The sequence below is a fragment of the Phoenix dactylifera genome, unplaced genomic scaffold (genome assembly GCF_009389715.1).
Source record: "Phoenix dactylifera cultivar Barhee BC4 unplaced genomic scaffold, palm_55x_up_171113_PBpolish2nd_filt_p 001283F, whole genome shotgun sequence".
In the NCBI taxonomy this organism is placed as follows: Eukaryota; Viridiplantae; Streptophyta; class Magnoliopsida; order Arecales; family Arecaceae; genus Phoenix; species Phoenix dactylifera.
In genome coordinates, this window is record NW_024068616.1 from 19,978 (window position 1) to 92,066 (window position 72,089).

The following is a 72,089-nucleotide window of genomic DNA, read 5'->3' on the forward strand; positions in this document are numbered from 1 at the left end:
TATAGATTTTAAAATGCACCTAATCGGCAAATCAGCTGTTCTGAAAATTATTTGAATACGAATTCCATCTGTCTTTATTAGAAAATCTATTTTGTAATTCACTAATGAGTTCTTATTGGCTTGCTCTTTAGAACTTCAATTTTGTGACAATTCATTTTTATATGTATCAAAATGTGCTTCTTTTTAAAGAAATAAAAGAAAGTCTTTAAAAGAGCTTTAAAAAAACTTTCAAAGCTTTGAATTTTATGTATGCTCTAAGATATATCATAAATTGCATGAATTCATGTTTTGGTATTTGTGCCCGAATGCTTTTATTATCATATAAGAACTTTGAAGTCATTAAGAATTAATGATCCAACATGATGTTATATTTTTTTTTAAGTTTTGATCTTATACTCTGAAAAATAATTAAATTGCTCTCATGTTGCTAAATACTTAATATATTGGACAAAAGATCTTAAATAAACAAGCTTTCATACTTGTTATTAAAGATCTTTCAAAAAAGGGAAGGTTGGATTTCCATTCGTGCTTTCTTTAAATATCATTCTTGATACTCCTTGAATTAACTTGTAAAAGGTTTCACCTACACTTGATTTGAAAACTATCTTTGGAATCACATTCGATGTGTTCTCATTATAATTTGCTCTGAAATCATCTTAATTGGCTCTGATCAATGCTCATTAATCTTATTCTGACATTATTGCCTTGAGTTATATAATTCATATTCTTGCAATAATTCAACATGTATTGACTGAAAATCAGAGTACACTAAGGAAAAGGAATATTTGAGTATCATTTGCTACTTTGTGCTTAATGTTTCATTACTTTGCAACCTTTTCGATGTTGTCAAAAAGGGGGAGAAATATTTGAGTATGAGTATATGCTCATAATGCTTTATGTTTTGAATTGAATACAAATCAATTTAGATTGAAATATGTTGATTGTGTTAAGCTGATTAAATCTAAAGTATTATCATGAAGTATGTTTTAAATATGCATGTTTTCTACTTCATGCAACTTAGTTATGTATTAGTTTTAGAACACAATCTATCTTATATTGCATATACTCCAAGTTTTGTCATCATCAAAAAGGGGGAGATTGCAGACCCAAAGATTGATTTTGATGATCACAAAATCTTGAAGTATAATTACTAATGTTTGTGTTGTAAGAAGAAAGATATTTATTTTACAAGAAACATAACAAGTTGGAAGAATAGAAGAAGACCTCAAAAGCTCTCAAAAAGTTGAAAGAAAGCTATACTTCATTGGCCCAAGTTTCAAGTTCAACGGATTCAAGTTAGAGGAGCAAATTAAAAGAAAGATTCAAAAGAATAGTCCTCGAGTCAACTCCTCGAAGTTCAGAGTCGACTCTGGCACTCCGTAGTTTCAAGGAACAGTGCTCGAGTCGACTCCGGGACTCTGCGAGTCGACTCCGACTGAGAACAGACAAAAAGACAGAGTTGATTTTCAGCGCTATAGTGCTCGAGTCGACTTCCAGCTACAGTGCCGGCAGACTTCTATTCACGAGTCGACTCCTGCTTCAGCCGAGTCGACTCGAGCATGCTGGGAGGCATAACGGCTAGTTTTTTCTCAACTCCAATAGCTCTATTTTTGTCTCTAACGGCTAGATCTTTGTTCCCACGCCATCCAAAGCTATAAAATCAAGAAAAGAGCTAGGAGAGAAGTTAAGAAAGTGGGAGAAAACACATAGGAAAGAGATTTCAAGAGAAACCTCCCAAAAGCACAAAAGGGCCATTCAAAGCAAAAAAAAGAGAAGAAGAGCATCCGAGTGAATCCCAAAGCTTCCTCTCCAACTGTGTGCTGTCTCAGTGATCCTCTACCTCGCGCGAAATCAGAAGAGGGTCAAGTAAAGAAGAAGCCGAGTTCCTTCATTTGCAAAACTTGGTTGAGGGTTTCTTCTCTTTACTCTATTTGTTTACATTGTTATATCTGCTTGTTTAAGAAGCTTGTATTTGTTTTAAACTCTTGTTCTAATATCTTGTAACTTGATTCAATCAAGGGATTGAATCAAGAGGTTAAGGTTTGTTGGTGAGCCAAAGAAAAAACCAACGGTGTAAGGTTGTGGTTGGTGAACCAGAGAAAACCAACTGGGTTTGATTGTGAACCCGAGAAAACAATCGAGTGGTTCTAGTTGATGAGCCTGTGAAAACCGACCGAGTTCGTTGTGATTTCGTGAAAACAACAAGTTAGGTTGTAAGTTTGTAAAACAACCGGCTATAATCTGAGGGATTATAGTGAAATTCCCAAGAGGTCTTGAAGAGTGGATGTAGGTGCTGGGTGCACCAAACCACTACATGTTTGTTGTGTTTGTGATGCTTTCTTTCATTGTTTAAATTTCTCACTTACTTAGATAAATATCTAATTGAATTGCTTGCTTAACTTTTATCTGCGCATCCTTTAGTTGCAAGTATATTCAAATTGTTTAATCAAGTTTCTGTTGGGAATTGTGTCCCAAAGCCAATTTTTAATTGTAAGAAATTGGATTATGTATATATATTTTATTAAAATGAATAAAAATTTATTCTGGTAATTTTCTATTCATCACAAGTGTTGCATCTTCAAATTGAACTCCTGTGTATTGTGATGAAGTCCTTAGGACTAATTTAGTGGATAAAAGAGGTTTTATCATTTAGTCCTTAAACCAGTTCGCGACTAAATGACAAGCTGTCAATTGGACGATAGCTATGTCAAGTATAGGTCGTTGTGTGCCATTTAGTTGGTTGTCCTCTTAAACCAAGGAGTGTGGAGACATTGTATGGCATACAGGTGAGATGTAGGAGTACATCGTCACTGAATAGTGACTCACCTGCGTAGCACTCCACTGTCGGGAGTTAGCTCGTAAAACGTATGGGCATAAGTACCCCTTAGACCTGAGACTGTCACGGTGACTTGCAAGCAACTCACTGTACTTAGGCACTGGATGACCTGAATTTCTAATTCAGGGATCGGAAGGATGCTGGGTGCAGTCAAGTACTCGCGAAGTCTGTGTACGAGTCAAGATGGGATTGACCGCTCCAGATTAGAGGAGTTGATGTCTTGCTGTATTTCAATTCAGTAAAACCTTGGCCAGGATAAACCAAGTGATGGTCACTTGATTTGATTAATTGAAATATACTATGGATGACCGGATCCAGAGTTCGACAGTCCACTCTGAGGTCATCTTGAGCATCGAAGGTCATAGGGATGAATTATGCAACAACCATACGTCTAGGTTCTTGAATGTTGCTTTGCATATTTGACCTATCCGGACGTCGGGTATCATTGCTAGATGGTCACCTCGATTAGTGCATGGAGTAGTCCATGTACTACCGGCTTAGTGTTCGAACCTATCGGAGTCACGCACATTAGTCAAGCTGAGTAGGAAGGTCTTGACCCAATTTCATTAAGAATTAAATTATGGGTCATTTGAAATTTGGCTCTGTCTATGTTCAGCTAGCACTGAACATGAGGTACATGCTAAATTTCATGGATGAACAACTAATTAAGTCTGTATTTCGGGTCAATCAAGTTTTAATTAATATAATTGAACTTGATCAGGACTCAATTGTTGAGATTGGATTTGATTGGGTCTAAATTAGTGTAATTGGGCTCGATCATGATTTAATTGGGATTTAATTTCGTATTTGTTCTGATCTAAGTCGGACTTGGATCGAGCCGAAACTAGACCCAATTGAATCTCCTATGAGTCAGACTCATGTGGAATTTTTTCGGGTCAAAAATTCATTCAAATGGGCTGCAAATTTGGTTTAGAACCAAATAGACTAACTTATGATCAAATGGGCTAACCCATTTGTATCAAGTTGACTTTTTCCATTTTGTGTGGTTGCTGACCGTGAATAAATGCCATGGACCCGTGGACCACTCCCTTCACATGGACCTTTAGCATTTGTTTTGTGAGCCGCGACTCACCTGGGACGCATGAAACAGAGCTTCTCTGTTTCACGCGTCCGCAAGCTTTCCGACCGGCGATTGCGCGGCCAACCGGCCTCCGGCCAGACGGCCGACTGGACCGGAATGTGCGGTTTTGAACCGCCAACATTCCAGTCCAGTTTGATTTTTGAAATCCGGCAATAATAGGCATTAATCGCTGGTTTATTCCATGGTTGTTTTTGAAACAACCGTTATCAAATTCATTCATATTTGATAATGAATGAATTCAATAACGCTGGACCATTACGCCTCTTAACTCCTCTCAGCGTTGGCCTATTTGTAGGCCACCGTTTCCTCTCGAATGGTGAGAGAGAGAAAAAAATTTTCTTGGGAAGAAAACGTCAGACAGAGAAGGAGATTTGATTCTGTGGAGAAGAAGAAGAAGAGAAAGGAAGGAGTCCTTTCTCTCTGGTGGTTTGGAGTTCGGCCCAGATCCGGTGTCCTCTCCTCCCTTCCATTCCCTCTGTGATCGGGATCAAGAGACGGGCATCTGTGGCTTGTGCGTGCTGTGAAGAAACGGGAGAAAAGAAATTGAAGAAAGAAAGAAAGAGAAAAGGGAACGTCCTTTTTCTGGATTTCTTTTCTTCCAAGGGTCCTTTTGCAAAAGATTGTTTTGCACGAGTAAAAACATCATCCAACCTTCTTGCGAAGTTTGACGTGCGTGCGAAGTAGAGGGCTTGTAGATCCAGGCCTCGCAGAGCTACCTTCAGGGATCTAGATCCAGATCCAGATTCAAATTACCTCGACCAACTTCCGCTACGGCCTTGAGGTAATTTTACACAAAAGTTAAATTTAATATTTATAATTGTTATAAATAAAATAAAAAAAATTAAAACTGATTTTTCATGCCTGGCGTTCGATTTTATCGGACAACTCGGGAAATGTTTCCTTCAACTGGTATCAGAGCCAGGTTGGCCGATGGAATTGGCCTATAATATCTAGAATTATGCATGATTTAATTTTTAAATTTAGATTAGATCTAGATTTATTGATAAAATATCAATCTTGTGCTGAATTATAAGGTTGTCCTGCTATAAGGTTAACCCCTTATAGTGAAAAGGTTGTCCTAGCACAAAATTGAGATTAATTTGTATCATAAAATAAATAGTTTATTTTTGTGAAATTATGCATAATTGATGTTTATGAAATTTCAGTTTTAAATTTATTATGGCCATAAAATTTAAATATAAATTGTTTATATTTGGAATAAATTGACACCTTGAATCCATGATCATAATGCATTTAATAAAGAATTAAATGTTGAATTTAAAATTTAAAATTTGAATTTCAAATAAAGATTTAAAATTCAAAATTTGAAATTCGAATTAAAATTTAAATTTGAACATGGGATTTGGGGATGGGTTAGCACAATCAGATTAGTTGACTAGGTTAGACCTAATCATGAAATCAAATTGAAATGGACTAACTTAAGAAACATGATTTAATCTAATCAATAGTTGAACTAGACTAAATCAAGGTTTATAAAATGATCAAACTCAATAGTTGTAGTTTATCATATCCAAACATTTCAATTGGATCTGATTGTGGCTTAGTGGTCGAGCCCGAGTTCCCAAGGATAACCTAAATCAACTTGATAAACCAATTGGTGTCTAAGGTAAGTCGGCATTTGATCATGGTTTTTAATTGGGGCTACCTCTTACCTGGCCAACATAGTTGGTGTCTAGGAAAGAGGTTAATGGCGTAACCCTCCCATGATCTCTCTTACCTGGCCAATTTGGTCGATCAAGTTTTGATTAAGGTACCTTGAGACTTGGCACTCACCCATGCCATTAAGAAAAATCAGTGTGACTGATTTAGGTGTCTAATAGACCAATAAGAGCTAGTCCTCTATATGATTTGGTGAAGTCAGTGGGAGGATTTAGAATTATCGGTCAGTGTTACATATCATTTAAAATCCTCTAAATTATTAGGTCCTTAAAATGATAAAGTTATATAGATAACTAGATCATAGCCTCCCATTAAGGTGAATGATAATGGGTCCAATATTACAGTTGAACATGCAGGACGCTTCCGTCTGGTGTTCCTCTGAATACTGGAATTATTCTTCGTTATATGATAGCTTTTTGAGCTATCTAATTGTGATTAGGTTGGCCGAGCCTTCCTCGGGCCTGATCATACATTAGGTAGTGTCATCGAGTTAGTTCATTAATAGTTGGACCTAACCAGGATCTTCAGTGGAGGCCTCCGCCTACTGATTACCACCTGGGGCAAAATTGATTACTAGAAATTGGTTAGAGAAACAATTGGTAATAGACCTACCCTTAGATGCAAATGGGTTGGCCGAGCCTTCCTCGGGCCCGTATGCAGTCTATGCGGATTCTAGTACTCACTAGGGAATTAAAGTAATTCCTCGAATTAAAGGTAGAGGCTATTAATTCGATTAAAATAGTGGGAGAAAACTTTTGACTAAAGTCCAAGTCTTTAGGATTAAATAAATCATATACTGATTAGTTGGGTTTTTCTTTTATTTTTCAGATATGGCTAACTCATTGTCCCTCCGAACACTATTAGACAATGATAAGCTTAATGGACCTAACTTCGATAGCTGGTATCGAAAGATGAAAATAGTATTAGAGCATGAGCGGATCCTGTATGTGATATCGGATCCTGCACCTGAGGAACCTGCAGCCAATGCACCACGTGCAATCAGAGACGCTTATCAGAAGTGGCACAACGATCGCACTACAGTGCGTTGCATCATGAGGGCCTCGATGAATAATGAGTTTAGTCGTAAATTCGAGGAAGCGCAGCCAGTGGAAATCCTTCAAATGTTGAAGGAGTCTTTCGGCACACCTGATGATGTTGAACGACATAAGACCTCCTGCGCTATATTCAATGCCCGCATGAGGGAAGGGGCATCGGTCACCGATCATGTATTGTATATGGTCGAACAAATCGATCGCCTAAGTAAACTTGGCTTTCCTTTGCACGAGCAATTGGGCAAGGACGCCATTTTGAACTCACTTTCCAAGTCCTACCTGACCTTCCTTAGTCATTATAGAATGACTAAACCTGAAGTATCCTATCATGGTTTGCTAGGTTTACTGCAGACCTATGAGAAGGATCACCAACTCAAAAAGGAAACGGTGAATGTGGTAGGTGGGACTTCTGCAGGACTTTCTTCCTTTAAGAAAGGAAAGAAGAAGAAGGTGCAAAAAGCTCGTGCTGGGGTCTCTAAGCCCAGCCAGACTAAGAAGCATAAAGCCGATAAGAGCAAGGCAGAGTGCTTCTTCTGTAAGAAGATGGGTCATTGGAAGCGGAACTGTCTGGCTTACATAGCGTCCCTTGATCCAAACAGGCCTAAGAAGAAAAAGCAGCAAACAGTTGCTGCACAAGGTAATTATATGATAACACCTTGTAATTTTTCAATTTATGATTCTACCACTTGGGTATTGGATACCGGAAGTCCAATTAATATTTGCAATTCGTTGCAGGGACTTCAAGTTAGTAGAAGATTCAAGAATGACGAGAGATTCCTGAACGTTGGAGATGGAAGATCAGTTCCAGTCCTAGCTTTAGGAGTCATTCAGCTTGTTTTTGAATCTAGAGTAGTCATATTAGATGATTGTCATTATTGTCCAACATTTTTAATGAATGTCATCTCTGTAGGCCTTTTGGCCAAAAATGGTTATTGTTTATCAATAAAAGAAAATTTTTGTGATATCATTTTGAATGGTATTAAAATTTTTCGTGGACAATTGAAATATGGCATTTATACTTTATCACTGCCTGTGAATGTAATGTACACCTCTAATAAACGCCCTAAGTTAGATAATGTCAATGAAGCCTATTTGTGGCATTGCCGGTTAGGTCACATAAATAAAAACAGGATAAACAGGTTAGCCCAACAGGGCATTTTAGAAATCAATGATTGTGAATCATTGCCAACTTGTGAATCCTGTCTTCTGGGTAAGATGACCAAGTCACCTTTTTCTGGAAAGGGTGAACGAGCTAGCGATGTTCTTGGCCTCATACATACTGATGTATGTGGACCTATGAACGTAAGTGCCAAAGGTGGTTATGCCTACTTCATAACCTTCACAGATGACCTATCCAGGTATGGGTATGTCTATCTGATGAAGCATAAGTCGGAATCATTTGAAATGTTCAAACGATTTCGTAATGAAGTAGAAAAACAGACTGGAAAGAGTATTAAGATCCTTCGGTCAGACCGAGGAGGAGAATACCTTTCCGGTGATTTCTTGACTTATCTAGAGGAGAATGGGATTCTCTCACAATGGACCCCTCCAGGAACACCTCAGCACAATGGTGTATCCGAAAGGAGGAATCGAACTCTGTTAGACATGGTTCGATCCATGATGGGGTTTACTAGTCTGCCTGTATCTTTTTGGGGTTATGCTTTAAAGTCTGCGTGTATAATACTAAATAAGGTTCCAAGTAAGTCTGTTGAGAAGACTCCATATGAGATATGGACTGGGCGTAAGCCGACACTTTCATACCTTAGGGTTTGGGGATGTCTGGCTTATGTTAAACGTTCTCAAACTGACAAACTTGGTCCTAGGTCCGATAAGTGTCATTTTGTAGGGTACCCCAAGAAAACTAGGGGTTATTACTTCTACCTTCCTAATGAACAAAAGGTGTTCGTAGGACTTAAGGCAACCTTTTTGGAAAGGGAATTCCTTAGTGAAGGAATTGTTGCCTCTAAGGTTGAACTTAGTGAAGTTCAACAGGTAAAAGATTTAACACAATCTACTGAACCCACAGAACTGGATTCAATTAGATCAAACCCGGAGCCCAATGTAGAAGCACCATTAAGGCGATCAGGTAGAGTACTGCGTCAAATGGATAGATACTATGGTTTCTTGGTCCAAGACGCAGATTCCATTGAGCTCGATGAGAACAATGAGGATCCGATCACCTATATGGATGCTATGCAGAGGTCCGACTCTGAGTTGTGGCTTAACGCCATGAGATCCGAAATGGAATCCATGGAAATCAATAGTGTATGGACACTAGTTGATCCACCCGAAGGGATAAAACCCATAGGGTGCAAATGAATCTTCAAAAGAAAGAGAGGCGCAGACGGAAAGGTGGAAACCTATAAAGCCCGTCTGGTTGCCAAGGGGTATCGTCAATGTTATGGTATCGATTATGACGAGACTTTTTCTCCTGTGGCAATGCTAAAATCTATTCGGATCATGCTAGCTATAGCAGCATATATGGATTATGAAATCTGGCAAATGGATGTGAAAACAGCTTTTCTAAATGGAGAGCTGGAAGAAGAGGTGTATATGATACAACCTGAGGGTTTCACATCCATAGACGAGTCTAAAGTATGCAAGCTACAAAAGTCCATTTATGGACTTAAGCAAGCTTCTCGAAGTTGGAACATACGTTTCGATAAAACTATCAAAACATATGGCTTCGTTAAGAACGAAGAAGAACCTTGTGTCTACAAGTGGGTTAACGGTTCAGTGATCACATTTCTTGTGTTGTATGTGGATGACATTCTCTTAATTGGGAATGACATTCCTGCATTACAAAATGTGAAACTTTGGCTGTCATCACAGTTCTCCATGAAGGATCTGGGAGAAGCATCCTACATCCTAGGGATGAAAATCTATAGAGATAGATCTAAGAGGTTGCTTGGATTGTCCCAATCCACGTACATCGACACTATGTTGAAGCGGTTCAACATGGAGAATTCCAAGAAGGGCTATCTTCCGATAGGCCAAGGAATTTCTCTCTCTAAGAAAGATTGTCCGACAACTTCCGAAGAGAGAGAGCGTATGAGTAGAATCCCATATGCTTCTACAGTAGGTTCTATTATGTACGCCATGACATGTACAAGACCGGATGTTGCTTACTCACTAGCAGTAGCGAGTAGGTATCAGTCTGATCCGGGTGAGAACCATTGGAAGGTGGTGAAAACCATCCTTAAGTATTTAAGAAATACTAAGGACCAATGGTTAATCTATGGAGAATCTGACTTAAAACTTGTGGGGTTTACAGACTCTAGTTTTCAGTCAGACCATGATGACAGTAAGAGTATGTCAGGATTTGTGTTTACCCTGAATGGAGGAGCAGTCTGCTGGAAAAGTTCCAAGCAGCATTCAGTAGCCGATTCCGTATGCGAAGCAGAGTATGTTGCTGCATCAGATGCGGCAAAGGAAGCTGTTTGGATCAAGAAATTTGTAAATCAACTTGGTGTTGCTCCCTCAATCAACGGTCCAGTTCTTTTGTATTGTGACAATACTGGAGCCATTGCACAAGCAAAGGAGCCAAAGTCTCACCACAGGACCAAGCACATTCTGCGTCGCTACCACCTTGTACGAGAGATCGTGGAACGAGGTGACGTCAATCTTCAGAAGATCGATGGAAAGGAGAACCTAGCTGACCCATTCACTAAAGCCCTTTCTGTAAAGGAGTTCGATTATCACAAATCGAAGATGGGTATAAGATACTGTACAAATTGGCTTTAGTCCAAGTGGGAGTTGTTGGAAATTGTGTCCCAAAGCCAATTTTTAATTGTAAGAAATTGGATTATGTATATATATTTTATTAAAATGAATAAAAATTTATTCTGGTAATTTTCTATTCATCACAAGTGTTGCATCTTCAAATTGAACTCCTGTGTATTGTGATGAAGTCCTTAGGACTAATTTAGTGGATAAAAGAGGTTTTATCATTTAGTCCTTAAACCAGTTCGCGACTAAATGACAAGCTGTCAATTGGACGATAGCTATGTCAAGTATAGGTCGTTGTGTGCCATTTAGTTGGTTGTCCTCTTAAACCAAGGAGTGTGGAGACATTGTATGGCATACAGGTGAGATGTAGGAGTACATCGTCACTGAATAGTGACTCACCTGCGTAGCACTCCACTGTCGGGAGTTAGCTCGTAAAACGTATGGGCACAAGTACCCCTTAGACCTGAGACTGTCACGGTGACTTGCAAGCAACTCACTGTACTTAGGCACTGGATGACCTGAATTTCTAATTCAGGGATCGGAAGGATGCTGGGTGCAGTCAAGTACTCGCGAAGTCTGTGTACGAGTCAAGATGGGATTGACCGCTCCAGATTAGAGGAGTTGATGTCTTGCTGTATTTCAATTCAGTAAAACCTTGGCCAGGGTAAACCAAGTGATGGTCACTTGATTTGATTAATTGAAATATACTATGGATGACCGGATCCAGAGTTCGACAGTCCACTCTGAGGTCATCTTGAGCATCGAAGGTCATAGGGATGAATTATGCAACAACCATACGTCTAGGTTCTTGAATGTTGCTTTGCATATTTGACCTATCCGGACGTCGGGTATCATTGCTAGATGGTCACCTCGATTAGTGCATGGAGTAGTCCATGTACTACCGGCTTAGTGTTCGAACCTATCGGAGTCACGCACATTAGTCAAGCTGAGTAGGAAGGTCTTGACCCAATTTCATTAAGAATTAAATTATGGGTCATTTGGAATTTGGCTCTGTCTATGTTCAGCTAGCACTGAACATGAGGTACATGCTAAATTTCATGGATGAACAACTAATTAAGTCTGTATTTCGGGTCAATCAAGTTTTAATTAATATAATTGAACTTGATCAGGACTCAATTGTTGAGATTGGATTTGATTGGGTCTAAATTAGTGTAATTGGGCTCGATCATGATTTAATTGGGATTTAATTTCGTATTTTTTCTGATCTAAGTCGGACTTGGATCGAGCCGAAACTAGACCCAATTGAATCTCCTATGAGTCAGACTCATGTGGAATTTTTTCGGGTCAAAAATTCATTCAAATGGGCTGCAAATTTGGTTTAGAACCAAATAGACTAACTTATGATCAAATGGGCTAACCCATTTGTATCAAGTTGACTTTTTCCATTTTGTGTGGTTGCTGACCGTGAATAAATGCCATGGACCCGTGGACCACTCCCTTCACATGGACCCTTAGCATTTGTTTTGTGAGCCGCGACTCACCTGGGACGCATGAAACAGAGCTTCTCTGTTTCACGCGTCCGCAAGCTTTCCGACCGGCGATTGCACGGCCAACCGGCCTCCGGCCAGACGGCCGACTGGACCGGAATGTGCGGTTTTGAACCGCCAACATTCCAGTCCAGTTTGATTTTTGAAATCCGGCAATAATAGGCATTAATCGCTGGTTTATTCCATGGTTGTTTTTGAAACAACCGTTATCAAATTCATTCATATTTGATAATGAATGAATTCAATAACGCTGGACCATTACGCCTCTTAACTCCTCTCAGCGTTGGCCTATTTGTAGGCCACCGTTTCCTCTCGAATGGTGAGAGAGAGAAAAAAATTTTCTTGGGAAGAAAACGTCAGACAGAGAAGGAGATTTGATTCTGTGGAGAAGAAGAAGAAGAGAAAGGAAGGAGTCCTTTCTCTCTGGTGGTTTGGAGTTCGGCCCAGATCCGGTGTCCTCTCCTCCCTTCCATTCCCTCTGTGATCGGGATCAAGAGACGGGCATCTGTGGCTTGTGCGTGCTGTGAAGAAACGGGAGAAAAGAAACTGAAGAAAGAAAGAAAGAGAAGAAAGAAAGAGAAAAGGGAACGTCCTTTTTCTGGATTTCTTTTCTTCCAAGGGTCCTTTTGCAAAAGATTGTTTTGCACGAGTAAAAACATCATCCAACCTTCTTGCGAAGTTTGACGTGCGTGCGAAGTAGAGGGCTTGTAGATCCAGGCCTCGCAGAGCTACCTTCAGGGATCCAGATCCAGATCCAGATTCAAATTACCTCGACCAACTTCCGCTACGGCCTTGAGGTAATTTTACACAAAAGTTAAATTTAATATTTATAATTGTTATAAATAAAATAAAAAAAATTAAAACTGATTTTTCATGCCTGGCGTTCGATTTTATCGGACAACTCGAAAATTTTTTCCTTCAGTTTCATTTAATAAAACTGCATTAAGATTCAATGTATTGAAATGCTTGCTTGGGGAAATCTAGACTAATTGTTTATTGAGTCCGTTGTTTAATAGTTTTAATCTTGATCAGATTAGAATTAAATTGTTGCTACGTTTAAATTTCACTGTGCATGTATACAACTTAGCTTAATTAATTGAAAAGTTTAGAAGTAGTTGAAAAATTTTAAAAAACCCAATTCACCCCCCCCCCTCCTCTTGGGTTGTATCTACTGGGCAACAAACCTAATTGGGTATTTAGATGCTGTTTTTGCTAGTTGTAAAATTGAAAAGCACCAGTAAAACTTGCCAATTCTTATGAGTTAACTTAATTTTCTGCTTTAGCAAGAATCAAAATTTTGTAGCTTTGTCTATAATTGAAGCTGAATACAAAGTAACCAAAAGTTCTTGCGCTCAAATCTTATGGGTTAAGAATTTTGGTATTAAACTTGATAAAATACCCATAAAGTGTGATAATACAAGTATATTAATTTAACTAAAAATTTAATTCAACACTTAAGAAATAAACATATTGAAATAAGACATCATTTTATAAGAGACCATGCATAAAACAATGATGTAATGATTGAATTTGTGTGTTTTAAAAATCAGTTGGCTGACATCTTTACAAAACCTTTAATGAAGAAAAAAATTGTATGATTAGAAGTGAGTTAGGAGTTTGTGATCCTTTCTATTGAATTCCTTCAGTTAAACTCTTGTTTATCTATTTGAATCAATTTAATCTCAACTATATTTCATTAGAAATCTTGAATTTATTTCTCTTGTGAGCTAACTCTTGAGGAATCAACTCTAGATAATGAAGAGCCGACCCCTAAGATTAAGGGGGAGCTTTGAGTCAACTCAAGAGCTAACTCAAAGATCTACAAGCTATAGAAAGCCGAGTCGTACCCTATGACGAGTCGACTCATATGTGGTGGTCAACCTCCGAAGTTGACACTTGGATGCTCTACTCTCATTAGTCGAAGGTGACCTTTCTCTTTTCTCTCTTCATCGCTTCGAATTTTTCCTTCTCCTTAGTGATTTTCTGTGCAAATCTCCTTTGTTGCCCAAGGTGACAAGCCAAGAGGGGGGGGGGGGTGAATTGGTTTCTTCTAAATTTTGATGCTTTAAACGTTTTCTTAATTAAGTGCGGTGGATGCTTTCTTAAGCTATTTGAGTGAGTTAAACTAACGCAAGAGTAGAAAATGATGCAAGAGTAAATGAAAACACAAGCACAACACAAATACAACAATATATAGTGGTTCGGTGCTCTCCTTAGCACCTACGTCCACTCCCCAAGCGTCCCCTTGAGAATTCACTATAATCTCGCGGATTACAGTTGGATTGTTTTCCGGGCTCACAATCCAAAAACCTTTGTTGGTTTTACGGGCTCACCAACGAACCTATACACTTTGGTTTTCCGGGTTCACCAAAAACCTTTGTTGGTTTTACGGGCTCACCAACGAACCTATACACTTTGGTTTTCCGGGTTCACCAAAAACCTTTGTTGGTTTTACGGGCTCACCAACAAACCTATACACTTTGGTTTTCCGGGTTCACCAAAAACCTTTGTTGGTTTTACGGGCTCACCAACGAACCTTTACAAAGTGTTTAATAACAAAAGGAAAGATTCAAACTCCTAAATGAGCATATGAAACAATATAAGCTACAAGGAAGAGTTAGAAAGTATTTATCGCTTTGAAGTCGCTTTGCTCTTCTTTGTCAAGGATGCTTCACTCTTTAAAGGGGATGGAGCTCTTGATGCCTCTTTGAATCTGCTCAATCCCTTTCTTTGATTCTTGAATGAAGCTCTTGATGAAGAAGATTAGGGCACTTTTGTATTCTTGGGTACTCTTTGATATTCAACTCAAAAGTTGTTCTCTCTGATGAATAGTGCCCCTTTAAATAGCTTCCCACCTTCTTAGGACAAGTCCCAATGGTTAGATTTGAAAAACTAGCCGTTACTCACCTTGGGAAGGACAAAAAGTACAGTTGCAGAACTAGCCGTTACTGTTCAGCCCGTGTTTGGGTCGGCTCAACCTGTCCTTGGGTCGACCCAACTTTGCCTTGGGTCGACTCAAACATTCCTTGGGTCGACCCTCTCAGAAACCACAGAAACTTCAATTTCAGCCTTCCTTCCCATGGGTCGACTCAACCATTCTTTGGGTTGACTCAAAGTCCACTTGGGTCGACTCAACTTCTTCTTGGGTCGACCCTCTCAGTAATTCCAGAGAACCAATTTCTGTCTGTCTTTCTGTCTTGCCTTTGGGTCGACCCTCTCAGGGTTTGGGTCGACTCAAGCTTGGGTCGACTCAACCACTGTTTGGGTCGACCCTCTCAGTAAATCCAGAGAGCATTCTTCAGTTGTGTTTTTGAGGTTCTTCAAGGTTGGGTCGACTCATGCTTACCTTGGGTCGACCCAACTCACTGTTCATTTGTGCCATTTTTGCAGGAGTGTGCCAAATGATTTCTTGATGTGCCGGGGTTGACCCAATCAACCTTTGGGTCGACTCAATCCACACTTTGCTGCATTCTCAAGGTTAGATTCATTCAAATGAACAAGGTCATGTATCTATTTTCAATTAACCAAATATACTGAGAGTAATGAACTTATAAATGAAGTATCAATTTAACTTATAGCATACTCTAGATAATTGCTTGTTAATCATCAAAATAACACTATCATCCTCAATCTCCCCCTTTTTGATGATTACAAAATAAAAAGTATAAGTCTATTGATACTTGTCTTTAAAATCAGTTTATAAAAGGGATTAAATTGCTGAATTTCAGCTTTTCATATATACTTGTGAAATCTCCCCCTATATCATTCAAATGTTGCCAATTTGACTTTTTGAATTGCTCCCCCTTTCATTTATAATTCATTAGCAATGAAACTTCAAAAATTGGAGATAAACTCTGAGTTTCAGGTTATGTATCGGGGTGCGAGAGGTGCGTGCCAAATTCTGAATTTATATGTGCCAAATTCTGAACTTTGATGGAAATTTTTGATTTAGTCAATTTCATTGTTACAAATTGCTCCCCCTTAGATGTATAAGCTTTCTTATATGATTTTCAATTTGTTTGCCCATTTATTTCTCTTTTCTTTACATAACTTTTATCTTTATTTCTCTCCTTTTGTTATATTTCTTTACTTCTCCCAAAATTAATACTCTTTCTTTACTTCTTAAATAAAATACTCTTTCTTTACTTAAATTGAATACTCTTTCTTTTCTTAATACTCTTTCTTTTCTTAAATACTCTTTCTTTTCTTCTCCCCCTTTTTGTTATCATCAAAAATATATATATGGGAAAAGATGCAATAAATAATAAACTTCAAACTTCATTGATCAAAATAGGAACATTTTCATACATTCATGTCAAAAACAAAGACAGATACAATGTTCCTTAATCAAGATTTAAAGATACATAAGATAAAAACAAGATACATAGGAGAAAAGCAAGATACATGTGAGAACTAGATATCTAGCCTAGGCTCTAAACATAGACGCTAAGATCAGCCTAGGGGGAATCTAATGGCTGGGATCTAGTCCTCATCCTCCTAGCATACGTGGCGAGGGAAGGTCGAGCCTGGTGAGACTGTGTCTGGCGTGGAGCACGACGAGCGGGATGACTCTGTGCCGATATTTCTGACTCAGCAGCCTGTGGCACAGACGGTCCATGTGTCTCTCTCTCTCTCCGGAGTGCTCCTATCTGCTGCCTCAGATCACTGATCTCAGCAGACATGACATCCAACCTGGCGTCCAATCGGCTCGTGAGCCCGTCAGTAATAGTCCTCGCCTGAGCTGTCATGAGCTCTGTCATCCTGCTCCAGAAGTCATCCGTATCTGTCGGAGGAGCGGATGACGATGGTCCAGCCTCTGAGGGTACAGTAGGATGATCCATAGGCTCCTCATCCTCATCCTCTGGTGCCTCTCCCTCTGGTGCCTCACCCTGAATGCCTGCACCGGTGTGAATCCACTGCCCGTTCACTTTCGCATATCCCATGCGTATGAGTGTCCGTGCAGTGTACGTGTCCGTGTGATGCAGACTCTTGGATGCCTCCTCCTCAAGAGGTAAACCATGCTGACGGAAGATCAATGTAAGTATCATACCATAAGGTAGTGATACCCTGTTGCTGCACATCACCTTCCTCATCTGCCTTAATATCATAGCCGGAAGATTTAGAGGAGTCCCCTGAATCATACACTCCATAACTGCTAGATCTCGCTCTGAGATGAGATCAAATCTCCCGGTCTTCGGAAATAAAATCCTATTTATCATATTGAGCAATAACCTCATCTCAGCGGAAAGAGAACTAGCTATTACCTTCTGAGAAAAATCGAAGTTCTCGTTTTCCATGATCAATTGCAGAGCTCTCATTTTGTCTTCTGGCCTCTCCGGAGTGGCTCCTATGCAGGGTAGGTGTAGTAACTCACTCAAGCTCTCCTCGGACACACGGATCCGAACCCCTCGAACTTCCGACACAAGCCCTCCCATACCAGTCTTGAGGAAGGCATAGAACTCTTGTACCAACCCGGGGTAGATGACCACATCTAGGGAGCAAAGATACTCCCAACCTTGTCTTTGGATCCATTCCCAAATCCGAAACCCTTCTTGATTGAAAAACTCCGAATGGATCCTTCTCCCGGTAGTAACCGGCCTCCCCGCAAATCTTGCAAGGATCACTGAGGGGGAAGGAGGAGGAGGGACCTCCGCACGTGCCTCACGTCTTGGAGACACGGGAGAAGGCTCGGTAGGGTGCCTTTCCTCTGGTTGGACCCGGGTCACTCTTCTGGATCTCTTGGCTACGGCTCGTTTGGGTCCCATTTCTCCAAGATCCTTAGGAAATCTACTGTTTGGAGGAGTTTAGTGGAGATTGGAGAGTGGGAGCTAGTCTTTTCGGAAGAAGACAAAGGGCAACAGTGCCCTAGATGTGCTCTCGGGCCCCCTTTTAACAGTGGGGTCCCGACGTTGGGTCGACTCAAGATTTTTCTTGGGTCGACTCAACGTTGGGTCGACCCATGTTCTGGGTTGGGTCGACCCAAGTGCAGAAATTTTCTTTTCTCTTTCTTTTTGCTTCTAAAAAGTTTTCCTTGCTTCCAATCCTTATAAACTCTTTATGGAACAATGATACATGAGTAAGAAATCTATAGATAACAAATTTGACTCATGTTTCATGGAATTTTTGAAATTAGAGGAATGTATCATGAGACTACTATCTCCCTTTTTTTATTTCTTTAATAAAAAGGATCACATATGCCTAATTCCCTCCTGAGCATACAGAATCTATCTTCACTCAATGGTTTGGTAAATATGTCGGCCAATTGTTTTTCCGTGCATATATGCTCAATACATACATTTCCATTTTGCACATGATCCCTAATAAAATGGTACCTTATTTCTATGTGTTTGGCTTTAGAGTGCTGAACTGAATTTTTAGTGAGATTGATAGCACTAGTATTATCACACTCAATAGGAATATTATCTAGTTTGACTCCATAGTCCTCTAGTTGTTGCTTGAGCCATAATACTTGAGCACAACAACTACCAGCAGCTATGTATTCAGCTTCAGCTGTGGACAGTGCCACTGAAATCTGCTTCTTACTAAACCATGATACTAAGTTATTTCCTAAGAATTGACATGTGCCACTTGTGCTCTTCCTATCTAACTTGCATCCAGCAAAGTCAGCATCTGAATATGCAAGCAAATCTAGACAGGAGTCTCTCGAGTACCATAATCCAATGGTGGTAGTTCCTCTTAAGTATCTAAGGATTCTCTTAACAGCACTTAAATGTGACTCCTTAGGATCCGATTGGTATCTAGCACATATCCCTACACTAAATACAATGTCGGGTCTACTAGCAGTAAGATAGAGCAAGGATCCAATTAGTCCTCTATAGAGCTTAATATCAACACTTTTCCCTTTTTCATCTTTGTCTAGCTTACTAGTAGGATTCATTGGAGTGCCAATTCCCTTATGATTTTCATTCCCAAACTTCTTCAGTATTTCCTTTGTATACTTAGTTTGATGAATGAAAATGCCTTCTTTGGTTTGTTTGATTTGTAATCCTAGAAAGAAGCTTAGTTCTCCCATCAAACTCATCTCAAATTCTCCATGCATTAAATCAGCGAATTCTTTGCATAGAGTATCATTAGTGGCACCAAAGATTATGTCATCTACATATATTTGCACCACTAATAGATTTTTGTCCTTTCTTTTGATGAATAAAGTTTTATCTACATTTCCTCTACAAAAATCATTTTCAAGCAGAAATTTACTTAGTCGATCATACCAAGCCCTAGGTGCTTGCTTTAATCCATATAATGCCTTATGTAGTTTAAACACATGATTTGGCAATTCATGATTTTCAAATCCTGGAGGTTGTTCTACATATACTTCCTCCTCAATAATACCATTTAAGAATGCACTCTTCACATCCATTTGATATAATTTAAAATCCATGAAACATGCAAATGCCAGAAGCAATCTAATAGCCTCTAATCTAGCTACAGGAGCAAATGTCTCATCAAAATCTATTCCTTCTTCTTGATTGTATCCCTTAGCTACAAGTCTAGCCTTATTCCTTATAACTAATCCATTTTCATCTAATTTATTTCTAAATACCCATTTTGTTCCAATTACTGAATTATGCTTTGGTCTTTCAGTTAATGTCCATACATTACTTCTTTTAAATTGATTTAATTCCTCTTGCATGGCATTTATCCAGTTAGTATCTTTTTCAGCCTCTTCATAAGTTTTAGGTTCTAATTGTGAAACGAAAGCAAGATAATCATTTAAATTTCTAAGAGATGATCGAGTTCTTACCCCTTGAGATGGATCACCAATGATTAAATCTTTAGGATGTCCATGTGCATACCTCCATTCTTTTGGCACGTCTTGGGGTTGTGGTGGCACGCAATCATCTCCCTTATCTTGATTTGGCACGTCATCAATTTTCAACTTTTCAAAGTCGATAATTCCTGTATCATCATCAATAGTATTTTCTTTTCTAGCAGACTCACTATCAGACTCATCAAATATAATATTGACTGACTCTTCTACTACTAAGGTTCTTTTGTTGAATACTCTGTATGCCTTGCTAGATGTGGAGTATCCTAAGAAGATACCTTCATCTGACTTGGCATCAAATTTACTTAAGTCCTCCTTGCCATTATTTAAGATAAAACATCTACATCCAAACACTTTAAAATATTTTGCAGTTGGTTTCTTATTCTTCCAAAGTTTATAAGGAGTTTTCTTAGTTATAGGTCGTATTAAAACTCGATTTAGAATATGGCAAGAGGTGTTTATAGCTTCAGCCCAAAAGTACTTTGGAAGATTTGACTCGCACAACATTGTGCGTGCCATTTCTGCCAATGTCCTATTTTTTCTTTCAACAACCCTATTTTGTTGAGGCGTTCTAGGTGCTGAAAATTGATGTGATATTCCATTTTTAGTGCAAAATTCCTCGAAGTGTTGATTTTCAAATTCAGTACCATGATCACTTCGAATGGCTACTAAGGTGAGTTTCTTTTCATTTATGATTTTATTATATAGTTTCAAAAATTCTGAAAATGCTTCATTCTTATGTGCCAAAAATGAAACCTATGTATACCTTGAAAAATCATCAACAATAACTAGTCCATATTTCTTTCCTCCTAGACTTGTAGTTCTAGTAGGTCCAAATAAATCCATGCGTATGAGTTCAAATGGTCTAGTTGTTGATACTACGTTTTTCGATTTGAAAGATGACTTAGTTTGTTTTCCCAATGAACATGGTCCACATATTTTGTCCTTTTCAAAAATTAATTTTGGCACATCCTTTATTAATTCCTTCTTAACTAGTTTTGATATTAATTCCATACTAGCATGTCCTAATCTTCGATGCCAAAGCCAACTAGTTTCAATTTTCTTTTCTTCATTAGTAATTAAGCATAAACCATTTTTCTTGCCTAACTCATGAAGATCTACTAAGTAAATATTTCTTTGCCTTTGTCCTACAAGTACAATGCTATTATCTTTAGGATTTGTGATTATGCATACAGATGCTTCAAATGTAACTTTAAATCCTTTATCACAAAATTGACTTATGCTAAGAAGGTTATGTTTCAAACCCTTAACTAATAAAACATTTTCTATAAAAATAGATGGAGCAATGAAAATTTTACCCTTTCCAATGATATACCCTTTACCATTGTCTCCATAGGTCACTACTCCACCTTTCTTTGGTTCCAAGGTGACAAATTGATCTTCGGCACCGGTCATGTGTCTTGAACAGCCACTATCTAGATACCATCGTTTTTCCATTTTATCAGCTGCAAGACATACCTGCAATCAAGATCAAGAAGAACCTTTAGGTACCCAAGCTAAGTTGGGTCCTTTAGGGTTAGTACTCCATGTTCCTTTTGGAACCCAAACTTTCTTAAATTTTATCTTTTGATTATTACTTGATCTGTTTTGACTAGACTTTCTAAAATTACATTCATATGCTCTATGTCCTATCTTATTACAACAATAACAAGTAATATTTTCCCTTTTAGCTTTTACAAAAATATTCTTTAAGAGTTTTTGTTTCCTATTTGTTCTATACCCTAAACCGGCCTTATCATATACAGCTTTTTGGCTATCAAGAATCAAGTTTAATTTGGTAGAACTAAGAGTAAATCTATCTACCAAAGATTTATATTTTTCAGCATCTTCTTTTAGCTTGACATTTTCAGCAATTAGATTTTTGGTTTCATTTTCAAGTTTCCTACTTAATGTTTCATAGTTATGAGATAGTTTTATCTTATCTTTAATGAGAGATTGATTTTCTTCTTTTAGAGCTTTATTTTTATTAATTACTTTCTTATGTTCTTCCATGAGTTCTAAGAATGCATTATGCAATTCATCAACAGTAAAATCACAGTCAAGTTCAGAATCTACCTCATCGTCATTGGCCATATGACATATTTGGGCTGTGTCTTGATGATCTTCGTCCTCCGAACTTGATTCCTCACTTTCACTCCAATCGGCCATAAAATTCTTCTTTTTCAACTTTCTTGCCATCCTCTTCAAATCTGGGCAATCTATCTTATAATGCCCGGGTTTGTTACACTCATAGCAAATGGGAGTCTCCTTTTCTTTTTCCTTATCCTTAACCTTTTCTTTGCTTGAGTTACCTTTAAGAAAGGGTTTCTTTTTATGGAACTTATTCTTACCTCTCATGAATCTTCTGAATTTTCTCCCAAGCACTGCCATCCCTTCTTCATCAATATCTTCATCATCATCTGAATCTTCCGATTCAGTTTGTTGTCTAGGGGTGGTAGTCTTTAGGGCAATGGGTTTTCTTCTCTTGACCTCATCTTCTGAATTTTGCCTCATTGTCAACTCATGGGTCATGAGAGATCCTAGGAGCTCCTCTAACTGCAGTGTGTTGAGGTCCTTTGCCTCTTGAATAGCGGTTACCTTGGCCTCCCAATTCCTTGGTAGAGACCTGAGAATTTTACGCACCAAATCAGAGTTAGAATAAGACTTTCCTAAACTTTTAAGCCCATTTATAATATCAGTAAAACGAGTAAACATATCAGTTATGGACTCAGTAGATTCCATTTTAAACAGTTCATACTTGTGTACTAATATGTTTATCTTGGACTCCTTAACTTGATTGGTCCCTTCATGTGTGACCTCAAGTCTATCCCAAATTTCTTTGGTGGTGGTGCAAGTGGATATTCTATTAAATTCATTTACATCTAAAGAGCAGTAAAGTGTATTTACAGCTTTTGCATTTAACTGTGCTAATCTTCTATCACTTTCATTCCAATCCATTTCTGGTTTGGGTATGATAGTGCCATCTATGTTAAGTGTGGGTATGTGAGGTCCTCTAGTGATGATTTGCCACAGTTCATAGTCCGAAGCTTGAATGAATATCCTCATTCTAGCTTTCCAATATGTGTAGTTTGTGCCATTAAATAGAGGTGGTCTATTTGTGGATTGCCCCTCACTCATTGCACATCCCACTTGGGTTGTCATGATCTTTAACTCTTGATTGTTAGATCAATGAGCACTATTAGAGCACCTCGCTCTGATACCACTTGTTGCCCAAGGTGACAAGCCAAGAGGGGGGGGGGGGTGAATTGGTTTCTTCTAAATTTTGATGCTTTAAACGTTTTCTAAATTAAGTGCGGTGGATGCTTTCTTAAGCTATTTGAGTGAGTTAAACTAACGCAAGAGTAGAAGATGATGCAAGAGTAAATGAAAACACAAGCACAACACAAACACAACAATATATAGTGGTTCGGTGCTCTCCTTAGCACCTACGTCCACTCCCCAAGCGTCCCCTTGGGAATTCACTATAATCTCGCGGATTACAGTTGGATTGTTTTCCGGGCTCACAATCCAAAAACCTTTGTTGGTTTTACGGGCTCACCAACGAACCTATACACTTTGGTTTTTCGGGTTCACCAAAAACCTTTGTTGGTTTTACGGGCTCACCAACGAACCTATACACTTTGGTTTTCCGGGTTCACCAAAAACCTTTGTTGGTTTTACGGGCTCACCAACGAACCTATACACTTTGGTTTTCCGGGTTCACCAAAAATCTTTGTTGGTTTTGCGGGCTCACCAACGAACCTTTACAAAGTGTTTAATAACAAAAGAAAAGATTCAAACTCCTAAATGAGCATATGAAACAATATAAGCTACAAGGAAGAGTTAGAAAGTATTTATCGCTTTGAAGTCGCTTTGCTCTTCTTTGTCAAGGATGCTTCACTCTTTAAAGAGGATGGAGCTCTTGATGCCTCTTTGAATCTGCTCAATCCCTTTCTTTGATTCTTGAATGAAGCTCTTGATGAAGAAGATTAGGGCACTTTTGTATTCTTGGGTACTCTTTGATATTCAACTCAAAAGTTGTTCTCTCTGATGAATAGTGCCCCTTTAAATAGCTTCCCACCTTCTTAGGACAAGTCCCAATGGTTAGATTTGAAAAACTAGCCGTTACTCATCTTGGGAAGGACAAAAAGTACAGTTGCAGAACTAGCCGTTACTGTTCAGCCCGTGTTTGGGTCGGCTCAACCTGTCCTTGGGTCGACCCAACTTTGCCTTGGGTCGACTCAAACATTCCTTGGGTCGACCCTCTCAGAAACTACAGAAACTTCAATTTCAGCCTTCCTTCCCATGGGTCGACTCAACCATTCTTTGGGTCGACTCAAAGTCCACTTGGGTCGACTCAACTTCTTCTTGGGTCGACCCTCTCAGTAATTCCAGAGAACCAATTTCTGTCTGTCTTTCTGTCTTGCCTTTGGTCGACCCTCTCAGGGTTTGGGTCGACTCAAGCTTGGGTCGACTCAACCACTGTTTGGGTCGACCCTCTCAGTAAATCCAGAGAGCATTCTTCAGTTGTGTTTTTGAGGTTCTTCAAGGTTGGGTCGACTCATGCTTACCTTGGGTCGACCCAACTCACTGTTCATTTGTGCCATTTTTGCAGGAGTGTGCCAAATGATTTCTTGATGTGCCGGGGTTGACCCAATCAACCTTTGGGTCGACTCAATCCACACTTTGCTGCATTCTCAAGGTTAGATTCATTCAAATGAACAAGGTCATGTATCTATTTTCAATTAACCAAATATACTGAGAGTAATGAACTTATAAATGAAGTATCAATTTAACTTATAGCATACTCTAGATAATTGCTTGTTAATCATCAAAATAACACTATCATCCTCATCCTTCATCTTTTCTTGGATTTTTTTTTACTCTCTTTCCATCACCTAAGCATCTCGCCTTTAATCTCTCAATGGCCCTAAAAAGATGCTTCCTCAGAGAAGAAAGAGGTCTAAAATAGAACAAGGCAAGATGAATGACTAAGGAAAGTCTCCAATTGAGCGACGGTCAGAGGATCTCTCTTTTCTTATCCTCATGTTAGCCTATTTTACAAGGATTCCAAGCATGATCCCCTCTCCACTCAAAAAATTGCTTCTAGAAGGAACATCGTCTTTCAATTTTTGGAGAACGAGGGCTTCACAATTGGAGAGTTTATCAGAAACTAAGGCTGGAAGAACTTTTGCAAGCTCAAGGGACCCATCTACCTAGACCTAATCCAAGAGTTCTATCAAAATCTTAGGTTTGGATTAGGAAGCATCTCCTCTGTGGTAAGAAATGTGGATATTGAATTAAATGAATATGCCCTCGGGCGAGTCCTTCAGATGCCCAACCAAGGTAGTCTTGTGGACAAGTTTGAGGATCAGCTGAGCACCTTGCAGTGCATTTTGGGAAAAGAAGAAGTTAATAAAAATGCTAGAATTGAAGGAAGCCAACTAAATATGGAGATGATGTTGCTGCATCATATAATCAGCATGGTATTTTATCCGAAGTCTGGGATATTTGAAATTGTTTCTGAAAGAAAACTATATATCATGTTCCACATCATCAAAGAAGTCCCCACTAATCTTCCGACTCTGATAATACAAAGGATGCATGAAGGTTTTTCAAGCACAAAGGCTCCACTACCTTACAATTTAATGCTTACAAAAGTCTTTAGAAATTTTAGTGTAAACCTATTGGGTGAAACAACTAGTGAGCTCACATTTTTCGATGTTTAGAACGATCATTCTCTACACCGCATGGAATATAACAAGAAAAATGGTCGTTGGGTGAGAACCAAAGGAGCAGCAAGAATTGGAGGAAGAAAGTAGAGAAGAAACATAGAAGCAACCTGCTGTAGAAGAACAAGACTCTGATATTCCATCTGCAAACAGACATCAACATATTTATATTCGGCTGTATGAAGATGAACTGAAGATAATCTTTGAACTAGTAGCTACAATCCTTCTAGCAACTAGAATTTATGAACTAGGAGATAGCTCAAGGGATCCTCAAGCAACAACTACATCTGAATTGACTCAGTTAATGACAGAGCAAAATGCAAAACTATCTTTAATTCAAAACTCTATCTCAAATCCGAATGAAAATGGGGTATTTTTGGAAGAAGGGATTAATCAATGGTTAAATAGGTTAAGCCTCATATGAAGATAATGTGCAGATTTCAGAGCTTGCAATAGAAACTGAAAGACTCAGAGGAAGAATTGAGTTTGGAATCTAGCAATTGGGAGAAGAGATTCAAGGCACCTTTAATGTTGTTTCATTTGGGGTGATGTCTTTTCTTCAGGACATAGGAAGATTGGTTTGGGAAACTTGAAAGCACCTCTCTATCTCTAGAGCCTCCACCTCTGCCAAACCCGCTGCACAACCTAGTCAACCTTTTTCATCTAGACCCTTTCAATTGTTCGCCAATATTGGACTCTCTAGTAAAACTAGGACTCGCCGAGCTGGTGCATCTTCCAGCACACCAATTCAATTTAATGTCTCCTCTTCTTCTGATGAAGACTAGACATCATTTCATGTCATCCTTGATTAATGTTTAAGCTTGTTGCTTGTAATTTGTTCCTACTTTGTCTTATACTTGAACTCTTTTACTAAATAAAATTTACAATTTAAGTTCAAGTGAAATGTGCATGGAAATTTTTTTTAATGAATATCAATTGTTTAAATTTAATTGCTTATCTATCTTTTGATGTGGCATGCTACAATAAAAAAAAAATGTTTGAATGTTTAAGTATTTCTCAATGTTTATCATACTTATCTTGTAAAATGCTTTTTATCTTATGTGCCCTCCTTATTAATAATAAGGAAAGGGGGAGAAAGAAAAATGAGAAAGATGGAAATGATAAAAGCTTAAAAAGGCAAACAAGATAAGCAAGAGTAAGCTAATATAGAATCCCTACAATTGGTAATATGAAATTCTTCTTAAATAGTCTTATTAGTACATCAAAAAGGGGGAGAATTATTCATATTGCAGCTAAAGTTAACTTTAATCAGCATAAAGAGTGAATGATGTTAAGCATACATAAACTCAATCTTCACTCTCTAAATTCTGTAAACTTAAATTCAAATGTTATTCATGATCAATCCTTCTATCTGAATTTTGCAAATATATACTGTTCTAAAGATGTTATCATTGCTTACATCATTTTCTTTTAGAAATCAAGGGTTTTGTCATCATAAAAAGGGGAAGATAGTTGATCCTAAAGGATTGATTTTGATTATACAAAATATTTGAGTCAAAAAGCTGATTAATTTATTACTTTTAGTTTAATTAATTAATTTCAAAAAATAAGGAAAAAGACCTTCAATTACTCTTAGAAGAAGATCTTTTATCTGAAGCTTTATATCAAGAAGCTGAACTTTAAAAAGGCCATAAAAATATTTATTGAAAGCTCACATACAAGCACAGAAAATTTCATCTTGAGCTACCTCAAGTGTCGACCCTAAACTTACAATGAGTTAACTCTGACATACTATTGCTGACTGATACACCTTTACGAGCCAACTCTAGTAGATCGCGAGTCGATCCTAAAACAATCTCAGAAGATAGACGAAAGGCCAAAAAATTTATCGCATTGACAAGTTGACCCATGAAGAACACGAGCTGACTCTAACTTAGCAAAAGTTGACCCTAAACAAAAGCGAGTTGACTCCTAAATGGCCATAGAAAAAGATAGAGAGCTAAAAAAATATTACATTGGCGAGTCAACCCATTGAATTTACGAGCCGACTCTAGTCAAACTAAAGTTGACCTTAGAAACAGACAAGTCGATCTTAGAATGGCCATAGTAGAAAGACAGAAAGTAGTAAAACTTAGCCCGTTGAAGAGCCTACCGCTAAAGCAACAAGTCAACCCCAATCATCTAACAAGTTGACTCCTGAATCGAGAAAACAGACTCCACAATTGTCATAGGAGAAGGACAAAGCGCAACAGAAATAGAAGCAAACTTGATACGACTCCTAAAGATAATGAGTCGACTTTTGAAAATCTGGAGTCTACCCCTAACAAATGGCGAGTCGACACTTTTGCGTCCGACAACAATAACGACTAGTTTTGTTTGTGAATCGGAATGATTGTTTTCATATCACAATGGCAACAAGTCAACCCCAGTCATTTGACGAGTCGACTTCGGAATCGAGAATGCCAACTCCACAATTGCCGTAGAAGAAAGACAAAGCATAGTAGAAATAGAAGCAAGCTCGAGATATCTCCTAAAGATCATGACTCGACTTCTGAAAATTTGGAGTTGACCCAAATGGCGAGTCGACACCTCTGCATCCGACAACAGTAACGACTAGTTTTTTTGTGAATTAGAATGACTGTTTTTATCTCACGACGGCTCTATTAACTATCTAACGACTAATAAAGTATTCCAACTATCTCCAAAGAGTATAAATATATGAAAATACTAAAGAAAAAAGAGAGCTCAAGTACTACAAAAAAAAATCTACCTGCGCAAGAAAGAGAAAGTAAAAAGAGAGCCTCAAAGAAAATATCATTCAAGAGTTTTCATTGCGAGCTGAAAGATCGCATCTTCAATATTTGCGAAGTTGGTAAAGTGCCTTCAAAAGCATTCAAAGCCAACCAATAGTGTCAAACTCCATTTATTGTTTTGTATTAATTATTTAGGAGTTGTACTTTACTGTACTTTAATTCTTTTTACTCTTTGCTTTAACAAGTTTTAGAAATTGAAACCTGAAAGAAAGGTCCATCCAAACCTAAAATTAGATTGTAAAGATTTTGATTGATTGCTCGAAAAATCAACTTGGTTGATTGTGAACCTGAAAAATAATTGGTGCAGATTTTGGTTAATTTTCTGAAAAAATCAACTGGATTAATTATGAACCTAAAAAACTAAACAGTTGAAGGTTTTGGTTGATTATCTGAAAAAATTAACTGGGTTTGATTATAAGATTAAAAAATAAATGTGTTGTAATCTGGATTATAGATTATAGTAAAATTCTCAAAAAGAAAGTGTTGAAAAGTGGACATAGAATTGGCACCAAACTATTATAAATTCTGAGTATTTGTATTGCATATTTTACTTATGTCATTTTTTTGCTTATTTACTTAAGTACACTTTTGTTGAAACCAATGCTCATCTGTTAAGCATTTAATTTTGCTGCATTTAGTTAAAATTTTTGAAAAATCTAATTTACCCCAATCTTTTTCTTAGGCTGCATAGCCGAGCAATAAGACGGTAGACGAGCTAAAATCTCCGACGACCCCATCAACTCGGCATTTAGATTGGGTTGGTTTCCAAAGGCAATAGGGACCATTTTTGAATTTACAACCAAACTTTTTGCACATCTAGCTAGATAGGTCTCCTACCCTTTCTAGGTCTAATTTCATTATTTTCTTGGTGTCTTTTTCTTTATTAGTTTTAGATTTCTAGGGTTCATACAAGTAGTTAAGACTCGCATAAGGCAAACACATATCTGAGACCTAAGCTAGAAGATAAAAGAGGAGCTAAACCCTACTAAGAGGGAAATTTTATACTTCCTTTCGCTTGAAAAATGTTACAACAATGAGGAAGCGCTTTTTCCTGGCTCTGAAAGTTTCTTCGTCACCAATCCTTCCCAGTTGCAGCAACGCGTACGAACAACCACCCCATGTGCCCATTTAGTACGACTAACTTCGTTGGAAACATCACCACTCGGTAGCGGCCAGCACTCAGAAGGTATCCCGAGGTGATGGACTGACGAGTTTCAAGTGGGGCTCGTTTGGTCCGTAAAAAATATATTTTAAAAATATAATTTTTTTAAAAATATTTTTAAAAAAAATCTAAAAAAATATATTTGACATATTTAATTGACAACGAAAAAATGGTAGATTTTCAGAGTGCTTAGATTTGGTTGACCATACATTTTTCTGAAAAAATTATATATAATTTCTATTATACTCTTAATAAAAATTAGATCTTTAATGCTTTTTTAATGCTAAAATTTTTATAAAAAAATAAAATAATTTTAGGCTCACGTAAGAATAATTTTTTTATTTTTCTCATGAAAAATACTTTTTTCTAAAACATGGAAATCATATTTTCATAAAAATACAACTTTTTTATCTCTCTCCAATCAAACAAGAGCTACCTTATTACTTTTTCATTAACCACACTTTTCCTCCTTTTTTTCGTGAACCAAACGTACCCTTCAAGTCTTAAAACACAAGATTTTTGATTGTGAGCTCAGATGAAAGGTGCAACGAATTGTCATCCATGTCTAACTTCTTTGCGATTGAGATGGAAACTTAATAGCTTAGAGAGACTACGAGAAAACCTAACAGCCTATTTGGCAACACATTTATTTTTTATTTTTATTTTTTAAAAAATAAAATTATAAAAATTGAGATAAAAATATATGTACAATATTATTGTTTTATATTTTATTTTTAAAAGCTATTATTATTATTTTTTAAAAATAAAAATAAGACATCCTTACCTTTAATATTTTTATAAATAAATAATTATATTTATTTACCACTACCTCCCCCAACCGTCGTCCGGAGCGATGTACATGCTATCGGCACCATCAATATAGATAATAGTAAAATTCACCTCAAATTCGATCACAATATATATAATTCGTCATAAATTTTTTTAGGATAAAAAAATTAATTTTTATGCCAAAAATAACTTTTATAGCTGTTTCTTTCCATCGATCCACCCCATATCATCTAATTTTATCCAGCGCATCCCGATCAAAATCAATATGGAAAAGGTACGAATAACGGCTGCCTGTAGCGGTGGCAAAATATGACCCGACTCGCCAACTCGACCCGTGTTCGACCCGCCATAAACAGGTTTGGATTTGGCCTAAACAGGTTCGGGTCGTAAACAGGTCGACCCGTTTAACCTGTTTATTAATTGGGTCGGATACGGGTTTTAGATGTCTGACCCATTTAAACCGTTTAACCCGTTTAACTGTTGGGCAGGTTAAACAGGTCTAAACAGGTTAAACGGGTTAAACAGGTTACACGGGTTAAACAGGTTAAACAGGTCTAAACAGGTTAAACGGATCTAAATAGGTCTAAACAGGTCGGGTTGGGCAGGTTAAACAGGTTGGGTTGGACAGATTAAACAGGTCTAAACAGGTTAAACGAGTCAGGTTGGGCAAACATGTTAAACAGGTCGGGTCGGGTTGGGTAAACAGATTACCAGTTTATTAAACAGGTTAAACGGGTCGGGTCGGGTCGGGTTACCTGTTTAATAAACAGATCAGGTTCAGGTTTGCAATTCCTGACCCGTTTAATAAACAGGTCGGATTCAGATTTATAGTTTTCTGACCCGACCTGTATTTGACCCGACCTGTTTATGCCTGACCCGATCCGATTGCCACCCCTAGCTGCCTGTCTTGTCGACAAATAACAGCTTTCCCACCTCGGCGGTATCCTCATCTTTCTCTATTTTTATTTTCTTAATTAGAGTTTTTTAAAAAAAATAGAAAGGAGAGAAAAGAGGCAGAACTCCACCTGCATAGCAATCCTCATGAGCCCCCTTTTCATCAAAAAATATTCGATGTGGGTCGCAAATTTTCGCATACCTTCCCTAACTCGTGAAAAATCTCACTAGCTATCCACGTATGAATACATCACTCCAGCACCATCTCAATAGTGATGCAAAAAAAACATATCCACATAGAACCATCCGAACGTAGGACGTACAATCTTCTAATTTAATTGACGCCCGTATATTTTGAACCTAGACAAATCAGTTGGAGTCCAAGTCCCTTACCACCAGACTTACCACCTTTAGAGCTTTGTTCTAGTAAAGATTTTTGGTTGCCAAATATGGTTAAAAATTGTATGGAAAACTTTTACTGAACACCTCAAAATCATTCAAAATTTGCTCTTTGCCTCCCAACTAGAGCTTATTAGATGCTAGTCTACAACTCCAAATGGAATTGTAGACTAATAAGGCATGCAAGGTCACGAGCGCTCGATACACAAAAGAGGAAGGATGATAAAAGGCAAAAAGTCTGACATTAAAATTATCTCACCCGACATATATTTAAAAAACCTTATTAGACATGCGTACATATGGCCCATATAGTGCAAACTTTAGATGATAGATAACTACCCACTAAATATAATTATACCTAAATTAATTTTTTTAATAAAAAAATGACAATATTTTGATAATAAGAATTTCTGGTCTAACCTATTTTTTAGCCTATAATTTTCATCAATTTTAAAGCTTTTACAGAGACAGATTAACAGGTTTGTTCTTTTTTAAGTTTTCTTGTAGATAAACTCTAACCAAATACTTCAACAATTATGATTAAAAATATGCATCCCTAATATTATGACTGCATAAAGATAGTTTGTCACAAACGTTAGTGAGAGTAAGCCCGGAAAGAGAGAGCCCCCACGGAATAAGATTGCATCAAGCTTTTTTTTTTGGGGGGGGGGGGGGGGGGACAGAAGGTTTTATAAACATGATACTAGAGTTCCACAAATTTGTCATGGAATTCTCATGGTAATCCCATGCTTCAACTTTCAGCCGCTCTGAAAAGAGTGAGCAAAGAAAGGAACAGGTTGATGATGTCGATGTACAGAGCAACAGCAGCCCAAATATATTGATCATAGGAGTAGCGTTTTATCAAGTTATCAGTATCATAGATGATGTATCCACAGAAGATAATCGCAGCCAGTCCTCCATAGATCATGACTGAGATCCTCCCCAATGGAAACAGGATCTGAGGAAGTAAGGCAGAAGAATCAATATCTTTAAACTGGAAAACCCAAAACAAACTTCTGACGACACTCAGGGAATTAAGCTTTTTTGTGAAATGGAAAATGCTCTAGTTACCTGGATGAGGGCAAATACGATCAAGATCATCACTGCAGCAAACAGGAAAGGCCCAAGGAAGCTGAAGTCATGGCCTCTCCTCGCCGCCCAAAAGGTGTACAAAGTGAGACTCACGACGACCACCGCCGTAAGGATAACAGACTCAAGAATAACCTTTCCTGTTGTGCCAATTAAAGATCCTTAGTTTTTCGAGATTATGGGCAGTACCAGCCAGGTTGCAAATTCTTATGCTTGTATAAGAAAACAAGAAATTTTATACTAAATCAGATGTATAAGCGCTTTTTCTTGATTAGTCCACAAATTGTAGTCTGGTGTTTATGATTCTTTTCTATCAAAACTCCAGCGTCAACGGTCACAAGAATAAAACATTGTGCCAAAGATGCCATGAAAGAAACATTTATACTACTACTACTCACACAAAGTAAAATGGAAAACCTTGTGTAGCTCCAGTTATAAACAGATTGGTTATAACTGTGTCTGATTTAAGAATATTCCATTCTTTCAGATCATAGATCAGTTTCTGATGCAATATGTTGACCATGTCCTTGTAATCTCTCTTTTCATGAATTAAGGAACAGGGTTTTCCTTCCTCCTTTTCTCCCTAAAAGAAAAAAAAAGGAAAAAAATGCCCATAATCCACTATTTCACATAGCATTTAAGACCTAAATACAAACAAAAAGAACATCTTTCAAGACCCTGAAAGCAGGATAATCTCTAGTTTCTTCCAAAATTTTGATCCTTATGTTACAGCTATAAACTAAAGAGGAATAGCTCATAGATTATGCCCTCACTTGTCCCATAGAACTATCAACTTTCACATTGGGTCATTTTTCTCCTAAACAAGTATAAATGCTCATGTTACTTGCCTCTGTCAATATCCAAAAATAAAAATGAAGTCCTTTTAATGTCTCTGAACAAGGGCTTTATACTGACTCGTTAGGACTAATAAGATAAGGTAACATCCTTCTAGTTCCATTGCAACAGTTAGTATTATCTACCAACCATGCTTTGAGTTAAAGAATGGCATCTGGTAAGACTATTGTTGTTGAAAACATATAATAAACAAAAGAATTAGTTCCTTCTCGTTAACTTTTCTAAAGGAAAGGAAACAATAAAAAAGAATCTTACCGCTTGTGAAGGCGCACGTCAATCCTACTACAAAGCTAAGAGACACTGTAAAAACTCCAAGGAGTAGATAATTCACCGGGTGCGTCTGATAGTAGTAATACAGAGGGCACAATACTGGGAAAAAAAATAAGATAGATTGGACATTTAGATACTTAAAGAAATCTAAAATTTTAGAAGAAAAGAAACCAACACTCATGGGAAAAAAAGTTAAAAAGAAACGTAAAAATATCATTCGAAGTCAGGATATCAAGAATTAAAGAATATCACGCTGATTGCATAAGAGATTCTGTAAAATTACATTGGATTTTTTGTTTGTTTGAGGAAAATGACAATTTTAAAAAAAGAGAACTTAAATTCTTGAAAGTTAAGCCCTTAAAGTTTCATTTTTTAAGACAATATAGCAAGTATAGCACATTGATAACACAAGAAATTCCGAAAAATCATAAATTTACAAGAAAAGAAGCCAAAATTCAAGAAAGAATGGGAAAATTGGATTTTTATGAGCAAATGAGATTCTTTTAAAAGGGAGAGTACAAAAAAAAAAACCCTAAAAAAGAACTTCGAAGTCATCAACCCAAGATAAGCTAGATATCCTCCTACGGGTTTCCAACAGAAAGTTTCAAGAAAAATCTAAAAATCCATAAAATTCTCCAAACTTCAAGAAATTAAGGAAAGAAGAAAAGGAAAAGAAGGGGAGTACCGATGAACGGGAGAATAATAAGAAAGATATAGAGGCCGAGGCCGGCTCCGGAGGAGACAAAGAAGTGGGAGATGGGGCGAACAGAGACGACGACGGCGGCGACTGCGACGGTGAGCAGCATCTGGACGGTCAGGATGGCGTAGATCTTCCGGATGAACGCCCACCGGAGCTCCGGGCTCTCCAGCATCGTCGGGTACAGTGCCTGGGGACCGGATTCCACGTCCCTGTCCTTCCAATATGGCGGGTGGTTCCACATCCCTCCCCTCCGGCGATCACCGAACTCTCCACACACCAAGAGAACCCGAGAAGAACGCAGCAAGAGCTAGGGTTTGCAATTGGAACTAGGGTTTCTCTCTTCGTTCGTTCGTTGCGGAGGCTTAGGGTTAGGCATTGGGTTTTATCGTGGAGAGGGAGGGAATAAGGTTGGAGGAGAAGGAAAGGAGCGAGAGGAGTGGCGAAGGTTCGAGACGAACCCAGGCAAGCCGCTGGTGCGAAGTGGACACGTGGTGACTTGAAGGGAGGGACACGTGGAATTATACGAGTTTCTAGCGGCGTCTTCAGGGATTCTTTGCGAGTCTGCTGTTCTTGACGGAGCAGCGAACAGTGTTCCACGTGGAGTGTCCAGCTGCCAGGCTTGCACTAATTTTGTGGGACCCAGTGGCGGTAGAGAAATTCTTGGACTTCAGCTATCGACGCTGGTTTGAGGTCATTTTAGTCAAATTCAAAGATCATTTTTTAAAAATTTTAGTTTTAGGAGGGACAGGGGAAAAAAAAAGGAAAAAGAAAAAAAAAAAAAACGGGCGGAGGGAAAGCTCGATGTTGAATGAAGAGGCGACTGAACGGCACGGAAAGAGAAGAGAGGGAGAGCGAGGATGAGCGATAATGCAACAGGGATGAAAGATTGCTTGATGTCAAGTGGATCGGCAGCCAACAAAGCCCGGAGAGCCGGCAAGGCCAGGTGGAAGAAGAGAGGTCTGGAGGGGAGGAATATAATGGTGCACCTAGTTGCCTACTAAAGTTAAGTATAAAAAAAATAATTTACTTTGGATAAAGTCTAATTATTATTTAGTGTCATTATTTGATGATAACATGTATTATTTGCGGTATCAATTTTCACAATTATAGATAACAATTTAAGGAATTTTTTTTTTCTCAGTCAATAATTATTTTTGGAATGGAAGAAAGAATAATACTTAGGATGCGCTGCTTTGTCTATCAGGGGCCCGAACTCTTGGGTGGTGGCCGCTGGTGGTTGTCAAATCTTGGATACCTCGGTTCCTGGAGTAGAGTTGCGGATGGCTTGGGCAGGTTTGTGTCATGCGCAGCGAGTGCTTCAGGCTAACTCGATCATACTGGAGAGCGACTCTGCTACTGTGATCGGCTGGGTCCAAAGGGGCCTGTGCGGCGGCGGAGAAGGACACCCCCTTCTTCGAGACATTTGGGCGATGGTTGGAGATGGTGTGGCCTTTTAGGCTCAGCATATATATCGAGAAGCCAATGGGGCGGCAGACTGGGTAACTGCATATGTGACAAGCCACTCAAGAGGCACCCTATAGGTCGGGGAGAGGGAGTTACATAGGGCACTTCGAGATATGTTGTTTATTGATTTTCTTAGGTGTATCCGTACTCGTAATATATGAAATACCTATTTTCAGCAAAAAAAATACATTATTGAAATGAGGGATATTGCAACGCAGTCAAATGTTATTAAGATTTTCACATCTGATGCATTTTTAGTCCACTTAATTCTCATTTTTCTTCTATCTGAGTATGATATCTTTAAGGTCTCCTATAATATACACAATAAAGACAATTAATGAATTATTGACCAAATGTGTGCAAGAGGTGGAGAGGTTGAGAGGGAGGAAGATACAGAATGTAAACTTTGCTCCACATCAAGTTAGTAGAAGAGCATGTAAAGGAAAAGATTCATTCAAAACAAAAAGAAAGAAAGCATTAGTTGTGGCATCAAGTGTAGCCATTAATAAAGTTATCAAATATTTCTTCTATAGAAAAAAGGGGGCACCAAAGAAAAGAATTTTTTTACATGTATAGCCCTCAAAATATACAAAATTATATGAATACCCTCATAAAATTTCTATTTGCACGTATTCCCTCATAAAAACTTATTTTGTATGTATACCCATCTTTTCTTTCTTTTTTATATATGTACCCATACCACCTAATGTCATTAAAAAATAAATGATTTTAATTTAAAATGACTGAAATACCCTTATAGGTAGATGAGCAAAAAGAAAACTTTCTAAGGATATACATGCAAATAACATTACCAAAATGATCACCTCATATTCCAACTTGACCGAATCATGATCTTAAAAAAAAAATTTGATAATGTGGCCCAATCTTTTTTTGACTTGTCGATCCAATTGAATCATAAAAGACTTAACAAGTTTCAGCCGGATTTTGATCTTTTTTTTAATAATTTTTTTGAATGTACACTCTTCTAAATATGAGAAACTGCATGAATACCCTCGTAAAGTTGCTATTTGTGTATATACCCTTATAATTTTTTTTGCATATTTATGCATAAGGATATTTTAGTCATTTTAGTTTTAAGCTGTTTATTTTTTAACGAAGTTAAATGGTATGGATACATATGCAAAAAAGAAAAAGAAGGATATGCATGCAAATATAATTTTATGAGGGTATTCATGCAATTTCATATATTTAGGAGGGTATACATGTAAAAAACTCCAAAAAATACATAAAGTATAAAAAATGGTTACAAAAGAAAAGCACCCTTTACTATGTATGTTTCGAATCCAATTTAGTAAGTGTTCCAAGTTTCACTTGGGGGGTTAACTTTAGTGATTCGTGCACATTGCTAACAACTTGCAGGGCTTCCTATCTAGAAGGCCTCTGATGGAAAGTAAATGATCTATTATCGTTGATAATCAAGCATGTTCATATATTAAAGTTGTTGGATACTACAGGATAGTTTTGGATTCTAAATTTGTCTTAGATTTTGATAGGATCTTTAATATTTTTCTTTTTTCAGAAATTTAGTTTATGTTCCTACTTTGAACAAAGTTGGCTTTTATATTTCTTTTGTAAATTCTAGATTTAATTTAATAACAGATTTTATAGTTGTTGATTATGACATGCTATATGATGGTCTTTACTAGAGTTGGGCATTGGGCCGGGCCGCCCACGGCCCGGCACGAAGCGGGCCGTGCCTGGCACGGCCCATTTAAGGGGGCCGTGCTGGGTCACGGGTTTCTGGCCCGCGGGCCGAGCCCGGCACGGCCCGTTTCGGGCCTGGGCCGGCACGGCCCGCTCTTGGCCCGCGGGCCAAGCACGGCACGGCCCATAAGGGCCTGGGCCAGGCTGGCCCGCGGGCCTGGCCCGGTCCGAGCCTGGGCCGGGCCTGGTCCGGTAAAAATTAATGCTTCATAAATTTTTTTAATAAATTAATAAATATTGAAAACTAAGGATTTATTAATATAAAGCCACCTTAATGGTGGGGGTTTGGCATAGACCCCTACCAGTTTATTAATTTAAATCAAAATGGTACATGAAGGGAGGTTTGGACCTTGGTCTGACCTCCAGAATACAATAAGAAAGGGCCGAGGTTTGGACCTTGGTCTGACCTCCAGAATACAATAAAAATGTACAATTATAAAAAATTAAGAAATCTTACTAATCATCAGTGATTCAGTGAATCAGTATTCACTCTTCAGTAGTGTTTGTATCATCATCATCAGAGGATGTTGTATTATGTCCACCTTTATCTTGAAGTCTTACCTCAGCATCCAACCAATCTTTGAAGTAGAGAAGCATCTCCACCGTTTCGCCCGTCATCCTACTTCTCTTTTCGTCAAGAACACGCCGACCTGCACTAAAAGCGGATTCCGATGCTACCGTGGACATCGGCACAGCTAAAATATCGCGTGCAATTGCAGACATAACAGGATATTGATTTTTAACACTCTTCCACCAAGATAATACATCTAGATTCTCTATTTGATTTTCATCATATGCAGACTGAAGATCATTTCGTAAATAAAATTTTAGTTCACTACTTAAAGATGAAGAAGATGAAGATAAACTTGAAGCATGTGTGTGTTTTCTCTGTACAATGAATGAAAAAATAGATGACGAACGAGAACTACTAGAAGAAGAAATAGAGGTTTGTACGGAAAATCTAGATCCACGAATTTTTTCATCATATATAGCATAAATATCATAAAGAAGTTGTTTTACCTCATTTTTAGCAGGTTCAGGATCTTTAATCATATTTTCACAGTATGCATCAAGTAAAATTAGCACGCCATTCAATTTAACTCTAGGATCAAATACAGCAGCTAAGTTATGCATAGGACATATCTTGTCCCAATACTCATTCCATTTAGATTCCATTAGGTCAATAATAGGCATTAAAACATCATCATATCTATATTCTGCAAATTTTTGACTAATTATATATGCTTGTTGTAAAAATGAACATGAAGTTGGATAATAAATACCAGAAAGAACATTGGTAGCATTATAAAAACTAAGCAAAAAATCTTCCAAAATTTTTCCTTTATTCCAATCAGTTTCAGTCAATGTAAAGCCTAATCCACGATCATTAATATATGCACTTAATAAGTTTTTATATGGGTATGCATCATGTATCATGCTATATGTTGAGTTCCAACGAGTAATTACATCAAGTTTAAATTTTTTAAAACGTTTACCATGATTTATACATAGTTTCTTAAATTCTTGAAGTCTTGATCTTGAAGCATGAATAAAAGAAACTGCATTTCTAATTTTTGAAATCACATCTTGAATCATGCCCATGCCAGCTTGAACAGAAAGATTTAAGATATGACATGCACATCTAATATGCAATAAATTTCCATCTAACATGGGATGCAATGAGTCTTTTAATAATGCAACAGCAGAATTATTATTAGATACATTATCAAACGTAATAGACATAATTTTATCATTAATATTTTATGAACATGCAGTTTGATAAATGACATTTGAAATTTGTTGCCCAGAATGTGAAAAATCAAAAGCACGAAAAGCAAGAATACGTTTATTTAATTGCCAATCATTATCAATATAATGAGCAGTAATGGCAATAAAACAATTACTACCTACAGATGCTGACCAAATATCAGAAGTTAATGAAATTTTTACATTTAAAGTCGAAAGTGTTTCAATTAAACTTTGTCTCATTGCTAAAAAGTTAGTCATAGCTACTCTTCTAAATATACGCCTACTAGTTCTTTTGTAAGCAGGTTGTAGGTTTAATTGAACATATTCTTCAAAATTAAAAGATTCACATAAACTAAAAGGTAATTCATCCTTAACTATCCATTTTACAAGTGCTTTTCTTTGATTTTCATGATTATATGCAAAATTACCTACAAGTAATCTTCCTTGTATATTAAGGGTACTTTGAGTTTGAGCATGAGAATCATGCATCCTATGACTCTCTTGATGTCTTTTTAAATGCCCTGTTCCCCCACTACTACTACAACTATAAAGTTTGGCACATTTTTTACATTTAGCTTTCCAGACTCCATCAACCATAACTCTATCAAATTCATTCCATACAGCACTAGTCCTCTTACGAGAAGAGGTTTGATCTTCACTCGGTTCACTAGTTCTAGAGGAACTAGGAACATGGGGTTGGGGATTAGTTTCTTCTCCCTCAGAAACAGGAGGAATGCCAAAATGACTTTCCTCAAAAGATGACATATCTAAATTGATGAATTCAAAAAATAAAAACTAACCACAAGGAGGAATTGAGTAGAGGGTCGGAGGGCAGAGGCAGAGCCGAGATTCTGAGCTTCCTCTTGTGCTCTCAACAGGAGTGACCTTCTCTTCTCAACAGGAACCTCCTCTTGTGTAGCACTTGAACGCTTGCTAAATGCAAACTAAAAATTAAATTGCTAGAAGAGCACTTTAGAAGAGAGAAATAATAGTAGTAGAGAAGGAGAGAATAGTTGGTTTGGTGTGGTGAGAATGAGGGAGGAAAGGGCTATTTATAGAAGCCCCAAAAAAATTTTTTCCCAAAATACCTCTCAATTTAGCCGTTTTAGGACTGTTGGGAGGGGTAATTTTGGAATTTTCCCAAAATAGCCGTTGGAAACGGCTATTTTTCTCCCCCCCTCTCCAGACGGGCCGTGCCAGGCACGGCCCGTTTAGACCTCGGGCCCGGTGGGCCTGGGCCGGGCCGGCCCGGCACGGCCCGATGCCCAACACTAGTCTTTACAAACTTTCTTTAGACCATTTTTTGAGCAGTCTTTCTTTGTAAACTCTTCTATTGGCAATGAAAGAGAAAGAATTAATGAAAGCTCCTCTATATTATGGCATCAGAGATTGGGCCATATCTTCGAAGAAAGGTCAAAAGGTTAGTAAAGGATGAGATCTTAGGATCATTGAACTTTACTGAATTTGTGATCTGTGTTGGCCCGAGAGTGACCACGCCGGTAGAGTCGAGGGAACCATCGGTGGTTGAAAGGGGAAGACGGGAGCCACCTCCTGCACAACGGCCGCGGACCTGCACAAAGCCTCATCGGTGTTCCCAGTGAGGGCCCTCCGACGATCAAGTTAGAGTGGGATCAATTTGTTTCAGCTGAAAAAATCTCCGAGAAGTTACTTAACCGAGCTATTTATAGTCTCGGTGGAGTGGCCCAGGTGGTAGAGGCACTGTCAGCCCTCATCATGAGGGGGGCGTGGCTCTAAACCGGATGGCGCGCAGCTTAGGCTGGTTGGTGGCATGCAGTACTACCCGTTCTTCAAAATGGTAAGGTGTTGACAGTCACGGCAGGGTATGGCTGGAGAGTCAAGATGCCGTCTGACTGCTGAAGGCCGGTTATGGAGACGTGACATGGTAGTATTGTGAAGTACAGCCACGCAGGTGGGCATGGGCCTGCACATGGGCACGATCTTTGGTGAGGCCGAGTTCGTTAAGTAGTTTCATCATGCGTTTGACGAGGTCGGCTTGGCGGGTGCTAGGAGTAGCTCGGTTTCCCGAGTTCCGAGGCGTGCTTGGTGGAGCGCCTCGAGCTCGGGGGTCGGGCCGTACTGCTGGGGTAGGCGCCCCGAGCTTGGTCGGGGCGGGTCGGCGAATGTCTGGAGGCACCCCGAGCTTGGTTGGGGGAGTCGGCAAATATCTAAAGCTGGTGGAGCTTTTGGTGGAGTCCCAAAGAAGAGTTGACCCTGGGCCGAAGCGAAGGTTCTACTGATTATCGTTGACGTTTACTGGTTCAAAATTGGGCGGCCTTTTAGTTGTGGGCTGGATGATCCATTTTTTCCCTTATCACGCATCTAAGAAAGGTGCAATATAGAGTGAAGGAACTTAAGAAATCTTTCACACTGATGTATACTGATCATTTTCCCCATGCTTAATAGGTGAAGAGTATTTTATTGCCTTCATTAATGACTATTCATGATTTATGTATCTACACCTTCTATTTGATAAAGCTGGTGTTTTTTAGGTAGTTAAGGCATTTAAAATAGAGGTAGAAAGACAATTAAAAAAAGGGATTAAAGTGGTTACATCGGACAGAGATGGCGAATACTATGGTAGACATATATAATAGGACAAAAGCCAGAACCATTAGTGAAATTTCTAATGGTACAGGGTATTGTACCATAATACACAATGTCAGGCACACCAGATCAAAATAGTATAGCTTAAAGAAGGAATCAAATGTTTGAAGAAATTATTTGGGGTATGATAAGTTACTCTACCTTATCTTATGGGGTAAGGCTACAAAGACAACTCCATATATCTTAATTAGGATCCCTAATAAGGCAGTTCAAAAGCCTCCTTATGAGCTATACACTAGTAGAAGACTTAGTTTGGGATATATGCATATATAGGGATGTCTAGATGAAGCCATGGTTTACAACCCACAAGAAATGACACTTGACCTTAGAACGACTAGTGGTTTTTCATTGGTTATCTAGAGGGGTCAAAATGGTATATATTCTATTGTCCTTCTCATACACTATAAATAGTAGAAACTAACAAAGGTTGATTTCTAAAGGACAATAGCTTAAGTGGGTGTGGAGAATCTTGAGATATTGTCTTTAAGAACATATAGGAAATAATCTCTACACCTGAAAAGCAAACTGATATGACGATTCCTATTGTCATTTCTCGAGATAACTTTCCGAAATGACCACCACTTCATCAAGATCCACCCCATGAGGTTCCTACTGTTGAAGAACAAACCGTCCAATTGCCACCGCAAGCGGATCAAGGGACAGTTCTTTGAAGATCTATTAGAATAAGAAAATCTACTATATCTCCAAATTATGTGGCATATCTAACTGATATGAGTGAAAAAAATGATGACTCGGAGACATTCTTACAAGCCATGAAAGATGAGAACTCCTTACAACGGTTGAATGCCATGAAAGAAGAGCTAAGCTCTATAGAAGACAACCATGTTTGGGATTTAGTTGACCTAAACTAGTAGGTTAGAAATGGATCTATAAGACAAAAAAGATCTATGATGGTAAGGTTGAACATTACAAAGCCAAACTTATGGTAAAGGGGTTCACTGAAGGCATTGACATTTTATATTGACTTATTCTCTAGTTTCATCAAATGACTCTTTTAGAATTGTCGTAGCCTTAGTAGCTTATTTGATTTGGAGCTACATCAGGTAGATGTGGGAACATCCTTCCTCAACAATGATCTAGATGAAGAGGTTTACATAGAACAATGCAAATGTTTTGTAATCAATGGATGCAGCAGGCATCAGATCAAAGGGGAATCAAACAGAGTATCGCTCTATCACATCGGGTGGATAGGTACGGATTAACAATTGAACATGGGGATCACAACAAAGATATGCCCTTCCCTGCCATCCCCACTCCTCCGAAAGCGGCCAAGTGCAGCGAAGAGTCAGGGTTGTAACTGAGGGGGGTTCGGGGGGGATGTGCCCCCTGATACAGAGGGTATGTTCGGTTACAGTATGTCCGGTCACAGAGGGGGTTCCGATATTGGATGCCATCTCTGGGGCAGGGATGGTATTCAATACCAGTTTGGTTGTGGATGGATCAAGGAATGAGAATGATTTCCCCTCCCCTAAGGGCCCCCCCCCCCCCCCCCCTCCTTAGCTTATGGAACCCACACAAGCATAAATTTATGACCCCATACCTATATCGGTGGTGGAATTAGAGCTGGTTGACTACCCTCATCCATTAGGCTACCTATCGATTGAACCCTTTCTTGAAAGCATTGCAAAATTACCTATCTTTCGGACTCGTATCTTTGGCTAAGTTAGGAAGCTTGGTCGCCATTTTAAGACTTTAAGGGTCGGTTGGTATAACTTTTAAGAGTACATAATTTGCAGATTAAAGAAACAATTCTCATGTTCCTTCAGAAGAAATCAATCACTTTTATTCTATCCTTTGCTATTGGCCTATTCAGAGTAGGTTGTGTTCAGAGAAGTATAGGAACGATTTTTTAAGGTGTTTCAATGTCTTACTAACCATGATTTTCTTTTTGAGTTTTTGGGTGTCTAAGCATTGCTCTATAATTTCCAGCTATTACTTCTACCACAGTTTGAATAATAACTTTCTGTTTTAATGGAATGATTAAAACTAAGTTTGAAATAATTTCTGATAAAATTTGAGGTGAAAACTGCTGGCATACAATAGCTTTAACTAGGAAGAAGAGCAACCCAAACTGAAAGTCATTGGAACCGAGAAGAAGAAATGCCGAAATGGATAAAAATCCAAAGGTGGATGAGCAAATAGCTTTGGAAGATTCTTTGGTTCCTCCATGAAGCGAGGGGAGAGGAAGGAAAGATCCGGAGGCATCTACTACCATCTAAAAGGCGTCGGATTGTATTTGTTGAGTGGAAGACACGCCGGGGACCGCACTCAGTAAAACTTCCAAGGAGAAACTTCTAGGAAGATTTTTTGAAGTGAAAGTTGAGTATTGCTTTAAGACTTCTTTCCGTCATTCCGCAAGTTTCTCAAGTTGCTGCATACTTTATGAATTGCGTGAGTCATGGCTACATTGCGAACACCATCTCTGGACAATGAAGTACAAGGCTGGCTTTGAGATTTATATCAAACATGATATTCATAAATTTGCAATGAGTTCATGCAAAGTGTTTCTATGCCAATGATGAATCCCAAATGAAGTTCTACTATGCATCAACCCGCATTCTTGACATTTGTCCTCTCAATATATAGGGATTTGAGTTTGAGTTTTGGTGCAATAATAAGATTGCTTCATTATAACCTAGATTCTATGGGTTCGAAAATCACGTAACAACCTGCATCATCCATAATAAATTTTTTTTATTAACGTGATTCCGTATCAATCTATATTATTTTTCTTTATTAACATGATCTTGTTAGAGTGATTTTAGGAATCACATAACAACTTGTATCTGTCAGTAATATTTTCCATTATTAGTGTGATCCTTTATTAGCTTATATTATTTTTCTTGCATAGAGTATGTACACAAGTATATATAACCCCTGAGATATACCGAATATGAAGGAACAGAGATATAGAATTACTTTTTTTTCCTTTTTTCTCTTGTTTTTCTCTTCTTCTACAAATATTTTAACAATAACCTAGATGTTATGGGTTCGAAATATAGAAACAACCTATCCATACACGAGGATAAGACTGAGTGCATCTCTGTCTAGACCCCATATTGATTGAAGCCTCATGCATTAGGCACTTCTCTCTCTCTCTCTCTCTCTCTCTTCTTTGTATATGTAGGGATTGTAGTGACTTCATGCGACTTTTAAAGAAATAGGATCCTCCAAATAGACTTAGATTGATTGAAAGGCCTTTGAGCAAAGGATACAAAGTTACAGGCAAAAAAATAAGCTTAGTTTTGAGTTATTATTTCTACAAGTACTTGCCAGGCCATGGAACTCCTAATAGACATGCTTGTCTAGCTTGGCAAGCTACAATAGCTTGCCAATCAAACTGCAGCTTCACTAATAAACTTCATAATTTTGAGATAGGCATATCTATTTAATATCTTGCGTATTGGATGCCATCTTCTTGCATTAGACTCAAATTTTTTGGCAGTATTATGAATCATTGAGTTCTCATGTTCAGATCAAGCATGCAATGTGGTCCACATGGTGCTGTGGTTTTTGCTTTAAAGAACACAAGATTAATGTGATAGCAACGTTTGCTGTAGAAGTTATGCTGTTACCTGGATATCATACAAAGTTTTTATACGATATTGTATAATACTTAGCACTTGCAACATATTGGAATCCAATTCGTGGTGGAGTGAAGCTCTTGGTGACGCATCTCCACCCTTAGAGTTTCCAAGGTGTGTTGGTAACAGATTTCTAATATTAATTACTCTACAATTTTATTATTCTAAAATTTTATTTGAAACATTAGTATATATTGAATATATACATATAATATACTCAGATAATTTTGCAATATTTTCATTTATCTAAAAATACATCATATTTAATTTATATTTTGATATTTTTTAAAATCTCATGGTTTTAGAAATAATCTATTTTGGACATTATTAAGTGGATTTTGCATAAAGAAGTCACTTACTTACACATTTAGGAGTTCTTCAGAATTTCACTCTAGGTCTAAGTACGAGAAGGGCAACAGTTCAAACAAATATATATTGAAAATTTAGGATATATATATTTAATATGTAGTAAATGTGTCTCAAACACTCATGAAATTGTGTATCGCCCATCTTGCACTCACATCCATGTCAAAATTGCCTGATAATATCTAAATATCTACTATTTTATCAAAAGAATTAATTTGATATTTTTCTCTCTAAATATTTTTATTTATGCATCAACATGTACTATATGTGCAAATGTTACCGATACATGAGTGCTGACTATTTTAAATATATTTATTCATTTGAATTATGTGCATAATGATCTAATAAAGTCCAATCTTGATCTTTTTGGTAAAAAAGTATGACTCGTGTAAACCTTTATACTGTTAACTATTTTATACAATAGATATTTCTCGCTCTTTTATTGATGTAGGTTGATTTTGAATCACATAATTATGTGTAGTTTGCGTATTCAATTATCTTCTCTTGTTAAATTGTGTTTGAGGTACATTATTTGTCACTTTCCTAACCCAAGGAATCTTGGACATGAGATTAATAAACTTAATAAAAACATAATAGAATACTATATCATTACGTATAGAGATATTGAATGCCTGTTAAACATCATTGCCTCTGGTAGAAATAGTGATATATACTTATATTTGAAGTGCTCATCTGGAAAATTCCATCTGCATTCATTTCGTCAAGAAGATGGAATAGAAGAGTTAATGAATTGCTAGGAACAACTTATATTTTTTAAAGTTATAACCCTAGTTTATAGGTGAGTTGAAAGTACAATAAATCTTGGATTATAGAACTCTGCAGTGAAGTACAATAAATAAAATAAACCCCCTAGACATATGATCTTGTTAAGGTCCATTAGTTTGATTGGCTTACATAGAAATTTAAGCCTCATGAAAGAATAATAACATAAGAGAGAGGAGAGAAAATTAAAGCAAGGAAAAAAGAACATGATAAATCCAATGCCAACACCTTTATAATTGGATTCATGTTGGCCAACTGAAACCTAATCTGGTTATTTTTTTTCGTAAGTAACCTAATCTAATTATAAATATCCAAAGCCACAACTATTTATTTGGCATGAGTTTGAATAAGTTTGGGGTTAGAAACTGCACCACTGCTAATGAGTGGAGCATGAGGACACTGTGTCACCATGCAGATGTATCCGAAGCAAGAGAAAGCCCACGGGGCCCAAAGGCCCATTCCAGCCCATGCATTATCAAGATTTAAAGATTTTTGGTGATAAAATTTATATTTATAGCCTTTTTTGGTAAGAGAATCAAATCAAGATGAGTGTTAAGAATTTCTCATTCATTTTTTTTAAAAAAAAGTGAAAGACTTCTATTTTTATTTTAGTATGAACTCTGATTAGCAAAATTCTATTTGGGAAAGATTCAGATAATCGGCAAGACATGGGTGCTGAAGACTAAAGAGAGAGTCAAGTTGTTTACTAAAAGAGTAATGTCGTCTTACCCCCATTCAGACTTGTCACTTGGAAGGTAATATGGGCTGAATTGATGTTAAATATGTGTGAAGACTCGCGCGGGCGTATGTTTAGTCCCATATCGATTATTTGCCGAGAAGATCTTGAATACTTATACAGAACTAAAAAACTCAAAAATATACCTCCCGGCTAGTTTTTTTGGATGAGATTCTTGGTTGTTACAAATTGTATTAGAGTGAACTCGGCCCATAACCTATATAGACTATAGGATACTGCAGCATGGGTTCATTGAGGCTAACCACGGGCCGATCATGGTGCTTGTTGATTAGATTTGAATGGAGGGGGCTTGAACGAAAAGAGTATGTGAGGACCCGTGTGGGCATGTATTTAGTCCCATATCAGTTATTTACTGATGAGATCTTGGGTACTTATATAGGACTAAAAAACTTAAAAATATATCTTCAACTAGTCATTTTGGGTGGGATTCTGAATTGGGTTGTTACAATATGATCAACACAAAAGCCCATCAGCCTGTTGCCTTGGGCGGCCCAACTGCTCAATTAGTGCAGCTTAAAACCCCTTCAGGACAGCCATGTTAAAGTTGCCGTGGAAAAATAAAAAGAATAAAAAAAAAGTTATCATTTTAGTATTTTACAATTCAGGATTAAGATTTGATCATATTTTTAAGATGCCATACTAAGCTTCCCTTTGTCATTTCTGTTATTTCAAGTTATTTATAAGATACTCTTGGCAGAAAATATCGAAGAATATTATTTTATTTTTATATTTTCAAATTTTGATTATCTTATATTTATGCTTTAATTTATTTATGATGTCATTAAAGATAATTGATCCGTGGTTAAATAGCTGACTTGTGAGTCATATATCAAAATTCATTTGCTATTTGGCTGGGTTCCAAAATATTGAATTCAACCTCTAAACTAATTACAAGAGAAAAAACTTCAACACGTCTGTTTTCTCTTCCTATAGGATTTGGGTAGACCCACTTCAAAACTATTCTGGTTTATTTATAAACATAGGTCTACCTTTGCCTATAATTCTATAATTTTATTGGTTGTATTGGCATAACCCATCAATTTAATATAATTTTTAGTCAGAGTATCTAAATAGGCCCAAAGCCTCTTAGTAAGATAAAAGAGCCCAAGAAAAGGCATGGCCAGTTAGAGGTGGCAAAATATGACCCGACCCGCCAATCCGACCTAAACAGGTTTGGGTTTGGCCTAAACAGGTTCGGATCGTAAACAGGTTGATCCGTTTAATCTGTTTATTAATTGGGCCAGATACATATTTTAGATATCCGACCCGTTTAACCTGTATAACCTGTTTAACTATTGGGCTGATAGATAAGGGCCAGAAGACAAGGCCTAGGGCTGGCCCAACTCTCCGCCATATGCCCACATAGGCCATATGCCCGCATCGCACTCCACGTCTCCACCTCAAGCCCTCGGCCCGATTTCCCTCACGAGGGCACAACGAGGACATTATATCCCTCTCCCCTCTCCCCTCTCCTCTCCAACTCTCCTCCGGATTCTTCGTCAGGCGCCGCCCGAGCTCTTTTCCCTCAGTACGACTTCGAGCACTGGCTCATCGTCATCGAGCCCCCCGATCCCAATCTCACCCGGGACGAGATCATCGACGGCTACATCAAGAGATTCAAGAACCTCGCAGCCTCGCTCAGGTCCTTAGAAGGTCAGGGACCGCACGTCGAGGGAGTGGAGAGAGGAAGAGATGGAAAAGAAGGCCATGGCTCCGGCGGCGGTGGCGGCCGATCTTGCTCTCGAATCACTTCCTTGCTGAACTCTCTTTCCATCTCCGCTGTCATCGATCTCAGCCTCACCCTCTCCGCTGAGATCCAAGGATCGCCGCCCCGACCTCGTCGCCGCTAACTTTAGAGGCGCCCTCTCAATCAGTATGCCTCACTCCCTCTATCCTCCCCCCATCCCATAAACTCCACCACTAAACCCTCCTCTGGTGCCACCACCACCACTCTATCCCCCTCAAGCCCTAAACCCTGAGCTAGGCCTGATCTATCGAAGCAGGCACCTCTCTCTCTCCGTCGAACCCTCCAACCTCTACATCTCTCTCTTGCCGAAAGAAACCCCAAGGTCCCCAACCCCCCACCTCTCTCTCTCTCTCCATCGAACCCCCCACCTCTCTCTCTCACTAGAAGCAACCCCACGGTCCCCACCCTTCCATCTCTCTCTCTCTCTGTCGAACCCCCCACCTCTCTCTTTCTCTCGCCAGAAGCAACCCCACGATTCCCACCCTCCCATCTCTCTCTTTCTCCATTTGGTTAAACAGGTCAGAAAAGCAAACTCGACCTATTTAATCGACCTGTTTATTAAATAGGTTAAACGGGTCGAGTCGGGTTATCAGTTGAATAAAAAGTCGGGTTCAGGTTTATACTTTTCTAACCTGTTTAACATCAGACCCGACCCGTTTATGTCCGATCCGACTCGATTGCCACCCCTATGACCAGTGGAGCCAAGGAATAGCGCTTTTTTTTTTTTTTTGCCTAAACCGGATGGTTCATATGAAGCCACTTAGTTTACGGTTTGATTTGTCTTTTTAAATATATGGTAGCTCAAATATCTTGAATCACGAGGGGGTGGGCCTTTTGGGTCCCAACATCATAGCTTGTTGGTTAAGTTTTACGAGGAACAGAGTCGCGCAGACAAAAGCCCATCTTCCACCAGATAAGGAGAGGCTACCGAAGAAACACAACCACTCGGATACTTTAAAGACAACATAAACGCGTAGCCACTCTCCCTCCCTCTGCCTTGGTCTACCCCAGAACAAGGAGACACCAATCATGTCCCATGCCGGCCACGTCTTCGAGCACGGGAATTACACCGCGAAGCTCATCAGCCTCGAGCCCGAGCCCGTAAGGAGCTCTCTTACCTCCCCTTCGCCTCCTCCGAAGCCTCTCCTCATTGCCAGTCCCTGCGAAGGAGGGATCTATCCTGTACTGGTGTTCCTCCATGGATATCTTCTCTATAATTCCTTCTACTCCCAGCTCTTTCAGCATGTCGCTTCCCATGGATTCATCGTTGTCGCTCCTCAGGTCAGTTCTCTCTTATCCATCTTATAAATCAGTTCATAACTTTTGTCTAGTTTCCTATATAGAATAAGTTTAGTTCAGAAAGATTTTGTAACGTAGGATATGTAGTAATCTCTAAGATTGTGTGGGGATTTTTAGTGTTATAATGGTTAGATATAGGTTTGCTTTTTGTTGGTGTAAAATAAAAAGTTTCTACTGTAGTTCATTAATTATATTAAGAGTAGATATTATTTGGTTTTGTTAATTTTAGAATTCAATGCCCTCAAAAGAGGTCAAGATGGCTGAAGTTGATGAGGCAGTTGCTGATTTAGTCACCAACCAAATGGCATAGCATAAGGAATTAATTCATCAAGGGTGTAGTGAAGAGAACTAAAAGAAAAATGTAATGCTATAAATGTTTTGTTGAATTTGCTTCTGCCATTTGTGGTCCTCAAGCCCCTTTCATAGGCTTCAGACTCACAAGGAATCTGAATTTACTTGTATTAGTGATTTTTTTAAGAAAAATTTGATTCCTAAGGACTCAAAAGAATCTATTAGTCAGGTATGACAAAGTAGTTAAGAAATCCTACTTAAACAGGATCCTTCACTGGCTATCTAAGATTAGGAAGTTCTCATTGTGCTATTCGACCCCTTAAACCACTTCTTAAGTAGTACTGAACTTATAGGAATATGTAGGTGAAAACCACCTACATGTAATGTGAATCACAGCTTCCCCACTTATTGTCTAGGCCCTGGATGAATTGAATGTGTGAATCACTTCTAGAGGAAGATGTTCCACTGATGTTGCATGTGCATGCAGGTCTAGTTTTTCCTCCTTAAATACCTTATTGATAAGAATTTTTGGCAGTATAGTATAATAAACCATAGTTCGCCATTCGGGTCCGAACCGCACAGTACGGAACGTACAGTACCGTACCGGTTCGGTACTAGTACTGGTACAGATGGCGTACCGACATTCGGTATGCTGAAAAACTTTGTACACTACCGTACCGACACTATGCTAGTGTTGCACCAGTATGGGGTCCGATACTGAGACGACGAACATTATTAAATAACCACTTTGGAAAGCAGATGGAGAGTTATGCATGACTCTTGAAGTTGTCATGCGTTGTTCGGATGGTTTAAGCCAGTTTTCTCACATTGCAAAGTTGTTCACTTTCTGTTCTACATCAGAACCTATAATTTGTCCTAGATTCTTTACACAAATTAGACTTTTATAGCTTATGATAATAGCTCGACGACTTGCATTAGATTTCTAGGAGTGCTTAAGGGTTATTGACTCCAATATGGGTCCTTGAGTACAACAAGAAGTCCAAACTTTAACATGGTTATGATTCCAACATTTCCAAACTGACATGGTATTCAAGCTTATATTCAAATGTGACTCTGTTTTCCACTTCAACAGTTATTCTTTTGCTGTAGCAGAAACTATTACCTTTTGGAGACCGGAGATCAGAAATCACTTCCAATCTTCCATGAGGAGGTATCCAGTGTAGAGATTGCTAAGATTGGCCAGGGACAGTGACTTCCCCATCAAAGTTGAAATAATAAATAATAAAATCAGAGCTCCATTATTTAAAGATTAGAAGTTTGTGTTAATGAACCAAAGTCCATTATCAATCTAATAATAGTTACAATTATATTAGCCATGAAAAGAGTGTTTGTGCTTCCACAGCTTCTAATTTAAATATCCCTTCTTTATTACTTGATATTTTTAGCTGCAAAAGAATTCTCACCCGAGGAAAGGCTAATATTAGTGAGTTTGTAGTTATCCTTCAGTGATCTTTATGAAAACAGAGTCCATGATTTTAGGTTTAAGTTGGAAGAATAGAAAGAGTTGTCTAGTTATTTGAGTATGCTTTAAATAAATAGTGAGTATACAGGGAGGTAGAATTTGTTGGAAAATTCTCAGATATTAAGAGATGTCGTATTGGTGGGGAATGCATTGTTTGAAGCTTTTCTCTCCGGTTTTGTATGATAGGAACTGCATAATTTAATAGATGCAGTTCATTAATTACATTGAGCAAAACAAGAATTTGACCAATCAGGCCAACATGAGACAAAAGAGGGTCATCAAAATGTACTTAGGGCATTTATAAATCTCTTATCATTTCATAAAAGGATAATTTGATAACTTGATATTAGTCACAAAAGGAGCATTTATGCTTCCACGCTTCTACTCTTAGAGAAAAGATCCTTTTTTTATGAATTGATATTTTTAGCTGCAAAATAGATCTCACTCAATTCAGGTCCAATATGCGGGTGTCCTTCGGTGATCTTAATGAAAACAGTCTATTTTGATTTGTCAAAAGTTAGTTGCTTGTGGGTTTGTAATCATTGATAAATAGGAGGTAGAAAAGAGTTGCATAGTTTTTTAACCATGTTTTAAATAGGGCATATACTGGGAGGTAGAATTTGTTCAAAGGTTCTCAGATATTAGAAGATGCCATTTAGTTTAGGTTCAGGCTACCTTGTTTCAAGCATATCTTTGGTTTAGCAGGATAGTAATTGCGTAATTTATTTTATTGAGTTCATTATCAAACAAGACTTTTGTCCAATCATGCCAACAAGAGGAAAATAGGGATCACAAAAACGAACTTAGGGCATATACAAATCTCTTGTCAGTTGTTATATACCCTAAATGGTGCAGTGAGGAGAGATTTGCCTATCATCCACTATTCAATAGAATCATTGAAGAAGAACAGTCATGCAAGGTACATATACATCATGCTGGATGAGTTATCTCCAGGTCCATTTACGACTCAGGCCTGAAACCTAACCTGATCCTTATCAGATTCTTAGTCAGCCTGATGTGGCCTTGATGGATTAACCACCCTGTTGTGCGTCGGTCTTCCTCGAGATGGCACAAGTCATAAGAAGAATGACACAAATGATAATCTGGCACATGAAGGACTTTCCCTTGAGAAAAGACATACAGAATTTTGATTAGCGAGATAATGAGTTTTCATATTCTTGTAAGTCTTTTTATATATAATTACCACAAAAAAGGCACCATCAGGCCTTGTTCCATTTTAAATAAAAATATCTCATGTTTATCTTTAATCAGGGTGAGGTTATCCAAATTATTTTTTCACATCTTGTATTCATGTCATTCAAGTCTTGATCTTCCCTATCTCAAGTTGTATAATTCAGACAAACTTTAACCCTTCCCCTTGACATAATATCTGCTGATCTAATCATTAAAAGAAAGAGAAACAAAGAGAGAGAGACAGACGAAAATTCAAGGAAGAGGAACTAGAAAAGCCAAATATGTGGCAATGTGCAATATCCATAAGCTATGACTCAAGGTAAGTATAAACGTACAAAGAACATGGTCACCACCATGTGAAAATACCACAAGAAGGATATAACTAATGCATAAATACACTCTAACAGGAGAGAGTCTAATTAAATGATTGTAGATACTGAAAACATTTTAGATGACATATTCTAAATATATCCTAAGCATTTAAGCTAACATGACAATGATAGCTAATACTTATATTGATTGTGTTTATCAGTAGCAAATCAATGTCAGCCTCTGTCGTCTTTATTTTCTTTTCTTTGCATTATAGCTGAGAATTTTGTGGCATCGATAGATGCAGTGATAGAGTATGCGTGCTTGTCTAGCATCCTTTGCAATCAATCATAAGCTGCCTTTTGTGGCTAACTTCAGGATAGAGGAAAAAATATACAATGACATTCAGCTCTGTTTCTTCATTTAATAGCAGCTTCTGAAAATCAGCAAAACTGCTAAGAAGGAATCAGCCAGGGATTTTCTGGATGAGAATGGCTGTGAGTTTAATGCTTCAAATATAACATAGCTATAAAGTGAAAAGGAGCAAATAGTAGTGGATGAATAGGCGGAACATGGTGCCAACTTGAGAGTGAGCCAGCTCCTCCTCATAGCACTAATTTAAAGAAAAGGTTAAGAATATTATGCTAGCTTTTGCTTGTTGTAAAAGTTAGGCAGAAAAATAAACAGAGTAGTAGACCATATGTAGAGTCCTGATTGGCATTTAGTGATTTACCATCAGTTGTATGATATCAGACAAAGAAATATTAAATAAAAGTTTTGACATGTTAAAGAACCTAATGTTATTCAATAATTTCTATTAACATGGTATCTTTCTCTAGGTATAATGTTCATGACTTTTTATAGTATTGTTTATTAAGTTTACATTTCTCATGATTACTTTTGGACTCTTCTTTTGTTTTGTTTTGGCAATAACAGTGGGAGCACCACATAGCAGAATTACCTAGGTCAAATAGTTGGGACTTTCACAATCCAGATCCTATAAGGAATTGTTGCCTTCTAATCAACCACTAGTATTTCCTAAAAAAAAATCAGCTGCAAGTCTTCAAAGAAAGAATCATAACATTCTATTAGCTTCATGTGATCAGAGAGGAGGGAATTCTGAATCTTTTTTTCCCCTTTTCAAATTAAATTCATAGCTTAGTAATCTTTACAGTATGATTTGTCTTAGCCTTTTCAACAACTTTACCATAAAGCCAGTTATCTTACAGAGTTTGTTGATAATTTTTTCTTCAACCCATCCAAATTGAAGTCAACACTTAGTCTCGGATTGGTTTGATCGGAAACCTAAGAACTTGCTTGTTAATGCACATAGAACAAGAACTCCAAATCAAAAAAGGATGCATTAAAATACACACACTTCATTTGAAAATAATAAAAATAGTACAAAACTAAATTACAAACTAGCCAGATCAATTAAAACCTTTGGGAATAGTGAAGAAGATTCCTCATAAGACTAGCATGCCAAATCAAAATAAAGTACAGAATTGAATTCTTTGAATGATAGGAAAACTTTGTATTGGTCATGGTACTAAATGGCAAGAAATCATTGTGCCATCAACTGAAAGCTAGATTCTCATTTGCATTTGTCACGCCCCGAGCCCGAGGCGCGGCAGACGCCGCACGCCCGCACGGCGGGCCGCACAGGCGTGCAAGGCATCGGATCATATCAAAGCAAATACAGATGTTCAAAACTGACATAATTATTTAAATTTATTCAAAAGCAGTTTTACAAAATTTCAAACTAACATTTGCTAACATAATTCAAATGTCCAAACTAATCTAACTGAAATGCCAACAACTAATGGAATCATCGAAAAATCTAACGCACTCCTCAATCCCGTGCGATCAAGCCTCTAGATCTGAAAAACAGAGAAAATAAAATAATAAGCTACACTAGCCCAGTAAGCAACAAAATACCCCAACGTGGGGTCAGAGCATATCAGGTCAAAATATAGGATAATGACTGGAATAAATCATAAATAACATCGTTTTACTATTTTCAAAACTTATTATTATTTTTCCAAAAACTCTGATACCAGAATCTCAACATAATAAGCTACGGCCACGTAACCCAGTGGCATGGGTTGCACAAGGTGCCAAACACCACTATTATTAAGCACCGGTGGTACGGTGTCCAAACACCACTATTATTAAGCACCGGTGGTACGGTGTCCAAATACCACTATTCTAATCACCGGTGGTACGGTGTCCAAATACCACTATTCTAATCACCGGTGGTACAGTGTCGAAACCGGTTCCTCACAGATACAAGTCGACAGGGCCAACGTATAATCCCCATTGGCAGGGCCAGAACAGAACAGAACAGATCATAACCATGCTGAGAATGCATATATATAAAAAAATATATTTCATAAATTGCCCAGTCATAGTTTACGGATTTCAGAGCATAATTTTCAAATGAAATTTAACATGTCAGACCCATTTTACTAAATACAAAACATTTTTCAAAATTTAAAGCACTAATAATTATTTTACCAAATAATTTAGAAAAATGCACATTGAAGCATTAAGTTACTTACATCTTCTCGCTTAACCCTTACTTCAGATAGGCGGATCAGGTTCACCTGTTTAAATTTAATTAATTCTTTGTTAATTACAGAGCTAAGCAGAACTAAAAAATAATACTATTGTACATGGCCCAACATGGCCCAAAGTTGGCCCATAATGGGCATGGCCCGATAGGGCCCATATCGGACACGGCCCAATGGGCCCGATAGACTCGGCCCAATAGGGCCCCCAAGGTTGGCTTCTAATCGGTTCATTTATGCAATAAAATTTATTGGAGGGACTAATACTTAATTACAGGGTACTGTTCTATAATAAAACTTAAGTAAAGGGATCAAACAATTATAGTTGGGGACCTTTATGTAATAAATCTTTCCTATAGGGATCAAATACAAATTATAGATCCTTTTTGTGAAATAATATACTGCCAAGGGCTTAACTGCAAAATTCTATTTATTGGCCAAATGGGTTCGGGTTTCGGGTTCTGGATTTTGGGTTTTGGGTTCGAGTTCGGATTCCGGGCTCGGATCTGAACTGGGTTTCGAGTTTTCTTTTTTTTTCTTTTTTTCTTTTTTTTTTGTTTCGAGTTTCGGGTTCTGGGTTTTGGGTTTCGGTTTCGGGTTCGGGTTCGGATTCCGGGCTCGGATCTGAACTGGGTTTCGAGTTTTCTTTTTTTTTTTTTGTTTCGAGTTTCGGGTTTGAACCGGGCCCAAGTTGGGCCCGCAGTGAACAGGACCCGTGATAGGGCCCTTCTTCTTCCCCAAGCCCCCACGGACAGGGGAAGAAGAAGAAGAGGAAGAAAGGACCGGGGGGGGGGGGGGCAGGGTGGCCGGACGGTGGCCTGGCCGGCAGCTTGCGAGAGACGCGGCCGTCGGTAGGGCGGTCGTGGCCGGCAGCAGGGTGCCGCGGCGGCTCGGCCGTGAAGGGAGGGTCCGAGGATGACCTCGGTTTGGGGCCCAAACAGAAAAAAAATCATGAAATAAAGGGCCAAAAGAGGCTTACCGGTGCTCGACGGAGGCGGCAGGAGGGAGGTCTCGGCTGCGGCTGCTCGATCCGGCGGCTAGCAGCGGCGACGGCGGTGGGGTTTCCAACGGCCAAACTAGATCAAAAAAAAAACAGGGGAATAAGAAAATCAAAGGAGCTTGGCTCCCGGGGTGGCTGAACTCGATTGAAGTGGCGCACACGGTCACCGGAGAAGAAGGAGAAGCAGGGAAGAGAGGGGGGAGGAGAGAAAGTGCTCGGTGGAGGATCCACGGGAGGAGGAAAGGGGGTTTTATAACCCCATTTCAACAGCTCTCCGCCGCGAAAATCGCGGCGGTGGGGCGAAATCAACGGCCGCTCGTGCGGCCGTGGGGTGGCCGCGGAATGACCGCGGGGCTGCCGCGTAACGCCCGCGGCGCCCCGCCCTCGCTGCACCCGAAGAAGCCGGAGGGGATCGCATCTGCGATCCCCTGCTCTGGCCCCTTCCAAAAAGGAAGACGGGGCTGAAGTCGGCTGGGGCTGCCGACTTCAGCCCGTATCTCACATTCTCTCCCTCTTAAAAAAATTTCGTCCTCGAAATTTAAGAGATCTAGGCCTTTCAGATGCTCAGCCCATTGAGTAATATAAATCCAAGATCTCATTCTCCTCGATCAAAATCAGTGTGATAGATAGCTTTGGATCAACTATCAAAAATTTCAAGATTAACACTAGATAAGTGACTGAGTAAAATCTCATATTGAAATTATCATCTTGATGCATGTTCGCTCGAGGTTGGATCAGGATCGATTCACAACAGGATTGATTAAAATTAGTTGTGTTTGGGATAGAACTTGAAATGGAATAGATCTCATACACTTATCATGGTAGTGTGCTGATCCCTCAAAGGATAATGACCAACCTTGGAGTCAAATCATTAAATGGCTAGAAATGTAATTCACAAAATGAACATGTACTGATGATCATTAGATAGCAACGGTCTATCTCAAAAATGATTTGCATCAAATCACAAGAGCAGGTCTGAGAAGGTAAAGTATTGATACCATGATTCAATATGCCACAAAGCTTTTAACTTAAACTTATAAATCATAAGATGGGAGCAGATAATGCATGGTTTATTCAGATACTTAACAAATTAGACCATATTTGGTCAACAATCAACTAACCTGAGTCATGATACGCTCAAATTATTATTTTCTTAGCATACCCAAACATAGCAAAGTTTATACAGAAGATAACATAATCATATCATGATTGACCTGAGAATCAATAGTGTTCACCTTTCCTTATTAACAAAATCTTTCATTATTGAACAACAGTCTTTTATCATAACATGTTACCAAAACACAGTCAATATTTTTGACCAGTTTAAATTTACTCAGTCCATCAAATTTCCGATGCGCAACTCAGATCAATATTCTCCAAACTTTCTTAATGATCCCAAATTATCAGCATTTTTTTTTTCTTTTTAATATCCAAGCAAAATTTTATCCTTGCTTCCCAAGTACACTAGGTCATGATTAACCCTTGAGATAGTTGTCGTACTTATACCATCATATGATCGAGTAATCATATTCTAGATCCAAATTTGAACTAAGCCAATTCTATTTTTCCTTGGCAATTCCATTATACAAGTTGATATTTATTCTAAGCTTTGATAATTAAAAGATTCTAGATTAACTTACTCAGGAGCTTACTCAATCATCCTGAATCTTTTCTTTTAGGCTAAACTCATTTGGCCTCTCATGAAATCCCACTTGCATTTCTCATATGGTGATACAAAATCCACAATCAACTTATGGCCTTGATTTATAAATTTTTAACTCACAAGAATCTAATAATATGGTTCAAAGATTTACAAGAAATTCCACCAAGATATAAGCTCTATGATTTTACATTGAGATCAACTCCTTAAATAAGTAAAATATTTTTATTTGCAGTACTGCAAACATTTTGGGATCTTGTAAATCTACTAGACTTAGAGAATCTACTAATAACACAATGATATCCATATCGATCAAAATCAAAAGTATTATACTTTCCAATAATCTTTTTTTATATTATTTTTAACAAGGAAAAGCATCAAGAACTTTTCCAAATCAAACAAGTCCTATTTTCGACCAACCCAAAAACATTATAATCCACCAATATTCTCAAGATTTACTAATTGACTTTCCATCAAAATATCAATCTTAATTGTTTCAAGTCTCAAGTAGAGCCAAATAAGAACTCTTAAGTCTCATCCCCAAGTATATTTTCCTTCTATATACCAGCTCCATGCATGATCCACATACAGATTTCAATGAATATTTTCTAGTCCAAGCTTTAAACATCTTTTTATATATGAATCTTAAATTGCTACCAAAATAATTAACTTCAACTAGAAGCAATATACACAGTGCCTGATATCAAGTTAAACTTCCCAAATAATTACATTGCACGATAATATCTCATGATTAATATTCCTTCACTTAATTTAGTCAAAATCTAATTAATCATTGAAATACAAATTGCTCTACCAAGAAAACTCTCAGAATAACTTATTTACACTTTGGTTACAGCCATAATTAGGTTGCATTTTAATTTTAGCATTTCAAAATTCTGATAAAATAATATAAATTTGTCAATAACAAAAGCAAATAAATATCTTCGTCTAATGGCCTAATGTCCACCCATCTCTCAAACTTTCCGACGAATCCTAAAGATCCTAAAACTTAAGCTCCATCAGAATTATTTCAAACACAATCCCTAGGAATCTGAAACCTGAGCTCTGATACCACCAAATCTGTCACGCCCCGAGCCCGAGACGCGGCAGACGCCGCACGCCCGTACGGCGGGCCGCACAGGCGTGCAAGGCATCGGATCATATCAAAGCAAATACAGATGTTCAAAACTGACATAATTATTTAAATTTATTCAAAAGCAGTCTTATAAAATTTCAAAATAACATTTGCTAACATAATTCAAATGTCCAAACTAATCTAACTGAAATGCCAACAACTAATGGAATCATCGGAAAATCTAACGCACTCCTCAATCCCGTGCGATCAAGCCTCTGGATCTGAAAAACAGAGAAAATAAAATAATAAGCTACACTAGCCCAGTAAGCAACAAAATACCCCAACGTGGGGTCAGAGCATATCAGGTCAAAATATAGGATAATGACTGGAATAAATCATAAATAACATCGTTTTACTATTTTCAAAACTTATTATTATTTTTCCAAAAACTCTGATACCAGAATCTCAACATAATAGGCTACGGCCACGTAACCCAGTGGCATGGGTTGCACAAGGTGCCAAACACCACTATTATTAAGCACCGGTGGTACGGTGTCCAAACACCACTATTATTAAGCACCGGTGGTACGGTGTCCAAATACCACTATTCTAATCACCGGTGGTACGGTGTCCAAATACCACTATTCTGATCACCGGTGGTACAGTGTCGAAACCGGTTCCTCACAGATACAAGTCGACAGGGCCAACGTATAATCCCCATTGGCAGGGCCAGAATAGAACAGAACAGATCATAACCATGCTGAGAATGCATATATATAAAAAAATATATTTCATAAATTGCCCAGTCATAGTTTACGGATTTCAGAGCATAATTTTCAAATGAAATTTAATATGTCAGACCCATTTTACTAAATACAAAACATATTTCAAAATTTAAAGCACTAATAATTATTTTACCAAATAATTTAGAAAAATGCACATTGAAGCATTAAGTTACTTACATCTTCTCGCTTAACCCTTACTTCAGATAGGCGGATCAGGTTCACCTGTTTAAATTTAATTAATTCTTTGTTAATTACAGAGCTAAGCAGAACTAAAAAATAATACTATTGTACATGGCCCAACATGGCCCAAAGTTGGCCCATAATGGGCATGGCTCGATAGGGCCCATATCGGACACGGCCCAATGGGCCCGCATAGACTCGGCCCAATAGGGCCCCCAAGGTTGGCTTCTAATTGGTTCATTTATGCAATAAAATTTATTGGAGGGACTAATACTTAATTACAGGGTACTGTTCTATAATAAAACTTAAGTAAAGGGATCAAACAATTATAGTTGGGGACCTTTATGTAATAAATCTTTCCTATAGGGATCAAATACAAATTACAGATCCTTTTTGTGAAATAATATACTACCAAGGGCTTAACTGCAAAATTCTATTTATTGGCCAAATGGGTTCGGGTTTCGGGTTCTGGATTTTGGGTTTCGGGTTTGAGTTCGGATTTCGGGCTCGGATCTGAACTGGGTTTCGAGTTTTCTTTTTTTTTTCTTTTTTTCTTTTTTTTTTGTTTCGAGTTTCGGGTTCTGTGTTTTGGGTTTCGGTTTCGGGTTCGGGTTCGGATTCCGGGCTCGGATCTGAACTGGGTTTCGAGTTTTCTTTTTTTTTTTTGTTTCGAGTTTCGGGTTTGAACCGGGCCCAACTTGGGCCCGCAGTGAACAGGACCCGTGATAGGGCCCTTCTTCTTCCCCAAGCCCCCAGGGACAGGGGAAGAAGAAGAAGAGGAAGAAAGGACCCGGGGGGGGGGGGCAGGGTGGCCGGACGGTGGCCTGGTCGGCAGCTTGCGAGAGACGCGGCCGTCGGTAGGGCGGTCGTGGCCGGCAGCAGGGTGCCGCGGCAGCTCGGCCGTGAAGGGAGGGTTCGAGGATGACCTCGGTTTGGGGCGCAAACAGAAAAAAAATCATGAAATAAAGGGCTAAAAGAGGCCTACCGGTGCTCGACGGAGGCGGCAGGAGGGAGGTCTCGGCTGCGGCTGCTCGATCCGGCGGCTAGCAGCGGCGACGGCGGTGGGTTTTCCAACGGCCAAACTAGATCAAAAAAAAAAACAGGGGAATAAGAAAATCAAAGGAGCTTGGCTCCCGGGGTGGCTGAACTCGATTGAAGTGGCGCACACGGTCACCGGAGAAGAAGGAGAAGCAGGGAAGAGAGGGGGGAGGAGAGAAAGTGCTCGGTGGAGGATCCACGGGAGGAGGAAAGGGGGTTTTATAACCCCATTTCAACAGCTCTCCGCCACGAAAATCGCGGCGGTGGGGCGAAATCAACGGCCGCTCGTGCGGCCGTGGGGTGGCCGCGGAATGACCGCGGGGCTGCCGCGTAACGCCCGCGGCGCCCCGCCCTCGCTGCACCCGAAGAAGCCGGAGGGGATCGCATCTGCGATCCCCTGCTCTGGCCCCTTCCAAAAAGGAAGACGGGGCTGAAGTCGGCTGGCATTAAGACTTGTTTTTCGCATCATCTTCTTGAGACAAGTTACATGCACTTTCTTGCAAAGTGCAATATAATTATACTTTGTCTACCTCACTTTACTCTTTCGACTTTGACCAATAACATATTTTTTTGCTAACATACCATCCTATCTGGCAAAATTGCACATGATATATCTTCTCTAACAACACATTATTAAGCTTCATCTCTCACAATCCCTCATTTGAGATGAAAGATAGCACAAATTAATGTTTGTGGGTTGTCTCAAAATTTATTTTATATGAGCTATTCGCTATATAATTGCATGAAATCGACTAAACAGACAGGGCTTTGAGTAGCTAGTAATTAAATATCCATAGATCAGTAAATAAAAAATGACAACTATCTAATAAATACTGTGAATCTCGCTGCACAAAATTGGTCAAACCTGAAAATTCTATAACATGAAGGGAAGATTTTGAAACCAGGCATGCAACTGCTTGCAAATAAACAAGAGAGCATTAAATTTTGATTCATATTCTATGGTAGTACTAAGAAAATTCTACAACTTGGTGAAACAAACCACTGAGTAAGGCCTATATTATATGTATACTTGACATACAGAAGAAAAACTCTTGGATTTTCTATAATACTTTCACTAAACCATTGTTTTTCTAAAATTTTGATTTAGCTTGCTCTAATCTACTTGAATATTGCAAAGTAGCAGTTGTTTTGATGTTGCCTTTAGTTGATGAAATTTGTTAATATGCTTGCATTTTCTTTATTTTTTTCCTTGGCCAAAATATGTTTGCATTGCCAAAGGGTACCATTTCAAAATTTTTGCACTTACCATTTCTTCATGCAATGTAGTTGTATCGGGTGGCGGGACCAGATTCTGAAGATGAGATCCAAACTGTTGCAATTATAGTAGATTGGTTAACTACTGGATTGCATCATTTGCTTCCTGTGCAAGTTCAACCAAATCTATGCAAACTAGGGCTCGCCGGGCATAGTCGTGGTGGCAAAGTAGCATTTGCTCTTGCACTAGGTCATGCAAAGACTGCATTAAATTTTTCAGCATTGATGGGCATAGACCCTGTTGATGGAATGGACAAAGGAAAGCAAACTCATCCTCCCATCCTAACTTATGCCCCTCACTCTTTTAATCTTAATATGGCAGTTTTGGTGATAGGATCAGGTCTAGGTGAGTTGAAGAGGAATCTTGTCTTCCCTCCTTGTGCCCCAAAAGGAGTGAGCCACCAGGAATTCTTCGATGAATGCCGTCCTCCTGCCTATCATTTTGTTGCGAAGGATTATGGTCATTTGGACATGTTAGATGACGAAACCAAGGGACTTAGGGGAAAGGCTACATACTGTTTGTGTACAAGTGGAAGAGCAAGGAAACCTATGAGAATGTTTGTAGGTGGGGTCATGGTTGCATTCATGAAAGCTTACTTGGAAGGTGAAACTCAAATTTTGGTGGCTCTCAAGGATAATCCAGAGATTCCACCTGTTGATCTTTTGACTATTACTTATCTTGATGACATTTTTGTCAATAATTTAAAGTAGGTACTATTTATTAAACTTTTGTCTTGTAGACAATATATCATCAAATGTTACGTAAACTAATAGCAGAGGGAAGGTTCTAGCATGTGAAGCTTCTTAACATTATTGTGACAATAGGTTCTTTATTTGTTGCAATAAATGCTTTCGTAAATGATTAGATATAGACATCACAGGGAAAGTTCATTGGTTTGTTTATGTTTAAATAATTCTAATAATATGTTAAAGCTATTTGCCTAAAGAAGTAGTCACGATAATAAGTATTGAAACATTTGCATGGAATGGAATGAGTTTACGTTACCCTAGTTAACAATCAAATTTATCATATATTTAAATATATTTAAAGAGACTTGAATACTTGTATGAACCTTGATTTTGTATTTAAAGATAACTACCACAAAGCACCAATCACGCGACGGAATTCAGTGTTGTCAACCTTAGAGGAACCATTATTAAGATGTAGTTTAATTGTGGTGGACAACAGAGTAGAGACCATCTTGGTGGTCTAGAATTTCGTAACATTGTTGCCCCAATTAGTGCACGAAAAACTTCGCTTACTTTCGAGGAACTTCATGATCTCCTTCTCGGTCATGAAGCTTACCTCAAAGACCGGAAAACTCCTCCTCCAACCTTCTCAGTCATGGCAACAACTCTAATCCAACAATCGCAAAGGATCTGAAAAGAGAAATGGCAATCGCAAAACTGACTGCAAGCCTTTGGTGACCTGTCAATTTTGTGATCAGTAAGAGCACACTGCCAAATAATGCCCCAGGTTATGTTCCTCCGATGTCGTCGTAAATTGTGCCACATCACTTGTTCGAGAGAAGAAGTGGCTGATGGATTCTACTGCCACCCATAACACAACATGAGACTTTTCCAACCTCAATATTCACTCTGAGTACAACAAACAAGATGAAATCATCATTGGTGATGGTACAGGTCTGCCTGTGACTCATGTTGGTTCTATGAGTCTTTCCTCTCCCACTCGATATTTTTTGCTTGATGATATACTTTGTGTACCTTCGATCAAAAGGAACCTTATTTCCATCCATAGCTTCACGAAATCCAATAATGTTTCTATTGAGTTTTACCCCTTTCATTTTCTTGTGAAGGATCTAATCATGGGGGCGCCTCTTCTTTGAGGTAAATGCGTCGATGGTGTCTACCCTCTTCCTGCTTTACATAATAATAGGCAAGGATATGCAATATTGCTCGCTGAAAACTGAGTCTCTTTCGAAGGATGGCACAACTGCCTTGGTCACCCATCTTCCAAGATTGTCACTCATCTTCTCCACACCAAGTCTCTGCCCATGTTTTCCTACAAGCAGTCTAGCTCTTGCATTTTGTGTCATGTTAATAAATCTCATAAACTTTCCTTTTCCACAACCTCTCTATTTGGTACCTCTCTACTCGAATTTTTGTACGTTGATGTATGGGGACCAGCTCCCATCATGGACACTAATGGATACAAGTACTATATTCTTTTCATAGATCATTTTACAAAATACTTTTGGTTGTTTCCACTCTATCACAAATCTGATGTAGAACCCATTTTCATTCACCTTGTCACTATTCTTGAAAGACAATTTGAGTTGAAAGTCAAAAATTTATACTCGGATAATGGTGGAGAATTTATCAAACTGAAACTATTTCTTGCAAAGCATGGAATAGGACACTTCACCACCGCTCCTGCTACACCACAGCAAAACGGTACAGTCGAGAGACGTCATCGACATATCATGGAAACTGGCCTTAACCTTCTTCATCAAGCTCACATGCCTACCTCTCATTGAGTTTATGCCCCAAAACAGTTGTGTACTTAATCAATAGGATAACTACGCCTGTACTTCAGTATATGAGTACCTTTGAAAAATTGTTTCACAAGCCTCATAACTATCTCAAACTGAGAATGTTTGGTTGCTTGTGTTTCAAATGGCTCAAACCCTAGAACTCTCATAAACTACAACCAAAGTCCAGCCCCTGTGTCTTTGTTGGTTATCCTACATCTCAAAGTGCTTACCTATGTCTCGACTTAGAAACAAATCGTCTCTATGTCTTGCGGCATGTTACCTTCGATGAAGCTGTCTATCCCTTTGCCCCCGGTCATCGGCCTTCTCCTCCTCCAACGATGGTCGAGACCTAGGCTTTCATGGTGATATTGCACATGTGCTGCCTGTGATTCAAAGATCATATTGAGTAGACCCTGAAACAATTAAAGTTGTGCCTCTATGATCTCCTTCTTCAGGTATGTCTTCTACTCCAGCCTCTACCTCTGATCCCTCTTTCCCACTACCTGAGTCACCTGCTGCACCTATGCCCTCTACCTCTGACCCAACGTCGTCATCCCCAGCTCCTCCCCCTCCACCACCTCGCACACACCAAATGACCATGTGTTCCATGAACAATATATTCAAACCTAAACAACTTTACTTGATAACCAGGCACCCCATCCCCCCATTTGTTGAACCAACTTGTGTGTCACAAGCACTTAAAGACCCAAATTGGAGGCAGGCGATGTCTGACGAGTTCAACGCCTTAGTGCACCATGGGACCTGGATTCTAGTTCCTCTGCACCCTTCACAGCTCTCCGTTGGAAATAAATGGGTCTTCCGTGTCAAATAAAGACCTAATGGCAGTATCGACCGCTTCAAGGCGAGGTTAGTGGCGAAAGGCTTCCATCAGAGACTGGAATTGGACTACAAGGAGACTTTCAGCCCAGTCATCAAGCCAACAACAATATGGCTCATTCTCTCCATTGCTCTGCACCAGCAGTGACCCGTCCATCAGCTTGACGTTAATAACGCGTTTCTGCATGGAACGCTTGATAAGGATGTCTACATGGAATGTGTTCCTGCAGGTTTCATTAATAGCTCATGCCCCTTTTATGTGTGCAAGCTGCAAAAGTCCATCTACGGCTTAAAAGAGGCTCCCTGCGCTTGGTACAAGGCCCTTTGATAGAGTTTGCTCGAACTAGGGTTCAAGAACTCCCTCTCCGACGGCTCGCTGTTCATTTACAACTTTGATGGGATTGTCCTCTACATACTAGTCTATGTGGATGACCTCATAGTCATTGGTAATAACAAGGCTCATCTTCGTCGAGTTGTCAATCAACTTGGTGTCGAGTTCTCCCTAAAGGACCTACTTCCCCTTTCGTTCTTCTTGGGGGTCAAGGTCATTTCGACCAGCACTAGTCTCTTCCTCACCTAGCGCTATGTGCGTGACCTGCTTGATAAAATGCAAATGGATAACACTCTCAAAGACCGACACAAAAATAGCATAGAGAAGAAGCTTGTCTTGATGAAAGCAATGTTGGTATTGAGAAGACACTGAGGAGGGAGCAGCAGCAGTGGAAGACGGTGCGGTCTTGGATGGACACTAGAGAGTTCCATCAATGCATCCAAGAAGATCATATCCGATCAAGAGTGATATGAACTAGGATCGCCATGAGGGATAAATCAAGACAGTCAACTTGAATGGAAGCTGCATGGAGGCATTGACAGCAACAAGAGGAAGATCACCAGAAGCATTTTCATTATTGCCGAAAATTGGAGGAGGGCCAGAACTACTGATGGAAGACATGATGAAGACTAGGAAGAGATAATTTCTACGCTCGTGAGAGACTAGAAGGCTCTAATACCATAAAGAGACTTGAATACTTGTATGAACCTTGATTTTGTATTCCAAGGCAGCTTAATATAGTTACATTGGAGAACTATAAATGGAAAAGAGACAGCAAGGTAAACAAAAAAAAGCTACGCATGATTGTAGCTCCTAAGATTAAGCTGCTCCTATGATCAAGCTATTCTAAGCTGTCTACAGCCTACCAAAAAAGGCTACGTATGATTGTTGCTCCTAAGATTAAGCTACTCTTATGTTCAAACTATTCTAAGTTGTACACGATGGAGCAAAGTTAGCAAATGATTTAAGCAACTAATCAATTGCTTTTATAATATTTCTAGTATAGCTGTTGTTAGATTGTTTCAAAACCTTAATGAATTTTGGGAAATCAGATCTGAAGTATTTGTTTTGCAACTTACTATGAGCTTATGCTTGATCATGGAGGTTGACTATGGAGATATGACTCAAAATTTATGACTTTGTGCCTGGTTATTTATTGGTGTGTTCCATCCTCAGGTGGGACCCACATCATTTGAAAATTAAAAAAAATTATATGGTCGTGTTTTTGTTTTCGAAAACAGCTTGGCCTGATGGTATAGTAACCATGGGAAACCGAGTAATATGACCTGTGGGAACAGAAAAGAAAATAAGAAAATGGAGAAGAAGACGAGAAAGAAAAGGTTGCTACTTTGTTGGATGATCAGATAGTTGATTTTATTTAGATATAGCCAAAATTTTAGTATATTGTTTCTGGCATTGAGAGATACAAATTGAATAATTTGGATCTTTGAAAAGCCTCCGTTGATTATTTTAAGTATTAATACTTGGTGAGATCTATCCTCTATTTTTTTTGTTCATTGTTGAAATCTGCCTTATTAGTAATGAATGATCTTGTTGTGGAAACCAAGATTCAATCTTGATGATGTTTGTGTAGCCTCTAGTCGAAATAGAGAGGATCTATTATATTTCTATTATTCTAAATAGTGAAAGATTTTGCCTAGATTAGGTCCCCTAATTTTTTTCTTCACATCAAAGGATTTTCCATGTTAAAAAAAATATGTTGCCTCTTGTTTGTGGATTGCTTGATTATTTTGCTTGATAATTGGCTATTGTTGCTTGGTGAGTGATATCTCATTTAATTACATAAAGAGAGAAAAAAAGTTTGCAGCATCATTATTTCTTGATTGCATTTTTCTAACAAAGTGGTATCAAAGGAAGGTTGTTAGTGGCTAAATTTTTCTTGTGTGGATTAAATGGAAGAGCATTCAGGTGCTAGTATAGTTAAACTCACATCTTCCAATTATTCAATTTGGAAGCTCCAAGTGAAATACTTACTATTTTGCAAAGATTTGGATGATCCTATTGTGACAGTTAAAGTGCCATCCATCTTTCAAAGAATCCAACATTTTATTTGAGATCCAAACACATTGATGTGAGATATAATTGGGTTTGAGATGCTTTGAAGATGAAGTTACTGTGTTTTGGAAAAATCCATACTGATGATAATGGGTTAAATATGATGACTAAAACTTTATCTATAAAAAAAATTATTGTTTGTAGAGAGAAAATAGACTTGGTGTAACCTCCCACATGAGTCGAGAGGGGAAGATTGGTGTGGTCCCTCCTCATGTGGGACCAACATCATTTAATTTTTTTTTAAAAAAAGATAAGATAATGGGACAATTTTTTTTGTTTTTGAAAATAGCTTGGCCTGATAGTGTAGTAACCGTGAGAAACCGAGTAACGTGGACTGCAGAAAATAGAAAAAAAAAATAAGAAGAAAATAGAAAAAAAAGAGAAAGAAAAATGTGCTACTTTATCGGATGATCGATAGTTGATTTTATTCAGATTTCACTAAAATTTTAGTATGTTGTACTGGTATTAGAAGCTATAAATTGAACGATTTAGATTTTTGAAAAGCTATCTCTATTGATTATTTCAAGCATCAATACGTGGTTAGATCCATCCTCTATTTTTGTTGTTCATTATTAAAATCCGTCTCATTGGTGATGAATGTTTTTGTTGTGGAAGCCAAGATTCAATCTTAATAATATTTGTGTAGTCTCTAGTTGAGCTAGAGAGGACCTACTGTAATTCTATTATTCTAATAGTGGAAGATTTTAGCTGAACTAGGTTATATAGTTTTTTTCTTCACATCGAAGGTTTTTTTTACTTAGACAAAATTGTGTTGCCTCTTTTTGTGGATTGCTTGATTATTTTGCTTGATAATTGCTTGTGTAGAATTTTTGTTGCTTAGTGAGTGATATCTCATTTAATTACACAAAGAAGGAAAAGAAGTTTGCAGTATTATTATTTTTTGATTGTATTTTTTTCAATATTATTTTTTAGTAAGAGGGAATTCTCAAAGCAAAATACTCCCATGCATTGCACATTTCTGACTCTAATAGGAGGAAAGGGAGGGTTTGCCTTCTATATATCAATATTATTGTGTTATATAGAGCAAATCAGAATATTTGATTAATGAGCAAATAGATAGCACACAAGATGGGCTACTTGATAAATGGCTGTGATCCCATGTAACATTACAAGGAAGATGGAGATTTAAACAACTATAGAGTCATGGAAAAGATTGAACGAGAGAATTTAGAATCAAATCTATTTGTAGACAGTATCTTAACAAGGAATCCTCCAACACTTCTATTGCTTATGCTCGTCTTCATAATTTCAATGAGTGGTCTATTCTATATAATCAAAAAAAGCTATTAGCTTTCGGAAAAATTTGGAACAAAATGAAAAATATTCCTTACTCTCTTCCTATTGTCTGATTTTCATTGTAGTTGTTATTATTCATCTTTATATCTTTCTCACTGACTTGTTCTCTCTTCCAAGTGGTAAAATCTTTTATCTTTTTTGAGAAAAGCTAGGTGGCTCCTTTTAGCCTCCTTTTATTATCAAAAAGAAAATAACAAAAAAGAATAGATTGAACGGGGAGGCACTGACAAGTTTTAGCTATAAATGAGGATTAAAAACATGATTTTTTCTATGCCTATCTATGGGTGATGTTTGCATTATTTGGGTTCATATGCTAAACATTTTTTTTTTTTTTTGAAATACAAATAAAAGGAGTAACCATGGAAACCGCTGTAGTTTGAAGGAAACATTCTTACTATTCCATAAGATCTTTAACTATTTATAGGTTCCATGGATAAAATTTCCATGTAGTGACTGCACCACAAAATGGTTCTTCAGCCACTATACATCATGCATCAAGCAAAAATTACTACTTCGGTATTCTGTATTATTTATGATTAAAGCTGCATGTTTCCTTTTTTTAAGGAATATTAAAGCTGCAAGGTTTATATTATATAATGATCAAGGAATGATTTTGTGGTCATCAACTCGTTATGTCATATATTTGAGAGAAAATTTTCGTGGGTCCTCAATTGAAGTTTATATTGTTTATAGTTTTTTAGAGTAAATTGTTCATTGGCTTTAACAATAAGAATTTTATATAGTAACTGGTGAAGGTTTTTATGGCCACTGTATGAGATAATATGTAGGAAAAAAAATTAATAGGCTTTTAATCAGACTTTTAGTTATTTATAACTTCTAGATATATAAGTTTTTTATAATCCCCTCAAAATTGTTTAAGGATTGTTATATGGTTATATCGAGAATTAATATAATTTTCCTTTGGGAAAGGGAGGGAGACCTAGTCCAACAATAATTATCTAGGCCAAATTCTTGAGGTTGCATTATTCAATACTTGAATGTAGAACTTCCATTTCTAAGCAAAGGGACATGACCCTCTAGTTTCTTGAGACTTATTACTTTGTTTGAACCTCCGATTATTAGTATAAGTTTCGAAGTTCAAATTTTGTTTTGACTACAAACATGAAAATGTAAAATAAAAAATTGTTTCAAAACTTCTATTTACATTCTTGAATAATCAAGTATGCACTATTTTAACTAATGATTTTAGCTACTAATTTGAGGACATGCAAATTAGTAAATGGCCTCAACACACACATATGAGCCCACCATTTTGGCAGCAATCTTTTGTAATGAAGTAACAAAAATAGGCGTCGTAACAAGAGACCTCTATAACAAGTAAATGTATCAAAAATCGCTCTAAAGTGCACATATTACTCTACATTGAATTTGCTATTACTTGTTAATGTGTGTGTTATTAATGATTGATGGCACTATATCCCAAATTTTCAACTACATTTTGTCCAACTACAAACTTTCAAGTTTCAACCATATATGGATATATCAATTGTCATAAAACAGTTTTTAATCTTGGCTTTTCAGCAGAATACTGTATTTATTTAAGTTTCTAGCACTGCACATGCCCTAGCCGAGAGTGTTGATTGTGGCATTTCCTAGAAGATAAAAAGGCATATTCATAGGGAAGAGAGACCCCACTTTGATCATTTAAAAGTAAAAAATAAAAATAAAAATA

General features: G+C 38.2%; 2 protein-coding genes across 2 annotated transcripts; one reads left to right on the forward strand and one right to left on the reverse strand.

Moving 5' to 3' along the window:
- Positions 1–31,969: 31,969 nt before the first annotated feature.
- On the reverse strand, positions 31,970–34,762 carry LOC103695967 (protein LIFEGUARD 2-like). Its single transcript, XM_008777427.4, has 4 exons — positions 34,346–34,762; positions 33,646–33,759; positions 32,518–32,675; positions 31,970–32,404 (listed from the first exon to the last, which is right to left on the reverse strand). Exons 1-4 carry the CDS (start codon positions 34,599–34,601, stop codon positions 32,198–32,200), a joined length of 735 nt encoding a protein of 244 aa, XP_008775649.1. The 5' UTR covers positions 34,602–34,762; the 3' UTR covers positions 31,970–32,197.
- Positions 34,763–50,121: 15,359 nt separating this feature from the next.
- On the forward strand, positions 50,122–64,213 carry LOC103695966 (chlorophyllase-2). Its single transcript, XM_008777426.4, has 2 exons — positions 50,122–50,462; positions 63,353–64,213. The coding sequence occupies exons 1-2, from the start codon at positions 50,211–50,213 to the stop codon at positions 64,049–64,051; spliced, it is 951 nt and encodes a 316-aa protein (XP_008775648.2). The 5' UTR covers positions 50,122–50,210; the 3' UTR covers positions 64,052–64,213.
- The last annotated feature ends 7,876 nt before the right edge of the window (positions 64,214–72,089 follow it).

What these genes read in the sequence shown, in the direction of transcription:
- LOC103695966 (XM_008777426.4), top strand. Translation starts at nt 50,211, where the DNA reads ATGTCCCATGCCGGCCACGTCTTCGAGCACGGGAATTACACCGCGAAG. An exon ending in TCATCGTTGTCGCTCCTCAG is followed by an intron (nt 50,463 to 63,352) that starts GTCAGTTCTCTC and finishes CATGCAATGTAG; the next exon opens with TTGTATCGGGTGGCGGGACC.
- LOC103695967 (XM_008777427.4), bottom strand. Translation starts at nt 34,601, where the DNA reads ATGTGGAACCACCCGCCATATTGGAAGGACAGGGACGTGGAATCCGGT. An exon ending in GACGTGCGCCTTCACAAGCG is followed by an intron (nt 32,676 to 33,645) that starts GTAAGATTCTTT and finishes TTGGCACAACAG; the next exon opens with GAAAGGTTATTCTTGAGTCT. An exon ending in TCGTATTTGCCCTCATCCAG is followed by an intron (nt 32,405 to 32,517) that starts GTAACTAGAGCA and finishes TTACTTCCTCAG; the next exon opens with ATCCTGTTTCCATTGGGGAG.